Genomic DNA, 72,089 nt, shown 5'->3' on the forward strand with positions numbered 1-72,089 from the left:
ATGTTTTCAGAGGTCTCAGGCACCTCAAAAAACAACGTAAGATGTGAAACTGTTGGCCTTTTTTTCTTAAATTTTATTGTTCACCATTACACCATACAGAGTCAAGCAGAGAACTGAATGCCTCTGCACCACACCAGAGTGTAAACTTGTTCCCTCTTTGAAGATTTCCAAAAACTGGAACGCCCCATGAGGACGACATCCGGGCCTAATACATCATGAAGATGGCGATACGGCAGCCCTGTATACATGGCTGATTTGCGAATGGCTACTCGCCAGCGCAGACTTTCGTTGTGTCTACACAAGACTACGTGGACTCGGCGACAAGCTACTTGACGTGCGTTGCAAAAGGCCCCTTTGTTGAGAACGGCGCCAAGGTTGCAATGTAATACGGTGCATACCACTCCCTTGCGAAAGTATGACGGCGGACCAGGCATGACTCAGTTGCGAGAATAATGGAGCAGTATCTTGCACGAAACTCAACGCTTCTCAGGGAGTACTGGACAAAAAATCCAATTAATGTCTTCAAGGAGACCTTTCGTAAATAGGCAGTGGAACACACACAGGAATAGAACGACATCACACAATATTTGACCGTAACAAATATTTAGTCTGACTCACGGGTGTAGATAATTTTTTCTTCTTGTAGGGGGCGATGGGGGGAGGGATAGAGAGGGACGGAGGTGTCCAGTTCTGTTCAGTACAAGATGTTCATTCAGGTTAGTACATCGAAATATCAGCAGTTGTACTGCCAGAAACTGTTTCAACATTTACAGTTGTAACACGGGTATGCATCTACTGACATTCTAATACAAATGACTGGAAATGAGAGCACTGTACTTATAATGGAAAAGTTCCGAAGCATACTGATGTTGTAAATTGATAGTATTTAGCGTCCATAAATTACATTTATGCGACAGTCCACTCCAAATGCTTTCTTTCTCGGGATTGTTACCCACATATTTCTTAATATTCAAAATCGGGCAGCATTGTTTAAGTTACTTCTATCAGCAAACGAACAAACGTAATGTTTGAAAGAAATGAAGAAACGCTAATAAAATCTGAACTGACTTCAACACACTCAGAACAAAACGAGTAATTACAACTATCTGCCTGTTTTTCTGACATATACTAGTCTCCAAAATCAAAGCAACAAAATTTAAATTTTGCAAAGTTGCGTTTAACCACAAACGGGACAAACAAGTGATAGTAAAATGGAAACAATGTAAAGAATACAGAACGTGAACTACTATAATGTGCATACAGGTAGACCAAAGTGTTCTTCGTTTTTCCAACTTAACAGATTTGCACACATATACCGACAACTGGTTAATGTGTTCAGTATGGGGTGTGTCCACCTCTGGCGGCGATACAGGCCTGAAAACGACGAGGCATGCTGAGAATGATGCCACCAGTCTCATGTTGAGGCAGCAACACCCATTCTTGCTGCAGGGCTGCTCGGAAACCTTGGAGAGTCGCTGGTGGATGCTTATGTGGTGCAACCCGTCTCTCTAGGGCACCCCGACATGCTCTATGGGATTCAGATCGGAAGAGCGAGCAACTCATCCCATCCTGCAATATCTTTCGTTTCCAAGAAAACATCAATCGCCCGTGATATATGAAGTCGAGCATTGTCGTCCATCACTACGAAGTCTGGACCCACAACACCTCGCAAAAATCCCATAAAAGTCCTAATATCTCGTCACGATACCTGACAGCAGTTAAACCTTGCCGAGTCATCTGTAAAATTTCATGAAGAGGTGTTCGAGTGGTTAACATTATCCCTGCCCACACCATTAGGAATTTTCCTCGATAGCGGTCTCTTCCCACAGTGTTTGGGACCCTCCAGATGAAAATACATTAAGAACCACTCCCCACACCATATCGGGGCTCATCTGTGAAAAAAACTTTGACCCACTGTTCGACCATCCAGGTGGCATATTGACGATTCCACTCTGCACGCTCCTTTCTGTGAAGACGCGTCAGAGGGACACATATAGCAGGTCTCCGACAGTAAAAGCCACTCGGCCGAAGCCTTGTGTACACCGTTTGCCTCGATACAACACGGCCAGTGGATGCTGCGAGGCCAGATGCCAGATGCCGTGCAGTAGTGGGGCGGTACCGTCGCGCCCTTACAGCCGAATAACGGTCCTCCCTTTCTGGTGTCACACGTGGTGGGTCCTGTCCTGGATTTTGGGATACCGTTTCTTCCTCTGCTAACTCTCGCCACATCCGAGAAGCAACAGAGCAATTCACATTAAGCCACAGGCCACGGCCATCAGTTTGCGACTGTCCTGCTTCCATTCTTCCTATGTCCCTCCACCGCAGAGAGTCTGGCAGGAGTCTTCTCTGTACCGTATTGCACCGTCTGTGACTGCGTCTACAGCGATTGTGGATATGGGACTACCCGGTAAACATTATCAAAATGGTTCAAATGGCTCTGAGCACTATGGGACTTAACATCTATGGTCATCAGTCCCCTAGAACTTAGAACTACTTAAACCTAACTAACCTAAGGACATCACTCAACACCCAGTCATCACGAGGCAGAGAAAATCCCTGACCCCGCCGGGAATCGAATCCGGGAACCCTGGCGCGGGAAGCGAGAACGCTACCGCACGACCACGAGCTGCGGACCAAACATTATCCTGTTTGAAACTTTCTGGCAGATTAAAACTGTGTACCGGATCGACACACTAATTCGGGACCTTTGCCTTTCGCCGGCAATCTGGCAGAAAGTTTCATATTGGCGCAAACTCCGCTGCAGAGTGAAAATCTCATTCTGGAAACATCCCCCGGGCCGTGGCTAATCCATGTCCCCGCAATATCCTTCCTTCCAGGGGTACTAGTTCTGCAAGGTTCACAGAAGAGCTTCTGTGAAGTCTGGAAGGTACCAGACGAGGTTCTGGCAGAATTGAAGCTGGGAGGACGGGTCGTGAGTCGTGCTAGGGGAAGCTCAGTGGTAGACCACTTGCCCGCGAAAGGCAAAAGTCCCGAGTTCGAGTCTCGGTCCGACACACTGTTTTAATCTCCCAGAAAGTTTCATATCAGCTCACACTCCGCTGCAGAGTGAGAATCTCATTCTGGACCATCCTGTTTGATAGGTGCACTGATATAATCGTCGGCGTTGTTATCCAATAATTCGAATACCATCTTCCGTGCACAAAACCATGTATGGACATCTGTTGACTGTTTGTATGATTATATCGTGGATTGCACACAGCACGGAGAAATCGCAGTTTGTTGCTTTAATTTCGGACACCAGTGTATTTTCGGCGCTTCTTGAAGATCTTCATTGAATGATTCCAGTTTTGCTACTTTACTTTGAGAAAGTGATTTAATTGATGTTGGCTCCATGATGGTTCCTAAAAAGAGGGAATGAACATGTGAAACGTACGATGTTGAAATGTTGTGACATTGTAGGACTAAAACAATCGTAACTACAGTGTGTTACTATGAAAGAATGAAAGCAGCCTATGAAATGTGATTTTCTGGAACTTGTATTTCGCAAAACGTATTATGAAAAATGAGAAATTACATAAAATGAAATTATTAAAAATTCCACGGACTGACTTCGGTAACACTCCAGAAGATAGACCCATTTTTAAAAAAAGCACACTGCCTCAATTTTTACTCTTTGCAATAGATAACTACTAACCTGAAGATATTACTATGGCACTCATTAGATCTTTTTTCGTTGTCGATTGACTCCGTCCAGTAAAGTGAACAAAGCGACCGCTGTATGGCGATACATTTTTTAAAATAGAAAAGTTGGAAGAAAAGGAAAGCGGTAGGTAGGAAATCATGACTCCCAGCCGCTCAAGGCATCGCGGTGTTGCAATGGCGAAAGCTAAAAATCAGGGACTCGAACCCGGATGCTCCACTTCTCTAGAACGGTTGCCTTAACTATCTCCATCAGCCGGACATGCCTCCCGCCCGACCCGAAGTCCCAACTTATCGCACTCTGCATTGCAGCGTCCCTCGTCCGTTACACCTCCTACTCGCAAATTCTTGATTTCCGTAGGGGTTCGAACGATATTTGTGCATCCGCACTCGATTACATTAATGTAACTGAGTGTTGCCTGTTCTCTCGGATGTGGAAATACGTACCGAAGCGCCAAAGAAACTGGTATGCGCATGCGTATTCAAATACTGAGATATGTAAACAGGCAGAATACGGCGCTGCGCGGGGTAGCCGTGCGGTCTAGGGCGTGTTGTCACGGTTCGCACGGCTCCCCCCGTCGGAGGTTCGAGTCCTCCCTCGGGCATGGGTATGCGTGTTGTCCTTAGCGTAAGTTAGTTTAAGTTAGATTAAATAGTGCGTAAGCCAAGGGACCGATGACCTCAGAAGTTTGGTCCTCAAACTTCCAAATTTCCAATACGGCGCTGCGGTCGGCAACGCCTAATAAGACAACAACTATCTGACGTAGTTGTTAGATCGATAACTGCTGCTACACTGGCAAGTTAACAAGATTTAAGTGAGTTTCAACGTGGTGTTATCGTCGGAGCAGGAGCGACGGGACGCAGCGTCTCCGAGGTAGCGATGAAGTAGGGATTTTCCTGTATCACCATTGCAAGACTGTACCGTGAATATCAGGAATCCGGTAAAAAATCAAATCTGCGACATCGCTGAAGCCGAAAAACTATCCTGCAAGAACGGGATCAACGACGACTGAAGAAAATCGTTCAATGGGACAGAATTGCAACCCTTCCGCAAACAGCTGCAGATTTCAATGCTGGGCCATCAACAAGTGTCAGCGGGCCAACCTTTCAACGAAACATCATCGATGTGGCCTTTCGGAGCCAAAGGCCCACTCCTGTATCTTTGATGGCTGCAGGACACAAAGTTTTACGCCTCGCCCGGGCCCGTCAACACCGACATTGGACTGTTCATGACTACAAACATGTCGCCTTGTCGGACGAGTCTCGTTTCAAATTGTATCTAGCGGATGGACGTGTACGGGTATGGAGACTTCTCATGAACTCATGGACCCTGCATGTCAGCAAGGGACTGTTCAAGCTGGTGGAGGCTCTGTAATGGTGTGGGGCGTGTGCAGTTGGAGATACGTCTAGATACAACTCCGACAGGTGACACGTACGTAACTATCCTGTCTGATCACCTGCATCCGTTCATGTCCGTTGTGCAATCCGACGGACTTGGGCAATTCCAAGACGATAATGCGACACCCCACACGTCCTAAATTGCTACAGAGTGGCTCCAGGAACACTCTTCTAAGTTTAAACACATCTTCTGGCCATCAGGCTCCTCAGACATACACATTATTGAGCAATTTGAGATTCCTTGCAAAAGTGCTATTCAGAAGAGGTCTCCGCCCATCGTACTGTTACGGAATTATGGACATCCCTGCAGAACTAATGGTGTCAATTCCCTCCAGCACTACTTCAGACATTAGTCGAGTCCATGCCACGTCGTGTTGCGAAACTTCTGCGTGCTCGCAGGGGCCCTACACGATATTAGGCAGGTGTACCAGTTTCTTTGGCTCTTCAGTGTATGTAATCCATGTATAAAGGGTGAACCACAACATCACTTACAAACTTTCAGAGGATGTTCAGAGGTACCTTCAGAGTATTTTGGGATAAGGAATTCACGGCTTTCGGTGGTTCGTTACAGAGTAATAACGTAATTCTGTTTGATTCCGCAGTCATCCTTGTTTCTGTCAAACTACCTTCTTACCAGTGAAGGACCAAACAGTACACCACTCAACACAGATCGACACAATAACCCTCAGACGATACACGTATGCTTCTACGACCGTATGTTCAGTTCGGCCGGCCACTGTGGTCGAGCGGTTCTAGGCGCTTGAGTCCGGAAGCGCGCGGCTGCTACGGTCGCAGTTCCGAATCTTGCCTCGCGCATGGATGTGTGTGATGTCCTTAGGTTAGATCGGTTTAAGTAATTCTAAGACTAGGAGACTGATGACCTCGCATGTTAAGTCCCATAGTGCTTAGAGCCATTTGAACCATTTGTTCAGTTTGTTCTGCCAGTGTACAGTACAGCGCGTAACTAACACAGGACTGTTCCCTTAGTGGTATAGTCCCAAATTTCGACCACCATGTTTACGGCAGAGGCTACAGCGAGGCATTGTCGACTATGTTACACTTTCATGAGTTCTACGTGTTTGGCGTCGTGCTTCCGCGGCTGCAATAATTCTGGCAGCCAGGCGCGTGGATAATTATGGCAGCCGGGCACGTGGGAGTATGTACCAGAATCTCGTAAACTAGGCTCTTCACGTGCACCCAGAGGAAGAAGTCCATTGGCGTCACGTCTGATGACCAAGCTGGCCACAGAACAGGACCACCGCGACCAAACCGTTGTCATCCGAACTGCCCTTCAGTGTGATTCCTAACGTGGAATGCCAAGTTTGCCAGTGACCTGTCATGTTGAAACCACATAAGCTGACGACCCCTAAGCGGCACTTCTTCAACGAACTGTGGGACGACATGTTGAAGGACCGTTTTGTACACGATTCCATTGAGTGTATCAGTATGAAGGTAACGTCCAATCACAAAATCGTTGGCACTACCAGTCCATACATTCACAGTGAACGCATACCGTCGACATTTGCACTCTTGTGCACTGTTTTCAGTGTAATACAGATACGAAGGTAATTGTGGCAACAAACCAAATGAAATGCAATAAATCTGTTACCAACCCCCGGAGACAGTGGGTTCCTTACACCAAAATACTCAGAAGCTACCCCTGAACAACCTGCGAAAGTTTGTCAGTGTTCTGGTTCACCCTGTATATCAAAAAGCAAAAAAGCACTGCGTCTGCAGGCCGCAAGTGGCCCATCGGGACCGTCCAACCGCCAGGTCATCGTCAGCTGAGGCTGCGGATAGGAGGGGCGTGTGGTCAGCACACCGCTCTCCCGGTCGTTATGATGGTTTTCTGTGACCGGAGTCGCTACTATTCGGTCGAGTACCTCCTCATTTGGCATCACTAGGCTGAGCGCACCCAGAAAAATGGCAACCGCATGGCAGCTCGGATGGTCACCCATCCAAGTGCCGGCCACGACTGACAGCACTTAACTTCGGTGATCTCACGGGAACCGGTGTATCCAATGCGGCAAGGCCGTTGCCTCCTTATATATCAGATAAGGCCGAAACACTGTCAGACCGTTCACTAACTATGCTGTTGTCTACAGAACAGTATCTTCGCTGATTGAGAGAAATCCTGAAGGACCAAAACAATATTTCCACTAAGTGAAATGGATATTAGTTATTTTATTTTTTGTGGATAAATGCTTGATAACAACCATAACAAAGATAAGTGGTTCTGTAGTATTCGATTACAATATTAGTGGTACAGGTCTGGAGCCGTCACATTGTTTAAATACCGTGTGCTTATTACTAAAATGCAGTTACTCACGGTAGTCCATTGAGGGCTCTAAGTATCGTATGACAGCGAAACTTGGTAGATCTGATAAGGTGTTAATGTGGAACCAATTTACGCTGCAAAAAAATTAGTTCCAATTTCCGTCACCAGGGGCAAATCTGGCGCTGTACGTCGAAGTTTCCAGTGCTGATAAGGAACAAACTGCGTTACGGGCGCTTAATAATGTAATTAATATTACGGTTTTCTCACTTGTTTGACCTTTTCTGACCAAGTCCCGTTCCTAATTCACTACATACAGAAACAAAATGGCTCTGAGCACTATGCGACTTAACTTCTGACGTCATCAGTCGCCTAGAACTTAGAACTAAGTAAACCTACCTAACCTAAGGACATCACACACATCCATGCCCGAGGCAGGATTCGAACCTGCGACCGTAGCGGTCGCTCGGCTCCAGACTGTAGCGCCCAGAACCGCACTGCCACTCCGGCCGGCTACATACAGAAACATTTCTATACGTCTTGGTGGTATTCACGGCGCCAGATTTGCACCTGGTGCCCAAAATTGGAACTATTTTTTTCCAGCATAAATCGGTTTCAAATTAGTTCATTAGCATATCTACCAAGTTTCGCTACCATACGACAATTACAGCCCACACTTGATCTATGTGAATAGCTGCACTTTATTTATAACCTCCCGGTATCTTGACGTAACACTACGAAGAAGGATATGAAACAGCATCAACATTTGATAGAATCGTCAACAGCTTTGGGGTTTAGCAGAGGTCTTTCTGCTGTTCGCCGCAACAAATCCGTCCAGCCACGCCATCTAACACGAAAACGTCGTCTAGTAAACAGAGTGGATTGTGAAAAGGAAACCAGAGGTGACTCACTGAAAAATACGACGTATCAGTAAAGAACACCGTATATAGAAGCTAGTGCGTTCAAGACACTACGACAGAGAGTGAAGGCATTTACAGACCTGCTGCTATGACCCAGACAGGTCAGCAATCTAGTATGAAAGTAGTGAAGAGCTGATCAGCGAACTTAAAAAAAGATTACTCTTTTCTCATGCTTTGCTTTCGGGTACAAAAAAAGAATGAGTTCTGATGTTTTCATCATATATCTCGCATAGGTAGCACGAGAATAAAATGAGAGATTAGGCCACTTGCCATGGAACATACACTACTTCCCCCTTTCCATACGCGAATCGAATAAGTCACAGAGCCACCAGTGTGGGTACAATGTAACCTGTACCATGTACTGCACAACGGTTTGCAGAGAATAAAAATAGATTAAGGAAGTACCTGTAGCTATGACAAGACGCGTGTTAAAATTTTTGAGAATTTTACTCTCAGGGAGGGTGTGGTAGTACCTCCCGCCAGTCTCTAACTGAGATTTATTATTACCCACAGCTCATTGATTACTTTGACCGACTATGCCCCTGTGGCTAATTGAAACGAATGACAAACTGACTCTCGCCAGATTAATGTTACCTTACGATTGCTGTGAAAGAGTAACCCCTCATATTGACCTACAGAGTGCGTTCCGTAAGTGATGCGACCAATTTTTTTCTGACGCAACAGTACACCACAGCATGTTGTAACCGGCTGGGCTGAGTGGAGCGGGGTGTAGCTTCAAAACGCTGTTTGTCTCATTCGGCTGCGAGCTACCGGAGATTCAGGACGTTCGTTCCCGTCAACCCTGTTTTGAGTTTATGTATCACGGCACAATGGATCATTTTGTAGAGCAACGGTACACTATCAAATTTTGCGTTAAACTTGGGAAGTCCGCCACCGAGACGTTTCCATTACTTCAGGATGCCTTTGGGAATGATTGCTTGTCCAACTCACAAGTTTTCCGATGGCACAAGTAGTTCAATGGAGGGCCGAGAGGAGATCACCGACGAACCTCGCAGTGGACGGCCATCAACCGCACTAGTCGACGAAAATGTGACACGTGTGCGCGATTGTTTGAACTCTGACAGCCGGCTGAGCCTTCAATTGATAGCACAAATTCTAAACATGTCAAAAACAACCGTTTTCCGCATTGAGACCGAAGATTTGAACATGAGAAAGGTATGTGCCAAACTCGTCCCAAAAGTGTTGACCGACGAACCCAAGCACATGTGAGTGCTTCGGTGCCGAGAAATGCTGGAAATGTGTGAAAATGATCCTCATTTTTTAAACTCAGTTATCACTGGTGATGAGTCGTGGATTTTTGAGTACGACCCTGAGACAAAAAGGTAGAGTTCAGAGTGGCACACCCCATCGTTGCCCCGTCCCAAGAAGATAAGCATGAGCAAGTCCAGGATCAAAATCACGCTCATTGTCTTCTTTGACGTCAGAGGCATTGTCCACCACGAATTCGTACCTACCGGGACTACAGCTTTCTACTTGGAAGTGCTCAAAAGACTGAAAAGGAAGGTCTCGCGCTGCCGAAGCGACATCAAGGACACGTGGAAAGTTCACCACGACAAGTGCCGAGTCACAGCGCCTTCATTGTCAACGACTTCCTGGCCAGGACCAAGACCCCATTTGTTTCCCAGGCTCCCTACAGTCCTGACCTGGCTCCTGCTGACTTTTTTTTTGTTTCCTCGCTTAAAAGGAGTCATGAAAGTAAAACACTGGGACACGACTGAAAGCCGGCCGGAGTGGCCGTGGGGTTCTAGGCGCTACAGTCTGGAGCCGAGCGACCGCTACGGTCGCAGGTTCGAATCCTGCCTCGGGCATGGATGTGTGTGATGTCCTTAGGTTAGTTAGGTTTAATTAGTTCTAAGTTCTAGGCGACTGATGACCTCAGAAGTTAAGTCGCATAGTGCTCAGAGCCATTTGAACCATTTGAACCACGATTGAAAGCATCCAGGCGCATGTTACATCAGCTCTAAAGGAAATTCCGGAAAAGGCATTCCAGGATGCCTTCCAGGCATGGAAACACCGCCTCCAAAAGTGTATCGATGCAAGAGGATGCTATTTTGAAAATTTTAGATTATTTGTACTAATATATTCAATAAACGATTTTTTATGAATTTGGTCGCATTACTTATGGAATGCACCTTGTAAATAGTGTTAACAGAAATGGTCTGGATCGTAGATCATCAGTTCGGTTCTACTTGCAAAGTACAACAGCAATACTGCGACGGTGGAGAGTTGCACGATCTATTATTTCAGCTAGTTACGTAAAACAATTTGGGAACACAGTAAGCCTGGTAAAACCTGAATATATTCTTAATGACTTTCAGTGCGCGAGCTAATATGAGAAAAAACGCACAGAATTCAGATGAGCGTGGGAGAAAGCAAGGGAACGATTACTGCATGGTTCTGCTACGTACAGAGAGTTTACCTGCATACTAGAAAGTGGATTGGTGCGGTGACAGTAGCCTCAGCGACGTTTGTAAGGGGTTCATTAAGTAAGAGGTTTACCGCTCACTGCCCTACTGGAGCAAATGTAATTTCGATGTATCGCTCACGCACTGCTTGCGATATAAAACATCTCTGCTGCAATAGAATCGCAGGTCAGAGCAGTGTCGGCAGCAGTAATAATCGCTCGCTCCTACAGGGCAGTCGCAATAGTTCGTTCTTATGGAGCAGTCGCAATAGCTCGCTGTTACGGAGAAGTCGTATTAGCTCACCGCTACAGTACAGTTTCCAGCCATGAAAGAGCAATACCAGTCGCCGCTGGTGCAGCGCAGTTCGTTGCCATGTAGTGTAAGGTAAACTTTATTATTCTTCATCGCCATGTGCGTACTTAAATTTGTTGTCTGAGATCTCTATATGAATTTGTTTCAATTTTTTTGTGATTTGTCAGCACTAATTAAGTCAGACTTGTAATGCTCAATTTGTTTATGTAATGGTTTGCAGAGGTTTTTCAGAGCATAAATTTTTATCAGTCATTTGCTTGAATTCAAATATTTTACAAATTTTCCCAGATGATAGTCATGTGTTGTTTAATATTCAGAGGACCAGCCATGCAGCTGTGTCAAGAAGCAAACGCAGTTTTTTTCTAATAATGCAAATCTCAGACAAATGTTGTTCAGTAGTAGTAGATAGGCCAGCATTGCACAAAGCTGTGCCATTTAGGGGCAGATGTGTAGACAGTGTTATCCGGCGACAGCATTTGAGGTAAGAATTTTTCAGTTTATTCAGGTTGATTTCACAGGGCCGTGGCGTAGCGCTGCTTACGTCCAAAATTTATCAGTTTCAATTCTCAGTCTATTTTCTACCGGAAATTTTTATATACGGGAAGGTTACACCGTGTTGACTGCAATGTCGGAAGAAGAGACTTCTCTTTTTCTGATACAGTCCCTCTAGAAGTGGCGTCTTAGTGATCCACGAAAGCCGTTGGTCTTGCTTCGGCTTTAGAGTAATTTCTTCAGTGGTTCCCCTCACTCTGCTAACTCATTTGAGCTCGTAGGCGCCCTCCTTCTCCAGCTACAATTGAAGAAGTTGCTTCTCTCGAGTTTCCTCGTAACGTCGATTCCGACACGAGGTATGTGATTATTGTCACCTCTGTCATCTTCGTCGAGTTTGAACGAAACAGCCTCACTTTCATGTGAAGTCTCAAGAAGCGGCCTTTGTGCAGAATCGGTCCGACATGCAACTTAGACGAAGATTTGCTTAATGTGCGCCAAATTGTCCCCTGTTATCTCCTTTGTTCAAGTCATTGTTTTAAAACTGTATCTGTAAATATACAATAATGCCTCAGTAGCACGCATCACGCTAATGATAATGAATAAAAATGTTCATATCACTGTAAATGTCCCAGCTGCAGTTTTCAGTACTTCTGCATCATTTTTCTACTGTATACAGGTTCTTGTAAAACGATAGCGATGAACTTAGAGAGGTTGTAGAGGGTGTCATGAGGAACAAATCGTGAATAGGGGCCCTTGTTCTAAAACGTCATCCAACGATGCTACAGAGCGTCGAAGTTATAGTCGCTGGCGTCTGCCCTGAGGCCACCCCTTCGTCAGCAAACGTGACCTCACACGCTGATGCACCACAGGCGGAACGTCTAGCAATGTTGTTTGTTATTCAGTGATCGCTACTGATTGCCACGATCGCCAGTGGAGGAGATGGCTGCATAGACAGGCCTTGTCTCCTATGAAGGCGATACTCTGTTGCCTTAGCGGATGCCAGTTTCAGACATGAATTTCCATCTGCAGTTTATTTTTCTCCTGTATACCGATAACCACTGGACATTTTAGAGGGTTCCAGGAGAAATACACTCCTGGAAATTGAAATAAGAACACCGTGAATTCATTGTCCCAGGAAGGGGAAACTTTATTGACACATTCCTGGGGTCAGATACATCACATGATCACACTGACAGAACCACAGGCACATAGACACAGGCAACAGAGCATGCACAATGTCGGCACTAGTACAGTGTATATCCACCTTTCGCAGCAATGCAGGCTGCTATTCTCCCATGGAGACGATCGTAGAGATGCTGGATGTAGTCCTGTGGAACGGCTTGCCATGCCATTTCCACCTGGCGCCTCAGTTGGACCAGCGTTCGTGCTGGACGTGCAGACCGCGTGAGACGACGCTTCATCCAGTCCCAAACATGCTCAATGGGGGACAGATCCGGAGATCTTGCTGGCCAGGGTAGTTGACTTACACCTTCTAGAGCACGTTGGGTGGCACGGGATACATGCGGACGTGCATTGTCCTGTTGGAACAGCAAGTTCCCTTGCCGGTCTAGGAATGGTAGAACGATGGGTTCGATGACGGTTTGGATGTACCGTGCACTATTCAGTGTCCCCTCGACGATCACCAGTGGTGTACGGCCAGTGTAGGAGATCCCCACACCATGATGTCGGGTGTTGGCCCTGTGTGCCTCGGTCGTATGCAGTCCTGATTGTGGCGCTCACCTGCACGGCGCCAAACACGCATACGACCATCATTGGCACCAAGGCAGAAGCGACTCTCATCGCTGAAGACGACACGTCTCCATTCGTCCCTCCATTCACGCCTGTCGCGACACCACTGGAGGCGGGCTGCACGATGTTGGGGCGTGAGCGGAAGACGGCCTAACGGTGTGCGGGACCGTAGCCCAGCTTCATGGAGACGGTTGCGAATGGTCCTCGCCGATACCCCAGGAGCAACAGTGTCCCTAATTTGCTGGGAAATGGCGGTGCGGTCCCCTACGGCACTGCGTAGGATCCTACGGTCTTGGCGTGCATCCGTGCGTCGCTGCGGTCCGGTCCCAGGTCGACGGGCACGTGCACCTTCCGCCGACCACTGGCGACAACATCGATGTACTGTGGAGACCTCACGCCCCACGTGTTGAGCAATTCGGCGGTACGTCCACCCGGCCTCCCGCATGCCCACTATACGCCCTCGCTCAAAGTCCGTCAACTGCACATACGGTTCACGTCCACGCTGTCGCGGCATGCTACCAGTGTTAAAGACTGCGATGGAGCTCCGTATGCCACGGCAAACTGGCTGACACTGACGGCGGCGGTGCACATATGCTGCGCAGCTAGCGCCATTCGACGGCCAACACCGCGGTTCCTGGTGTGTCCGCTGTGCCGTGCGTGTGATCACTGCTTGTACAGCCCTCTCGCAGTGTCCGGAGCAAGTATGGTGGGTCTGACACACCGGTGTCAATGTGTTCTTTTTTCCATTTCCAGGAGTGTATAAACTGTGGATGGAAACCTGTGTCTGAAACAGTTGTCCACTGAGGTAAGAGATTGTCGCACCCCTAGGAGACAAGGCCTGTCTATAAAGTAGATAGCTCAATCTTCTCCACTACCGATCGTGGCAATCAGTCACGATCACTGAATAACAAACAACATTACGAGACGTTCCGCCTGTGGTCCGTCAGCGTATAAGGTCACATAAACTGCCGAAGGGTGGGCTAACGGCAGGCCCCAGCAACTATAACTTCGATGCTCTGTAGCATCAAATGTTCAAATGGCTCTGAGCACTATGGGACTTATCATCTGAGGTCATCAGTCCCCTAGAACTAAGAACTACTTACACCCAACTAATCTAAGGACATCACACATATCCATGCCCGAGGCAGGATTCTAATCTGCGACCGTATCAGTCGTGCGGTTCTGGACTGAAGCGCCTAGAACGGCTCGGCCACCGCGGCCGACTCTCTGTAGCATCGTTGATGATGTTTTCGAACAAGGGTTCCTATCCTCAATTTGTTCCTCACGACATCTACAACCTCCTGAAGTGTGTCTGTACCGTTTTGTAACTCCCTTTTTGTGACATCGAAATAAGGAATTGTATTTGTCATGGGCCTTTCCTTTTAACACGTCACATTACGGTGTGAGGAAGAAAGTAAATAGTTTACAACTATAATTCGTGCCCACTTTCCTACACTAATCAGTCAAGATATTAGGAACACTGCCCACAATGAGACTGAATACACAGTGACATAGCTCACACGTGACGCGGTAAGGAAAGCATATAACGAGAGCAGAGACGACTGGAGACTCATACTAGAGACAGTTCGTTCCGCAAATGGGAAATCCACTGACTCAATCCACTGTGAGAAATGGTAGAATGTTATGGTCCCGTGTATGGGACGGAGAATCTCGAAAAAGGCATAGTTGTTGCTGTGTTTGCATGCTACTGTAGTGAGCATCTATGGACAGGCGTCGAAATATGGCGAAACCACGAGTAGACGACAAGATGCTGGTCGCCAGTGCCTTATCACAGGCATTGGAGCCTGGCGACTTGCCCACTCTGTAAAAATAGATGTTAGGTGATTTGTGACAGATATGATGACAGATTGCAATGCTGGTGCAGGCTCAAGGGTTTCGTAGCACACCATTTGGTGAACATTGTTGAACGTGTGACTCCACAGCTGGCGACCCCTACTTTTCGCCTCGTTGAGCCACGACTTGGCTAACCATGACTGCAGTGGACACTGGACCATGGGGACTGAACCGCTTGGTCGGATGAATCACGTTTGGCGCTTCACCAAGTCAGTGGTTGTGCACGCATATGCCATCATCCAGCAGAACGGCTGTTCGAAGCATAGACCGTGGCTCGGGAGCATGTTGACAGGGTGGGGGGAGAGGGGGGCTGTGTTACGCCATGAAGGACATTCACTTCTGCTTTCTTGGGACCTGAGGACAACTGTCGATTATGTGAATACTGTTGCTGACCACCTGCATAGCTTTACGCTTCATGATTTGACCGACAGTGATGGCGTCTTCCAGCAAGATAACTATCCACGTCAGAAAGCCAGAGATGCTCAGGGATTTGACGACCGTGATACACTCCTGGAAATTGAAATAAGAACACCGTGAATTCATTGTCCCAGGAAGGGGAAACTTTATTGACACATTCCTGGGGTCAGATACATCACATGATCACACTGACAGAACCACAGGCACATAGACACAGGCAACAGAGCATGCACAATGTCGGCACTAGTACAGTGTATATCCACCTTTCGCAGCAATGCAGGCTGCTATTCTCCCATGGAGACGATCGTAGAGATGCTGGATGTAGTCCTGTGGAATGGCTTGCCACGCCATTTCCACCTGGCGCCTCAGTTGGACCAGCGTTCGTGCTGGACGTGCAGACCGCGTGAGACGACGCTTCATCCAGTCCCAAACATGCTCAATGGGGGACAGATCCGGAGATCTTGCTGGCCAGGGTAGTTGACTTACACCTTCTAGAGCACGTTGGGTGGCACGGGATACATGCGGACGTGCATTGTCCTGTTGGAACAGCAAGTAGAACGATGGGTTCGATGACGGTTTGGATGTACCGTGCACTATTCAGTGTCCCCTCGACGATCACCAGTGGTGTACGGCCGGTGTAGGAGATCGCTCCCCACACCATGATGCCGGGTGTTGGCCCTGTGTGCCTCGGTCGTATGCAGTCCTGATTGTGGCGCTCACCTGCACGGCGCCAAACACGCATACGACCATCATTGGCACCAAGGCAGAAGCGACTATCATCGCTGAAGACGACACGTCTCCATTCGTCCCTCCATTCACGCCTGTCGCGACACCACTGGAGGCGGGCTGCACGATGTTGGGGCGTGAGCGGAAGACGGCCTAACGGTGTGCGGGACCGTAGCCCAGCTTCATGGAGACGGTTGCGAATGGTCCTCGCCGATACCCCAGGAGCAATAGTGTCCCTAATTTGCTGGGAAGTGGCGGTGCGGTCCCCTACGGCACTGCGTAGGATCCTACGGTCTTGGCGTGCATCCGTGCGTCGCTGCGGTCCGGTCCCAGGTCGACGGGCACGTGCACCTTTCGCTGACCACTGGCGACAACATCGATGTACTGTGGAGACCTCACGCCCCACGTGTTGAGCAATTCGGCGGTACGTCCACCCGGCCTCCCGCATGCCCACTATACGCCCTCGCTCAAAGTCCGTCAACTGCACATACGGTTCACGTCCACGCTATCGCGGCATGCTACCACTGTTAAAGACTGCGATGGAACTCCGTATGCCACGGCAAACTGGCTCACACTGACGGCGATGGAAAACATCTGAGGTGAGTCTGAGCGCCAGCTCCGCGCGCACAAACCACAGGTCCGTAACTTGCGGGAACTGTGTGACCGGTGCGTCACACACCTCCGGGAAACTGATCAAGGACTTGTATAATCCATTTCACATAGAACCGCGGCTGTATTGCGTTCTGTAGCTGGAGCAACATGCTACTAAGAACAAGTGGTCATAATGACCTGGATCACTGGTATATGTCACTCCACAATGATGATACATGTTTGAAGAAATGATACGTTGCTTGCCTTTTCGTAGACCTTTTTCACGCTGCTGTATTTCTTGTGGCCAGTTGCCTAATTTCTTACTGCCGGACGTAGCTGTCTCTTAGCCGCTGTGCATGGTAGTATGCCAGGGATTACCGAAAGACCATCCCAGTGCAAAACCACCACACGCACTGTTGTTCGTCCTTATAGCGAGGAGGTGGACTTTTTTATTTTTTTTCAGTTTTTCTTATTTTTCGTTTGTGTAATGCAGCTTTTATACTTATGGGGCAGTCGTGCAGTACCGGCCGGCTTACAATATCGACCACTGCTGTGATTTCTATTTCCGCCTCCAAATGGTCTCAGAAGAGCACAGCAAGCTCGTGTATCCGTGTGCACTGGTGTCGGGGATCCTCTTCCTCTCTCCAGTGCTTTGTCTGCTCTGAGTGCTTGATAGTGTCCCTATAGCTCTTTAGCGCACGGAAGATATTTTGAGGCCTGTAGTACACGTTTTTCAAGTAAGTAATTAACTTCGTTGCTATATTTTGCTCATCTCTCTTATGCAAGGAATGACATCTAACAAACGTTTCATACTAATTCCTATAAAGTAACGTACAATAGTACTAGATTGTACTGCGTAACTGTTGTGCAGTACCGGCCACCCGACTGTCTTTCAGTATCGGCCAGAAGACATATCAGTTTTTAAATTTTATTTTCTTATTCTTCTTTTCAGGACGAAATGGCGGATATTGAGAAACAAGTACAGTAAGACAAAATGGAATGAAGAGTGCATGGAAGTGGCTGGAAGCAAATTTATATGCAACAAAATGATCTCGAGATAGGTAGCTGGACTGTTTTCAATAATTAAAGAAGAAAAAGATTGTCATTGAAGAGATCAGGTGAAAAGCAGAAAAAATAAAGCCTGAAACAGAATTGAAGAAACCTGAAGTTCAGTCAGGTGCTGTTCCAAAATACAACAAATACGCAGAGGGTGGCCATGGAAAGCCAATTAGAAAGCGGGACCGAAAAGTGGACTTTACTGGAAACAATATGTCAACAGACGAGACTGAGAAGTGCATTATGTGTTTGGAGTCATTGCAAGAAGACTGGGTGCTGCGTACCAAGTGTAGAGGCCGAGCATAGGTTGGGCCAGTGCATCAGGTAAATACTTTGTTTTATATCTGTGATCTCTGTAAAACAGCGAATTAAACATTGGTAAACTGAACTGAAATAGTAACAATAAGTTCCCATACTAACTAAGTCTTCTATTAATTATTATTCAATAAGTACCAGCACAATGTTTCAATAACAATAGATATTATCACAGAAAAGACAATGGCCTATACTGCATGACACTTTCTACAAACCCTATAATTGTAGCACTTTTCTTTTGATGTAATTAAGAAATATAAATAAAAAATAAAAATCATCACACTGTTCAATTAATAGAACATGTCTTGAGGTAAGAGAACAGTACATTAAAATTCCGATTAACCACCACAGTTACAGAGTAAAGACAAAAAACTAAACCAGACCGATACTGCGCGACTATTCCCTATATCTACTGAACGAAAAATGTAAATAAATGTGAAAGAGGAAGTAGTAAAATTCGAATTTTAAGAAGAAAATTAAAAGATGACAGGATAGAGTAGAGAGGAGAGGTTTGTCCCACCACCTTAGCCACCCAGGGTGAAAGTCTCAATAGGTTCATCGTGTCTTTGACTTGCGGACGCCTTTAATATTCTTAATTATTATAATCCCAACGTTAAGTAAGGGTGACATTGTAATTACTACAAATCTTTTTATCTTAGAACAGGTTCCAGAGGTTGCCCCTCAGTCTGCAAGATCCGGGCAGTCGCAGAGGGTGGGCTTACTGGTAGTTGGGAGCTCCAACGTCAGGCGCGTAATGGGGCCCCTTAGGGAAATGGCAGCAAGAGAGGGGAAGAAAACCAATGTGCACTCCGTGTGCATACCGGGGGGAGTCATTCCAGATGTGGAAAGGGTCCTTCCGGATGCCATGAAGGGTACAGGGTGCACCCATCTGCAGGTGGTCGCTCATGTCGGCACCAATGATGTGTGTCGCTATGGATCGGAGGAAATCCTCTCTGGCTTCCGGCGGCTATCTGATTTGGTGAAGACTGCCAGTCTCGCTAGCGGGATGAAAGCAGAGCTCACCATCTGCAGCATCGTCGACAGGACTGACTGCGGACCTTTGGTACAGAGCCGAGTGGAGGGTCTGAATCAGAGGCTGAGACGGTTCTGCGACCGTGTGGGCTGCAGATTCCTTGACTTGCGCCATAGGGTGGTGGGGTTTCGGGTTCCGCTGGATAGGTCAGGAGTCCACTACACGCAACAAGCGGCTACACGGGTAGCAGGGGTTGTGTGGCGTGGGCTGGGCGGTTTTTTAGGTTAGATGGCCTTGGGCAAGTACAGAAAGGGCAACAGCCTCAACGGGTGCGGGGCAAAGTCAGGACATGCGGGGACCAAGCAGCAATCGGTATTGTAATTGTCAACTGTCGAAGCTGCGTTGGTAAAGTACCGGAACTTCAAGCGCTGATAGAAAGCACCGAAGCTGTAATCGTTATAGGTACAGAAAGCTGGCTTAAGCCAGAGATAAATTCTGCCGAAATTTTTACAAAGGTACACACGGTGTTTAGAAAGGATAGATTGCATGCAACCGGTGGTGGAGTGTTCATGGCTGTTAGTAGTAGTTTATCCTGTAGTGAAGTAGAAGTGGATAGTTCCTGTGAATTATTATGGGTGGAGGTTACACTAAACAACCGAACTAGGTTAATAATTGGCTCCTTTTACCGACCTCCCGACTCAGCAGCATTAGTGGCAGAACAACTGAGAGAAAATTTGGAATACATTTCACATAAATTTTCTCAGCATGTTATAGTCTTAGGTGGAGATTTCAATTTACCAGATATAGACTGGGACACTCTGATGTTTAGAACGGGTGGTAGGGACAGAGCATCGAGTGACATTATACTGAGTGCACTATCCGAAAATTACCTCGAGCAATTAAACAGAGAACCGACTCGTGGAGATAACATCTTGGACCTACTGATAACAAACAGACCCGAACTTTTCGAATCTGTATGTACAGAACAGGGAATCAGTGATCATAAGGCCGTTGCAGCATCCCTGAATATGGAAGTTAATAGGAATATAAAAAAAGGGAGGAAGGTTTATCTGTTTAGCAAGAGTAATAGAAGGCAGATTTCAGACTACCTAACAGATCAAAACGAAAATTTCTGTTCCGACACTGACAATGTTGAGTGTTTATGGAAAAAGTTCAAGGCAATCGTAAAATGCGTTTTAGACAGGTACGTGCCGAGTAAAACTGTGAGGGACGGGAAAAACCCACCGTGGTACAACAACAAAGTTAGGAAACTACTGCGAAAGCAAAGAGAGCTCCACTCCAAGTTTAAACGCAGCCAAAACCTCTCAGACAAACTGAAGCTAAACGATGTCAAAGTTAGCGTAAGGAGGGCTATGCGTGAAGCGTTCATTGAATTCGAAAGTAAAATTCTATGTACCGACTTGACAGAAAATCCTAGGAAGTTCTGGTCTTACGTTAAATCAGTAAGTGGCTCGAAACAGCATATCCAGACACTACGGGATGATGATGGCATTGAAACAGAGGATGACACGCGTAAAGCTGAAATACTAAACACCTTTTTCCAAAGCTGTTTCACAGAGGAAGACCGCACTGCAGTTCCTTCTCTAAATCCTCGCACAAACGAAAAAATGGCTCACATCGAAATAAGTGTCCAAGGAATAGAAAAGCAACTGGAATCACTCAATAGAGGAAAGTCCACTGGACCTGACGGGATACCAATTCGATTCTACACAGAGTACGCGAAAGAACTTGCCCCCCTTGTAACAGCCGTGTACCGTAAGTCTCTAGAGGAACGGAGGGTTCCAAATGATTGGAAAAGAGCACAGATAGTCCCAGTCTTCAAGAAGGGTCGTCGAGCAGATGCGCAAAACTATAGACCTATATCTCTTACGTCGATCTCTTGTAGAATTTTAGAACATGTTTTTTGCTCGCGTATCATGTCATTTCTGGAAACCCAGAATCTACTATGTAGGAATCAACATGGATTCCGGAAACAGCGATCGTGTGAGACCCAACTCGCCTTATTTGTTCATGAGACCCAGAAAATATTAGATACAGGCTCCCAGGTAGATGCTATTTTTCTTGACTTCCGGAAGGCGTTCGATACAGTTCCGCACTGTCGCCTGATAAACAAAGTAAGAGCCTACGGAATATCAGACCAGCTGTGTGGCTGGATTGAAGAGTTTTTAGCAAACAGAACACAGCATGTTGTTATCAATGGAGAGACGTCTACAGACGTTAAAGTAACCTCTGGCGTCCCACAGGGGAGTGTTATGGGACCATTGCTTTTCACAATATATATAAATGACTTAGTAGATAGTGTCGGAAGTTCCATGCGGCTTTTCGCGGATGATGCTGTAGTATACAGAGAAGTTGCTGCATTAGAAAATTGTAGCGAAATACAGGAAGATCTGCAGCGGATAGGCACTTGGTGCAGGGAGTGGCAACTGACCCTTAACATAGACAAATGTAATGTATTGCGAATACATAGAAAGAAGGATCCTTTATTGTATGATTATATGATAGCGGAACAAACACTGGTAGCAGTTACTTCTGTAAAATATCTGGGAGTATGCGTACGGAACGATTTGAAGTGGAATGATCATATAAAACTAATTGTTGGTAAGGCGGGTACCAGGTTGAGATTCATTGGGAGAGTGCTTAGAAAATGTAGTCCATCAACAAAGGAGGTGGCTTACAAAACACTCGTTCGACCTATACTTGAGTATTGCTCATCAGTTTGGGATCTGTACCAGGTCGGGTTGACGGAGGAGATAGAGAAGATCCAAAGAAGAGCGGCGCGTTTCGTCACTGGGTTATTTGGTAACCGTGATAGCGTTACGGAGATGTTTAATAAACTCAAGTGGCAGACTCTGCAAGAGAGGCGCTCTGCATCGCGGTGTAGCTTGCTCGCCAGGTTTCGAGAGGGTGCGTTTCTGGATGAGGTATCGGATATATTGCTTCCCCCTACTTATACTTCCCGAGGAGATCACGAATGTAAAATTAGAGAGATTAGAGCGCGCACGGAGGCTTTCAGACAGTCGTTCTTCCCGCGAACCATACGCGACTGGAACAGGAAAGGGAGGTAATGACAGTGGCACGTAAAGTGCCCTCCGCCACACACCGTTGGGTGGCTTGCGGAGTATCAATGTAGATGTAGATGTAGATGTAGATGTTTAACAACGCTCCTTGCTGTATAATCACCGGACACCGTCTAAATATACTATTTACGTCCGTTAATGTGTTTTATTACGCTTATTTTCTAGTCGCTTACTATATCTGAGCTTTGTATGTATGTAATCTATATTTACTTCGGTGGATTACGTTCCATGTGCGCACTGGCTTTTGTGCATCCGTCTTTCGTCATCGTTTGTCTATCCTCAGGAATTGTTGCATGTCTTGTAGTCGGTGGCGTTCTCGGTCATTCAGATACTCGATGTGCAGTGCTGAAGAGATTGTGTCGGCTAAAGTGTGAAGCGTGTACTACGTGTCTTCGTCACGTACTGTGTTGTATATGGTGTCCAGTGTTAATGCGTTTCTGTGTTGTCCTCTTTGCCATAGGTTACTGAGCAGCCTACAGGTCAGAACAGTGCGTTCCAGCTTGCCTGCAACTACAGTCTGAGTCGCTTCTCAGTGTCACGAAATGTAAGTGCTTGGGGGACGGGCCGTGTCGGGTCAGAAAGGGAGCCATGCCAAGGCTTGGATTCGAGTAGCTCGTTTTCAGCCGCTCCTGTGTATCAAGTAAAATGTGTAAGTGGGCTGCTTCTGTGTTGGCAGCGCGCTGTAGCGCTTTGCATTGGATCTCTGACTGCGCTTTCTTTCTAAGGGACTCTTGTTGGAAGTTAATAGCCAGTAGTGTTGGGCAGTTGGAAGTTAATCCCCAGCAGTGGTGGAAGTACTGTTGGGTAGTTGGAGGTGAACGGCCAGCAGTGATGGATGTTAGATGTGAGAAGTTAGCATTGATGGAGGGTAGAGGTCTGAAGTGTTAGCGTAGGCTAACGGTGTGTACATGTTCGACTTTGTATACTATTCATGATTATGTACCTTTGTACTAGATGTCAATGACGATTTATGTTTCTGCCTGAACTGGATGTCACATTATTAAGGTAAAAATACATTATTTGGTTTGCAACAAATTCTTTCCTTTGCTAACCACATGCCTATTAGTAGTTAGTGGCTTTAGTAGTTACAAACTTTTATGTAGCTGGCAGTATTGACGCTCGCCGTATTGCAGTAGTTCACGTAGTGAAGATTTTTGTGAGGTAAGTGCTTAATGATACGTATAGGTTATTGTTAGGATTTCTTTTTAGTCAGGGCCATTGCTTTGAATTAATTATTTGAAGTCAGGTTATCTTTTTTTGAGCAGCCAGATTGCGTAGCGCTAGGATATTGTGGGTCTCTGTCATTCAGCAATTTAAGCACAAAAAATGGTTCAAATGGCTCTGAGCACTATGGGACTTAACATCTGTGGTCATCAGTCCCCTAGAACGTAGAACTACTTAAACCTAACTAACCTAAGGACATCACACACATCCATGCCCGAGGCAGGATTCGAACCTGCGACCGAATTTAAGTACAGCCACACTCATTTAAATAAAGAAGTTTCAAATGTTATATACACGGCACACCTTATCACTAACGTCACACTCTCGTTGCCAGGTCTCCGTCCGTCGGAGTTTTAAGTTGGCGCTTGTCGTGAATTGGTACGCCAGTGATCCTACGAGATCTGTCCATTTTCTACCAGTATGAGGCTGCGCGCTTTATGATCGTAATTTCGACTAAGTACATTCCTAGTACCACAAACGAAGTTTCCGTTGATGTGACACCACGCGCCCCAGATATTCAGGCACTCCTCTGCCCTTTTGTTCATGGCGAGTTTTAGACGACGTACCCATGCACTCGCAGCAAAGCTCAAGGCTGATTCCGTAGACTGTGTGCTTTCCGAATTTGTGCCAGCTACTTGAACAACCACTAATTTTTCGCTCTGTGTACAGTGTTAGAGAGCTAGTTGGCCAATTAAAACTATATGTCGAACCGGGACTCCAACGTGGACCAGTGACTGTGGCGGCCGACACGGAAAAGGTTTGTATTGATTCCTGGTCTGATGCACAATTCCAATGACGATATTACATATATTATAGCAAAAATCTGCACAAGTTGTCGCGTTCATTTAAAATGACAACCGCCGGGAATGAGGTAGGACTGAGCGTTGCTTAACAGTGCTTTGCCATCTGAAACTTTCTCTCAGTTTGCTAAACGAGCGGGCGGGGGACAATAGCCCTGGAGTGGTGGCTAAGTTGTTCCCATTGTTACAGCAGCCGCGAAAAGCGGCGCGGGTTTGTGTTTGCATAAGCCTACGGTTCAGCTGCCGACGGTCGGCGTGCTGCCGAATTACACCACCTGTTCAGATTCCCAGAGAAAGGCCCGTCTGGGACTTCCGCGTTTCCGCTCTTCTAGAGGATAGCATGTGCATGTTTACACCACCTTATCGACATTTACATCTATACACAGCGAGCTACTGTGCACTATAAGTTGTCTCCTTGCATTTTCCACTGTGCGCGGTAACAAAGATCGCCGGTGAAACTCGAGTGATTTTTCCGTCGTGGCCATTTCGGGAGAGAGTAATAAAATGCCGGACTCGTCTTTGGAACTTACACTCTTGAAATTCTAACATCAAACTTTTCTGTGTGCTAAGCGCTCTCTAGTAAACTGACGCTGCGTATACGCAGCAAAATCACGATGAACATAGCCGAGTACACTACTGGCCATTAAAATTGCTACACCAAGAAGAACTGCAGATGATAAACGGGTATTCATTGCACAAATATATTATACTAGAACTGACATGTGATTACATTTTCACGCAATTTGGGTGCATAGATCCTGAAAAATTAGTACCCTGAACAACCACCTCTGGCCGTCATAATGGCCTCGATACGCCTGGGCGTTGAGTCACAGCTTGGATGCCGTGTACAGGTACAGCTGCCCATGCAGCTTCAACACGATACCACAGTTCATCAACAGTAGTGACTGGCGTGTTGTGACGAGCCAGTTGCTCGGTCACCACTGACCAGATGTTTTCAATTGGTGAGAGATCTGGAGACTGTGTTGGCCAGGGCAGCAGTCGAACATTTTCGGTATCCAGAAAGGCCCGTACAGGACCTGCAACATGCGATTACGTATTATTCTGCTGAAAAGTAGGGTTTCGCAGGGATCGAATGAAGGGTAGAGCCACGGGTCGTAATACATCTGAAATGTATCGTACACTGTTCAAAGTGCCGTCAATGCAAACAAGAGGTGACCGAGACGTGTAACCAATGGCACCCCATACCATCACGCCGGGTGATACGCCAGTATGGCGATAACGAATACACGCTTCCAATGTGCGTTCACCACGATGTCGCCAAACGCGGATGCGACCATCATGGTGCTGTAAACAGAACCTGGAGTCATCCGAAAAAATAACGTTTTGCCATTCGTGCACCCAGGTTCGTCGTTGAGTACAACATCGCAGGCGGTCCTGTCTGTGATGCAGCGTCAAGGGTAACCGCAGCCACGGTCTCCGAGCTGATAGTCCACGCTGCTGCAAACGTCTTCGAACTGTTCGTACAGATGGTTGTTGTCTTGCAAACGTCCCCATCTGTTGACTCAGGGATCGAGACGTGGCTGCACGATCCGTTACAGCCATGCCGATAAGATGCTTGTCATCTCGACTGCTAGTGATATGAGACCGTTGGGATCCAGCAAGGCGTTCCGTATTACTCTCTTGAACCCACCGATTCCATATTCTGCTAACAGTCATTGGATCTCGACCAACGCGAGCAGCAATGTCGCGATACGATAAACCGCAATCGCGATGGGCTACAATCCGACCTTTATCAAAGTCGGAAACGTGATGGTACGCATTTCTCCTCCTTACACGAGGCATCACAACAACGTTTCCCCAGGCAACGCCGGTCAACTGCTGTTTGTGTATGAGAAATCGGTTGGAAACTTTCCTCATGTCAGCACGTTGTAGGTGTCGCCACCGGCGCCAACCTTTTGTGAATGCTCTGAAAAGCTAATCATTTGTATATCACAGTATCTTCTTCCTGTCGGTTAAATTTCGCGTCTCTAGTACGTCATCTTTGTGGTGTAGCAATTTTAACGGCCAGTAGTGTATTTTGCACAGTCTGTCTACGCTATTGCCTAATTAGAGTGTCGCAGAAGGTTTCCTCGAGAGTAGCGTCGGCCAGAGATGGGCACGTAAGTTGCCTGAACACCTCCTTGGTGTTCTGCTACTGAGCGGAGTCGGCTGTTACATTTCCAGTAGCTCTGGTGCGGTTTGGTGCTTCACCTCATCACTGCCCCAGACTCAGCAACATTTTACAGCGCAATATGGCATCATTAGAGTATGGCAGATCATTTCTCTTCCAGTGTGCTACATTTCCTCAGAATTCTGTCAATAACTCGAAGTCTTAAAATCAATTTATTTTAAGGGACTCCTTTCATCTACATCTTCATGTTTCACATCATGCGATTCCGCAATGCCGACATGAGATTTTCTGCCGTTATCTCAGACTCAGCAATGTATCAATAAACTCTGACGTGTACTAGTCAAGTATGGTAGTGTGTAAGATATTTTCGATGATATTATTGGATGTTTTAATATTTGTAAAAGAAAATGATATATTTGAAGAATTGCGGTCAGAGAAACAGTTGTTAGGCAAAAGTATGTGTGTCTGCGATGGCGGCACTGTGGAGTTGTTCAAATATGTGTGAATTCCTAAGGGACCAAACTGCTTAGGTCATCAGTCCCTAGACTTACACACTGCTTAAACTAACTTATGCCAACAACAACACACACACCCATTCCCAAGGGAGAACTCGTACCTCCGGCGGGAGGGGCCGCGCAGGCCGTGACATGACGCCCTAAATTGCGCGGCCACTCCGAGAGGCGGAGTTGTAGAAACCTGGACAGCCAGTACGGGATAGCTGCGGGATGAGGCATGTGGGGTTCGTTAAGTGTACAGGCTAATGCGTGGACGCACATTTGGAACTATGTGAGTTGCAGATTTGTTACCAGGAGGAATGAGGGCTCAGAACAATGGCTGGATAGCACACAGACACAAAAAAGGTTTTTGAATTAAGAACAAGGTATTATTTGATGACGTAAAAAGTTTATTTTTATTTTTGTAGACTTGTATTGTTGGTCCACTTCACACTCGTCACAGTCGAGTTTTTGATCGTTATTCTATCGAATACTGGAATACTGTCTTTCAAATTCGAAAGGTGGCAGGGGTAAAATACAGGGTGCGAAAGGCTATTTGCAATTTGTACAGAAACCAGATGGCAGTTATAAGAGTCGAGGGGCATGAAAGGGATGCAGTGATTGGGAAGGGATTGAGACATGGTTGCAGCCTATTCCCGATGTTATTCAATCTGTGTATTGAGCAAGCAGTAAAGGAAACAAAAGAAAAATTCGGAGTAAGAATCACAACCCATGGAAAAGAAATAAAAACTTTGAGGTTCGCCGATGACATTGCAATTCTGTCAGAGACAGCAAAGGACTTGAAAGAGCAGTTGAACGGAATGGACAGTGTCTTGAAAGGAGGATATAAGACGAACAGCAACAAAAACAAAACGAGGATAATGGAATGTAGTCGTATTAAATCGGGTGATGCTGAACAAATTAGATTAGGAAATGAGACGCTTAAAGTAGTAAAAGAGGTTTGCTAGTTGGGGAGCAAAATAACTGATGATGGTCGAAGTAGAGAAGATATAAAATGTAGACTGGCAATGGCAAGGAAAGCGTTTCTGAAGAAGAGAAATTTGTTAAACATCGAGTATAGATTTAAGTGTCAGGAAGTCGTTTCTGAAAGTATTTGTATGGAGTGTAGCCATGTATGGAAGTGAAACATGGACGATAAATAGTTTGGACATGAAGAGAATAGAAGCTTTCGAAATGTGGTGCTACAGAAGAATGCTGAAGATTAAATGAGTAGATCACATAACTAATGAGGAGGTATTGAATAGAATTGGGGAGAAGAGGAGTTTGTGGCACAACTTGACCAGAAAAAGGGACCGGTTGGTAGGACATGTCCTGAGGCATCAAGGGATCATCAGTTTATAGTACAATAGATGGAAATAGGAGGATATGCATTTCCGGCGTTACAAAGGGATCACCAATTTAGTATTGGAGGGCAGCGTGGAGGGTAAAAATCGTAGAGGGAGACGAAGAGATGAATACACTAAGCAGATTCAGAAGGATGTAGGTTGCAGTAGGTACTGGAAGATGAAGAAGCTTGCACAGGATAGGTTAGCATGGAGAGCTGCATCAAACCAGTCTCAGGACTGAAGACCACAACAACGACAACAACGTTCTATCGATTGATCGTCTGAGTTAATTCACTATACGATGGTCGTTATTAGAGTAAATACATTTTTATATTAGAGTGTATAATTGTTTTTTTGACGAGCTCATTCCTAACAGAAATTTCAGAATTTAAAGGTTGATTCAAGTGTTTCATTGGCATTCTGTGCCAAGATTATGAACCCAATTTCCCTGGACAAACTGTAGTTAGTTTTTAGCAGTACCTTTTTAGTTGTTTCTGAGTCTTGCTGTGTTGCTGTTTCTGTCAGTACTTCATTTTGCAGATGCGATTCATAATACATGATTGTTTCGCTTCCTTTTCACAATGCAGATTCTGTCAGTTTCTTTATTTCACCAGTGCCATATGCAGTGCAGAAGTTTTCGGGCGTTTCAGGTCACATTCTTACAAAGGTCGACATTACACTTTTTTTTTACCACAGTTACGTTGTGTTTTTGTTCGCAGCGACCAAGTCTACTGAGTGTGAAACTGTTGGTTTACTTATTTATTTGCTTATGAATAAGATCGGTTTACACACACATATGATTCTTCACTAACACTCATTTGTTTGCTGCATGGGGATATCAGTACAAATGGATTGATGATAATAAATATGGTACTGAGTCGTCAAAAGTTATGTGTAGACGTTTAGTGACTTCAGCTGCTCAGTGGTGCCTAGATGCAATTCCTTTTTTTATGTCTAGAGGACAATTTGAAGCGTTTCCTAGATACTGTTATGTTGTAGATACTGAAATATGTGTAGTACCAGTAGGATTGGAAGATTCATTTGCAACAGGATCTACTTTGGCAGTAATGGTTCGTTAGCTCATGTACCTTTTGTAATTCATAATCAAGGTGCATCACAAACACATGCTCATGAAACTATTAAAGTTAAAGGGTCAGATACTGATATGAGCATTTCATTTATTACACAATGTGACGCTGTGAGTGTAGATTTTGAAGAACTCTTATGGAGATATTCACCTTTGACCAAATAGTATATTAGCACTACTTTCTTAAGAAATTGGCCTCATTATGATTCTCAATATCTGGTACATTGGATGAAACGGGTAATTATATGTGTCCAGCTCGTGACTTAGGTGGACCCCAGTTGAATAAAATATATGCTCAAGGTGTAGCACAGCCTATTGTTGATGCTAGGAGACCTTTTGTATATAAATATAAACCTCAAAATGGAGTATTGCGTACAATGGTTGAATATCCTCATCCTCCCATGACTGAGAGAGATGAGTGGTTGAGAGTAAATAATACTTTTTTAAGTGCTTATGAAGTACAAACTAGAGCAGGACCTGTAAGTTTCACAGACCACATTATTACTCCTTTTAATCCTACATATCAAATTAATCATAATGATTATTTACAGTGTATTGAAAAAGCTGGTGTTTGTAGTAATACAAGTGTTGTTGGTAATGTTTCTCAACCAGTAAATCTCAGCCTTGGTATTAATCGTGTACCAAATAATACTCCTAAAGGCGAAAATAGTTTTGTAAATGCTAAAATGATTTGCTTGCATGTGACTTGTATAAAAGTTGGTTTTAATCTTGAAACTTGGAATACTAAGATTCAAACTTTGTCTCATGATAAAAACAATTCTTCATTAATGGTACTTTAGCTAGTGGTGATTTCACCTTTCAATAAACAGGAGGTGTTCATGGTGCTAGTGTTCCTGTTGGAGGTTATGCTTATAATAATACTCCAACAACTACAACTTTCAGAGGTGTTTCCGTGGAAAAAAAAGTGGCTCTTTAGTTAATGAAGTAGAAGAAAAATCTGTAGAAGATTTAGCAATTGAAGCTGGAAAAAAATGGAGAGAAACAGATAATCGTAGATGAAAAGTTAATACAAAACCATGTACTACCACAACTGTTAGCACAAGCTCCACAACAATAACTACTAGTACACCAGAAGCACGTCCTTACCAAAAAGATTTAAAACCTTTAAGAAGTATGATGAGAGAGAGACATGTTGAGGGACTTGTACAGGAGATGGACGATGATGAGGAATTGTTGGATATGTTAACTTGAAATGAAACAATGTTGAAATTGTAAAAAATATTTTTTATTTTATAGAAAATTTTCAAAAAATTGTATTATTTTTCAATTAAATCAAGATCAATAAACATATCATACAGTATCATTGGATGTAATTCTTTTACAAGTCTCCTTTCCCACTTTTTCCAATAATATTTTACAATTCTTTCTTCCCAAACAGGACCTTGAAACATTTCATGATTAGCACATAAAAGTACAGGAGTTTTTGCTAACACAAAATCAGATTTATATTTGACTTGAATATTAGTATTGTTCCCTGAAAATACACATTTCAATGTCTCACAACTTCTGACATCAAAATTAGGATAATCCATTACAATTAGTCTACACAAAGCACACTCTTGAAGTCCGAAGTTAACAAATTTATTATTTTTATTAAACCATCCAGCATTAATTGAAGCACTTGAACACACTCTTACAATTGTTGGCTTAAAACTATTTGGTGGTCCTATTAAAGAAATGCAATTCTTTTTACCATTTGTATGATTTAATACATTAAATATATTATTTACAAATTCAGCAATTATATCATAATCATCACTGAATTGGAATTCTAAGAGTTTATACATCAAATCGTAAGACTCTTCTCTTGTAAAATAAAAATCATCAAATTCACAACTGTGAGCTTCATAATAAACACATTTAGCTTTTAAAATAAAATTAGACAATTCTTGAATAGACATTTTCATAGTTAAAATTTGTACATGTTCAATTACATTAGACAATACCTGGTCAGATAGAGTACATAAACTAGGCTCTGACAACCATTGGTTAGTTAGTTGAATCTTATTAAGAGGACAACATATATTTTCAGTAAATACACTCCTGGAAATTGAAATAAGAACACCGTGAATTCATTGTCCCAGGAAGGGGAAACTTTATTGACACATTCCTGGGGTCAGATACATCACATGATCACACTGACAGAACCACAGGCACATAGACACAGGCAACAGAGCATGCACAATGTCGGCACTAGTATAGTGTATATCCACCTTTCGCAGCAATGCAGGCTGCTATTCTCCCATGGAGACGATCGTAGAGATGCTGGATGTAGTCCTGTGGAACGGCTTGCCATGCCATTTCCACCTGGCGCCTCAGTTGGACCAGCGTTCGTGCTGGACGTGCAGACCGCGTGAGACGACGCTTCATCCAGTCCCAAACATGCTCAATGGGGGACAGATCCGGAGATCTTGCTGGCCAGGGTAGTTGACTTACACCTTCTAGAGCACGTTGGGTGGCACGGGATACATGCGGACGTGCATTGTCCTGTTGGAACAGCAAGTTCCCTTGCCGGTCTAGGAATGGTAGAACGATGGGTTCGATGACGGTTTGGATGTACCGTGCACTATTCAGTGTCCCCTCGACGATCACCAGTGGTGTATGGCCAGTGTAGGAGATCGCTCCCCACACCATGATGCCGGGTGTTGGCCCTGTGTGCCTCGGTCGTATGCAGTCCTGATTGTGGCGCTCACCTGCACGGCGCCAAACACGCATACGACCATCATTGGCACCAAGGCAGAAGCGACTCTCATCGCTGAAGACGACACGTCTCCATTCGTCCCTCCATTCACGCCTGTCGCGACACCACTGGAGGCGGGCTGCACGATGTTGGGGCGTGAGCGGAAGACGGCCTAACAGTGTGCGGGACCGTAGCCCAGGTTCATGGAGACGGTTGCGAATGGTCCTCGCCGATACCCCAGGAGCAACAGTGTCCCTAATTTGCTGGGAAGTGGCGGTGCGGTCCCCTACGGCACTGCGTAGGATCCTACGGTCTCGGCGTGCATCCGTGCGTCGCTGCGGTCCGGTCCCAGGTCGACGGGCACGTGCACCTTCCGCCGACCACTGGCGACAACATCGATGTACTGTGAAGACCTCACGCCCCACGTGTTGAGCAATTCGGCGGTACGTCCACCCGGCCTCCCGCATGCCCACTATACGCCCTCGCTCAAAGTCCGTCAACTGCACATACGGTTCACGTCCACGCTGTCGCGGCATGCTACCAGTGTTAAAGACTGCGATGGAGCTCCGTATGCTACGGCAAACTGGCTGACACTGACGGCGGCGGTGCACAAATGCTGCGCAGCTAGCGCCATTCGACGGCCAACACCGCGGTTCCTGGTGTGTCCGCTGTGCCGTGCGTGTGATCATTGCTTGTACAGCCCTCTCGCAGTGTCCAGAGCAAGTATGGTGGGTCTGACACACCGGTGTCAATGTGTTCTTTTTTCCATTTCCAGGAGTGTAGTTGGACCAGTTCTTGAAAGGTTTTTCTCGATTTCGACGTTCTCCTTCTGTGTAAATAGTAATTGAACTAAAGTTCTCTGGGACTGTGTTACAATTGTTTTTACTGCTTGACCCTGAAGGTCCGCCTGGTCGGTCGGATTGCAAAACAGTCTTATATCTCGTATGTGAGATTTCCATTGTGTCGGTTTGCTCAGTTTCTTCATTTTCTCCACATCGTGCAATTGCAATGTGAAATGATACGGGTTCATGGACTCCTCTTTCCAAGTATATTGAATGCTGCGCTTGGAATTTACTGCTGAGATACTTGAAGAGATTGAATTTTTTTTTTTTTTTTGCATGTCTCCTCCTTTGGTGACAGTGACAAATTTTGGTTTTCCCAATTGAGCCACGAATTCTCTGCCGTAGAGACATCGGCAGGTTACGTATGAACATTTGCAATGTGCAAGATGTGGATGTGTGCCCTTGTTCCTTCTTCGAAACAGACGTACCACAATCTATTTCGTCTAGGTTTGTTTTGGTAAAGTAATTTTGTAAATCGTACAAAATCTGCTCTATGTCGTCTGAAGGTATGTGCATCGAATACATAGTACGTAATATCGTATTCTTATTTTTCATAACAGCAGTAGTCAATAACTTTTCTGAACTGGTCGTCAGCACTCGATAAATAATCCAAAAGGGAGATTTCAAGTTTTTTGGGAAAGTAGTAATGAAGTGAGCAAACTTATTAGACCACGAGTCTCTGTCTGTGCCAATACAAATTTCCATTAGCATAGGAATTACAAAATTCTTAATATCTTCAGTCCATTTTTCCTCTAAGCATACCTTTTTTCTGGCGAGGTTGAGCTGACGAAATTTTGTCCATTTAAATTTCATCGGTTACTTCTTGAATAGTTTTACGTTTCTTGGGGGCGTTGGTTATGTTGGGTGAAGGTTGTTGCTTTGTATCGTCTTCATCTGAGACGAAGAGTAGAGGAACTTGATCTTGCACACATGAATCAGTCATCTGTAAAAGATCAGACGTAGACTTTAGAATCTTGTGGTGTACTTCTTGTTATATTGTTAGTAAAAATGGTCTCAAAACGCCATTTGAACATGGATATGAGACATACAGGGTGTTACAAAAAGGTACGGCCAAACTTTCAGGAAACATTCCTCACACACAAATAAAGAAAAGATGTTATGTGGACATGTGTCCGGAAACGCTTAATTTCCACGTAAGAGCTCGTTTTAGTTTCGTCGGTATGTACTGTACTTCCTCGATTCACCGCCAGTTGGCCCAATTGAAGGAAGGTAATGTTGACTTCGGTGCTTGTGCTGACATGCGACCCATTGCTCAAGCACATCAGTACGTAGCATCAACAGGTTAGTGTTCATCACGAACGTGGTTTTGCAGTCAGTGCAATGTTTACAAATGCGAAGTTGGCAGATGCCCATTTGATGTATGGATTAGCACGGGGCAATAGCCGTGGCGCGCTACGTTTGTATCTAGACAGATTTCCAGAACGAAGGTGTCCCGACAGGAAGACGTTCGAAGCAATTGATCGGCGTCTTAGGGAGCAGGGAAAATTCCAGCCTATGACTCGCGACTGGGGAAGACCTAGAACGACGTGGACACTTGCAATGGACGAGGCAATTCTTCGTGCAGTTGACGATAACCCTAATGTCAGCGTCAGAGAAGTTGCTGCTGTACAAGGTAACGTTGACCACGTCACTGTATGGAGAGTGCTACGGGAGAACGAGTTGTTTCCGTACCATGTACAGCGTGTGCAGGCACTATCAGCAGCAGATTGGCCTCCACGGGTACACTTCTGCGAATGGTTCATCCAACAATGTGTCAATCCTCATTTCAGTGCAAATGTTCTCTTTACGGATGAGGCTTCATTCCAACGTGATCAAATTGTAAATTTTCACAATCAACATGAGTGGGCTGACGAGAATCCGCACGAAATTGTGCAATCACGTCATCAACACAGATTTTCTGTGAATGTTTGGGCAGGCATTGTTGGTGATGTCTTGATTGGGCCCCATGTTCTTCCATCTACGCTCAATGGAGCACTTTATCATGATTTCATACGGGATACTCTACCTGTGCTGCTGCAACATGTGCCTTTACAAGTACGACACAACATGTGGTTCATGCACGATGGAGCTCCTGCACATTTCAGTCGAAGTGTTGGTACCCATCTCAACAACAGATTCGGTGACCGATGGACTGGTAGAGGCGGACCAATTCCGTGGCCTCCACACTCTCCTGACCTCTACCCTCTTGACTTTCATTTATGGGGGCATTTGAAAGCTCTTGTCTACGCAACCCCGGTACCAAATGTAGAGACTCTTCGTGCTCGTATTGTGGACGGCTGTGATACAATACGCCATTCTCCAGGGCTGCATCAGCGCATCTGGGATTCCATGCGACGGAGGGTGGATGCATGTATCCTCGCTAACGGAGGACATTTTGAACATTTACTGTAACAAAGTGTTTGAAGTCACGCTGGTACGTTCTGTTGCTGTGTGTTTCCATTCCATGATTAATGTGATTTGAAGAGAAGTAATAAAATGAGCTCTAACATGGAAAGTAAGCATTTCCGAGCACATGTCCATATAATATTTTTTCTTTCTTTGTGTGTGAGGAATGTTTCCTGAAAGTTTGGCCGAACATTTTTGTAACACCCTGTATATTATACCACACAGTGTCCTTTTTGATTATACAAACTATGGAAGAATTGGATTTTAGACATTGTTTTACATTCAATGAATAAGTGATCATATTTCTGCTGTGTTGGTGGTGGTAGAAAAGCATTAGCATTACCAGTATACTGATTAATATGTGTATGAGATGGTATCATGATAGAAACAGCATCTTTATGACAAATTTCATTCAAATAACAATTTTCACAAACTGCCTGTATTTGTCTATGCTTTAGCCACTTTCCACTATGACCAATAAAAGAATTAATTATTGAATTAAAATGTACAATTTCATAACCAGTGTTAATAATAATTATAGTATTTTTCCACAGGTTTTGTCTGTCACCCCAACCCCATGGAATGTCTTTTAAGTCATTGTTCACTTCATGCAAGTATTTAAAAAATACATCAAACTGGTGAAAATGTGAATCGTCCCAGTTAAATTCTTTCTCTAGTTCTTGAATTGTGCAATTACCACCTGTGGTATATGGATAATTTAAGATTGTGTGTGATCGAATCATTTCGTCTTCATACACGTGAACTTTATGAACACAAGTATTTAACTGTTCCTCTACCCATTGCTTATAACCAGGTTTAGTAGCACAAAGTACTCTTGGTTTGTTTATAAATGATAATTATCTTATTCCTTGAGTGTCTTTTTCATGTAATGGAACTGGTAAGTCACTGAATAAACAACACACGTCTAGTCTTTGTTAATTAGGATCACGACACCGTATCCAATTTGAATTAGCTTGTAAATATTCAGGATATAGAGATGTGCCTAAAGCAGTTAGGAAAAATTCATTGTCCCAAGAGTCAGTTAATATTTCAATATCACTGTCCGAAGATGATGAAGAATTATCATCACTCATACCTTCAGTGCCGATCGAGATGAGACGCAGAGAAAACAGCTCGGCGGCGTGTAGCGTGACTTGCAGAATGCCCTACGCTGACCATGATGACCGTTCAGCGACTGTAAAACTGCCCATTGTGTCCCTCGTTAAATATTCAACTCAGCGGGAAAATCTCTGATAACTACAGCAGCAGGAACCACCTCGCGTCCGGCGAAAGCGCGCGTTTCGCGCGCATATGCTCGCCTATTCCTTTCCGATTACGCTGATGCAATAGCTCCCTACTTAGCAATCATATACAACCGCTCGCTCACAGATAGATCTGTACCTACAGATTGGAAAATTGTGCAGGTCGCACCGGTGTTTAAGAATGGTAGTAGGAGTAATCCATCGAACTACAGACCTACACTCCTGGAAATGGAAAAAAGAACACATTGACACCGGTGTGTCAGACCCACCATACTTGCTCCGGACACTGCGAGAGGGCTGTACAAGCAATGATCACACGCACGGCACAGCGGATACACCAGGAACCGCGGTGTTGGCCGTCGAATGGCGCTAGCTGCGCAGCATTTGTGCACCGCCGCCGTCAGTGTCAGCCAGTTTGCCGTGGCATACGGAGCTCCATCGCAGTCTTTAACACTGGTAGCATGCCGCGACAGCGTGGACGTGAACCGTATGTGCAGTTGACGGACTTTGAGCGAGGGCTTATAGTGGGCATGCGGGAGGCCGGGTGGACGTACCGCCGAATTGCTCAACACGTGGGGCGTGAGGTCTCCACAGTACATCGATGTTGTCGCCAGTGGTCGGCGGAAGGTGCACGTGCCCGTCGACCTGGGACCGGACCGCAGCGACGCACGGATGCACGCCAAGACCGTAGGATCCTACGCAGTGCCGTAGGGGACCGCACCGCCACTTCCCAGCAAATTAGGGACACTGTTGCTACTGGGGTATCGGCGAGGACCATTCGCAACCGTCTCCATGAAGCTGGGCTACGGTCCCGCACACCGTTAGGCCGTCTTCCGCTCACGCCCCAACATCGTGCAGCCCGCCTCCAGTGGTGTCGCGACAGGCGTGAATGGAGGGACGAATGGAGACGTGTCGTCTTCAGCGATGAGAGTCGCTTCTGCCTTGGTGCCAATGATGGTCGTATGCGTGTTTGGCGCCGTGCAGCTGAGCGCCACAATCAGGACTGCATACGACCTAGGCACACAGGGCCAACACCCGGCATCATGGTGTGGGGAGCGATCTCCTACACTGGCCGTACACCACTGGTGATCGTCGAGGGGACACTGAATAGTGCACGGTACATCCAAACCGTCATCGAACCCATCGTTCTACCATTCCTAGACCGGCTAGGGAACTTGCTGTTCCAACAGGACAATGCACGTCCGCATGTATCCCGTGCCACCCAACGTGCTCTAGAAGGTGTAAGTCAACTACCCTGGCCAGCAAGATCTCCGGATCTGTCCCCCATTGAGCATGTTTGGGACTGGATGAAGCGTCGTCTCACGCGGTCTGCACGTCCAGCACGAACGCTGGTCCAACTGAGGCGCCAGGTGGAAATGGCATGGCAAGCCGTTCCACACGACTACATCCAGCATCTCTACGATCGTCTCCATGGGAGAATAGCAGCCTGCATTGCTGCGAAAGGTGGATATACACTGTACTAGTGCCGACATTGTGCATGCTCTGTTGCCTGTGTCCATGTGCCTGTGGTTCTGTCAGTGTGATCATGTGATGTATCTGACCCCAGGAATGTGTCAATAAAGTTTCCCCTTCCTGGGACAATAAATTCACGGTGTTCTTATTTCAATTTCCAGGAGTGTATATCATTGACGTCGGTTTGCAGTAGGGTTTTGGAGCACATACTGTATTCAAACATTATGAATCACCTCGAAGGGAACGATCTATTGATACGTAATCAGCATGGTTTCAGAAAACATCGTTCTTGTGCAACGCAGCTAGCTCTTTATTCGCACGAAGTAATGGCCGCTATCGACAGGGGATCTCAAGTTGATTCCGTATTTCTAGATTTCCGGAAATCTTTTGACACCGTTCCTCACAAGCGACTTCTAATCAAGCTGCGGGCCTATGGGGTATCGTCTCAGTTGTGCGACTGGATTCGTGTTTTTCTGTCAGGAAGGTCACAGTTCGTAGTAATAGACGGCAAATCATCGAGTAAAACTGAAGTGATATCAGGTGTTCCCCAGGGAAGCGTCCTGGGACGTCTGCTGTTCCTGATCTATATAAATGACCTGGGTGACAATCTGAGCAGTTCTCTTAGGTTGTTCGCAGATGATGCTGTAATTTACCGTCTAGTAAGGTCATCCGAAAACCAGTATCAGTTGTAAAGCGATTTAGAAAAGATTGCTGTATGGTGTGGCAGGTGGCAGTTGACTCTAAATAACGAAAAGTGTGAGGTGATCCACATGAGTTCCAAAAGAAATCCGTTGGAATTCGATTACTCGATAAATGGTACAATTCTCAAGGCTGTCAATTCAACTAAGTACCTGGGTGTTAAAAATACGAACAACTTCAGTTGGAAAGACCACATAGGTAATATTGTCGGGAAGGCGAGCCAAAGGTTGCGTTTCATTGGCAGGACGCTTAGAAGATGCAACAAGTCCACTAAAGAGACACCTTACACTACACTCGTTCGTCCTCTGTTAGAATATTGCTGCGCGGTGTCGGATCCTTACCAGGTGGGACTGACGGAGGACATCGAAATGGGTGCAAAAAAGGGCAGCTCGTTTTGTATTATCACGTAATAGGGGAGAGAGTGTGGCAGATATGATACGCGAGTTGGTATGGAAGTCATTAAAGTAAAGACGTTTTTCGTCGTGGCGAGATCTATTTACGAAATTTCAGTCACCAACTTTCTCTTCCGAATGCGAAAATATTTTGTTGAGCCCGGCCTACATAGGTAGGAATGATCATCAAAATAAAATAAGAGAAATCAGAGCTCGAACAGAAAGGTTTAGGTGTTCGTTTGTCCCGCGCGCTGTTCGGGAGTGGAATGGTAGAGAGATAGTATGATTGTGGTTCGATGAACCTTCTGCCAAGCACTTAAATGTGAATTGCAGAGTAATCATGTAGATGTAGATGCCGATTTCGGGCGTTTCAGGTCACATTCTTACAAAGGTCGACATTACAGTTTTTTTAATACAGTTACGTTCTGGTTTTTTTTTTTTCGCAGTGACCAAGTCTACTGAGCGGGAAACTGTTGGTTTACTTATTTATTTGCTTATGAAAAAAAATGGCTCTGAGCACTATGGGACTTAACAGCTGAGGTCATCAGTCCAATAGAACTTATTAAAACTACGTAAACCTAACTAACCTAAGTACATCACACATACCCATGCCCTAGGCAGGATTTGAACCTGCGAGCGTAGCGGTCTCGCGGTTCCAGACTGAAGCGCCTAGAACCACTCGGCTACTCCGGCCGGCTTTTGCTTATGAATAAGGTCGGTTTTCACACACATACGATTCTTCTGAATTTCATGTAAGTAATGTGTCTTTGAGCTCAGTACCACCTTCAGGATGTCAGTTCACATTCCCAGGCTTGTATTTACGATAACACGCACCAAGTAACGGCTACTCACATACAAGTGTTACATTTTTTTGTATATCTTACGATGTGCAGTATGTTTCTAGTCTCCACATTTTAGGCAAACTGTTTTTCAACTAATAAGGCAGAATTTTGTCTAAATATGTCTGTTTGACAACATTGTTTGTGTGGCCATACTCCGCAGCAAGCATATAAATACTTGTTTTGTAAATAAAACTGCCTTTTACTGCTGCTAGTTACTCTATTCATCCCTTACGCGTTTCGCCTTCTCCTGTTCTAAGGCATCATCAGTGGGATCTATAACGATACAGTTTTGTTAGTTTTAGACTATTAAACAGTTTTTTTGTAAAAAAAAGTAATTGCGATTTGCTGATCTGTGTTTCCTCACATCTGGTCTGGAGGTCGCACTACCACTTTTATCACTGCCATATAATCACATCTTTGTGTTCTCGCCTTCCACACACTGTTCACCATGTTTCCCACTCTTTTTTGTGGTGGAATATTGTTTTTTTGTCACTCGATACAAACAGTGTACGACGAAATAGTTGTATCGAGTGAGTTAACCGGCTGTGAACGTAGCATGCAAGACTCATCGGTCGCCGGCCGCTGTGGCCGAGCGGATCTAGGCGCTTCAGTCTGGAACCGCGCGACCGCTACGGTCGCAGGTTCGAATCCTGCCTCGGGCATGGATGTTTGTGATGTACTTAGGTTAGTTAGGTTTCAGTAGTTCTAAGTTCTAGGGGACTTATGACCTCAGATGCTGAATCCCATAGTGCACAGAGCTATTTGAACCGTTTTGAACTCATCGGTCGTAGCGCGTCGTAGGTTATACAAGAGATACAATATTTCCATACGCGTAAACTGCCACACAGGATGACCATAAGTGTTTGACGAAACAACGAGAAACTACCTCCGCAGAGCCATACCAGTAGTTCGACTGTGTATTGTGTCTCATATCGGCGCCGCTTTGAAAGTGACGCTTCAGAAACCATTTCTATCATGTGAGCACAGGGACAAATGTACCTCTTACGCTTCGGCGGCGACGAGTTTTTTGACACTTCGACATAGAGCTCATCGACTGGTATCGGCCTGCGAACATCGCAAGTGGACTAGAGAAGGTTGCCAACGTGTAGCATGACCCAAGCTGATGGCACATGGGCATGTGGGTATGCCTCATGAAGATGCTTCATCCTCTGTGTCAAAAAAGTTCTGCCCAGGCAGATGATGGTTCAGCTAAAGGTCTCTGCTATTTTCACATGATCCAAATACGGCACCTTGGTCCGGGCTTGGTGCGCATTGTGTGAACATTTCTGCTGGCCATCTGCTGCCCTTTCTGGCGTTATACACTGACCACTTAGTTTAATGTGACCACCTGTCAAAAGCCTGAGTAACCACCTTATGCAATGCGGACCACTTCAAGAGGTGCAGGAAGAGAGTCAGTGAGGTTCTAGAAGGTACCGAATGCGATGTGCAGCCATGCCGATTTCAGTGCCGTGGACAGGTGCGCTAGGTTTCTAGGTTGAGGATACGTGGCGCGAACACCCTATCGAGGTAATACCACAGATTCTCGATCGGGTTTAAATCCGGTAAGTTTGGTGACCAGGGGAGTACGCTAAACTCATCGTGGTGCTCTTCGAACCACGGGCGTATACTGTAAGCTGTGTGACACGTCGCACTGTCTTGCTGGTAGACACCATCATGCTGAGGAAAAAGAAACTGCCTATAAGGTGAAAATGGTCCCCAAGGGTAGATGCATACTTGAGCCATTGTGCTTTCCAGAAAGACGAGATCACCCAGGGAATCCCAGTCAGCCTGGACCCTTCTGATGAGTGTTGCACGGTGTTTGCTTTCAGACGTTTCACCCCGTGCACGTCAACGGCCATTTCCTCGATGGAGCACAGAGTGTGATCCACCTGCAAAGGCCACCTATCGCCATTCAGAGGACGTCCAGCTGCGATATTGTCGTGCAAATTCCAGCCTTTGTAGCCGTTGAACAGAAGTCATCATGGATGAATGAACCAGGCACCAACTGTGCAGAAATGTTCACTGAACTGGAATTGAGTTGACATTGTTTTTAGCCCCTTGGCCCATCTACGCGGTCAGGTACTCAACGACTGCACGTCTATTCGTCTGTACCCATCTCCACAGCTGTCGCTCATCATCTATGAGCCATGGTATAGTACAGTAGCCTCGGCGCCTGTTTTGGATAGCGCTACTTTACCATGCACTGTATACTTTAACCATAGCAGCAAGGGAGCAGTTTATAATCTTTGTCGTTTCTGGAATGCTTCCACCCTAGGACGGAAAGCCGTTAGTCAAGCACTTTTGGGCGTCAGATATATCGCTCCGTTTCAGCATTACGGTGTCTATAGCACTGTCTTCGGCCCGCACCCCCCCAGCCCCCCCTCACCCATTCCGACACGCTTCAAGCGTGTATTCTCTCCACTGCTAGTGCTGCCAACCCGTCTATGAGTGTTTATTGCCCGTTGACGGAGAACATCACCTTAATGTGACTGGACATGTAGGAGCCTGATAGAGATGCCGTGTTCCAACAGCACAACATAACATTTTATCGTTCTTTCGCTGCACGCAGATGAGTATTTCAGTGAGTTCACGACCATCGTTTGGTGACCCAGATATCCGATCTTACCACAGTCCAGAATTTAGGGGATACGTTGACAGTCATGTACGTTCGATGAGCCAGCACCGACTGTAGAAGAATGATAAGTGGACAGCATGTGTGCATCGTTATCTCTACAAGACGATTCCAAAACATCACAGATGCCGTGCCTCGCCGGATTGAGCGCATGCAAGGGAGCGACTTGCTATCAACATAGCTGTGTCGTCCGAACAACGAATAGCCAGGACGAAAGCAGCACATGCGAGCTGGTACCAATGCCACAGAGACTCACCACTTGCGCTAGTTCCACCAGCGCCACGGGCGGCGGTGAGGATGAAGATATCGACTACGCCTCGACCAATTTCCGGCCGAGTACAATCCGCCAATGACCGGACGACAACGGACAGAAGCCTACTCGGAAGAAAGGAAAAGCAGCTCTCGCCCACTTGGTTACAGATCATCGCCCAAGGCTGAGCTAGACAGGGAATGTCGTTTAGTGAACTCTTAGAAGTGAACAGACAGTTGTTGTAAATTGCATTTGCCATGTACTGTGATGTTTACCTATGATTATTTGCAATTTTTTGTGTCATATTAAAGGTAGTGTTGCAGATTTCATTACTCAACAAGCCACAAATACAGGGTGTTACAAAAAGGTACGGCCAAACTTTCAGGAAACATTCCTCACACACAAAGAAAGAAAATATATTATGTGGACATGTGTCCGGAAACGCTTACTTTCCATGTTAGAGCTCATTTTGTTATTTCTCTTCAAATCACATTAATCATGGAATGGAAACACACAGCAACAGAACGCACCAGCGTGACTTCAAACACTTTGTTACAGGAAATGTTCAAGATGTCCTCCGTTAGCGAGGATACATGCATCCACCCTCCGTCGCATGGAATCCCTGATGCGCTGATGCAGCCCTGGAGAATGGCGTATTGTATCACAGCCGTCCACAATACGAGCACGAAGAGTCTCTACATTTGGTACCGGGGTTGCGTAGACAAGAGCTTTCAAATGCCCCCATAAATGAAAGTCAAGAGGGTTGAGGTCAGGAGAGCGTGGAGGCCATGGAACTGGTCCGCCTCTACCAAACCATCTGTCACCGAATCTGTTGTTGAGAAGCGTACGAGCATTTTGACTGAAATGTGCAGGAGCTCCATCGTGCATGAACCACATGTTGTGTCATACTTGTAAAGGCACATGTTCTAGCAGCACAGGTAGAGTATCCCGTATGAAATCATGATAACGTGCTCCATTGAGCGTAGGTGGAAGAACATGGGGCCCAATCGAGACATCACCAACAATGCCTGCCCAAACATTCACAGAAAATCTGTGTTGATGACGTGATTGCATAATTGCGTGCGGATTCTCGTCAGCCCACACATGTTGATTGTGAAAATTTACAATTTGATCACGTTGGAATGAAGCCTCATCCGTAAAGAGAACATTTGCACTGAAATGAGGATTGACACATCGTTGGATGAACCATTCGCAGAAGTGTACCCGTGGAGGCCAATCAGCTGCTGATAGTGCCTGCACACGCTGTACATGGTACGGAAACAACTGGTTCTCCCGTAGCACTCTCCATACAGAGACGTGGTCAACGATACCTTGTACAGCAGCAACTTCTCTGACGCTGACATTAGGGTTATCGTCAACTGAACGAAGAATTGTCTTGTCCATTGCAGGTGTCCTCGTCGTTTTAGGTCTTCCCCAGTCGCGAGTCATAGGCTGGAATGTTCCGTGCTCCCTAAGACGCCGATCAATTGCTTCGAACGTCTTCCTGTCGGGACACCTTCGTTCTGGAAATCTGTCTCGATTTTGTGTGTGAGGAATGTTTCCTGAACGTTTGGCCGTACCTTTTTGTAACACCCTGTATAAGTAAAAACTCATTTGTGAGACTCCGTTACTAATTTTTTGGAGTGTTGTAGAACCTTCATTCTCCTAACCTGTTACCTGACCCTGGGGCATAGCTATCTAACAGTGGCAGGAAGAAATTGTCTTAGCGGTGTACTGCATCATAAGCCGTTTCACGAACTCAAACACTCGGCCTACAGTAACAACAGTGGCAACTCGGCCTCCCCAGCAGTAGCGACGAGACCTTCACAAAACTGGCGACGAGGGATTACAATATATCACATCCAGAGGCTTCCCATGACTTTTGGCCACTCAGTTTTTAACAGCCTTGGACTTCTCTAGGCAAAAAACATGTCGTAATTTATAAAAACCTATTTATGTTAAAGAAAAGTTTAATAATTCGTAAGTAATCAATACGTTGCTATACTGTGCGTGTCAATACGTTTCTTCGGGTGTATCGAGATGTCGATATAACTATAGGTATTGGTATCGATACAAAATATCGTATCGAATCAGGTATTGGAACATCCCTAGGCACATACTGTTCAACGGTGTCCCATTGTTTCGCTTTTGTAAACTGCAAAAATCGAAGAATTGTAATAAACCGCAAGATTAGTTTCAAACTGCTGAACTACGATTACGTAGTTACGCGTAATCGTCCGTCACTATCCAATCTTTAAACGATGTTTTTGCTACCTGCCAACCCTGATGTGAATTCTGGCTCCTTCACTGCACCAGCCATGGCCGTACTTTCCCTCTTAGTTCTCCAGCTGAGGTCGTGTTCTGTCTGCGTTCGGACCTGAACATTGCTTCACAATGGCTACAGCTCGTTTCTCGGCAGAAGTGCTGCTACAGTCTCACGTGAGCAGCAGCGGTTATCTAACAGGAGCAAAGTTCCCTTTTGCATACATTTGACTTTGTTGGAATAATTATCGGCAGAAAACAAGACCGTGGGAGGGCGGCTGCGTAATTGAGACAATTAGCTTTCAACGTGCATTAGTGTCGGCCTAATGTGTCTAGGAACTGCGCATTCAAGCACAAGACGGCGCCTTCCTAATGGCCGGTGTGGAAATTCTGGTCGTGGGATGCGAGCGGAATGAGCTGTCTGCGTTGAGTAAGCCCCTACAGGTAGGAAGGAGAACGAGTTCATCAGAAGCGGAAGCGCATCTGAACAGTTCACTTTATTAATATATGATATCGCTCAAACACAATGAGCGACGTGTTCGTTTACTTATTGTCGACACTATGGAGTCAGAAGGATATAACTGTTGAAGGCAGAATACCTCCGTCCGTAGCGTTAATGCTGACTGTTGATATAACATGAACGTGCGCATTGCCTTTATGGCTGACGACGTAATTTACATTATAATTAGCATTGCCCGCGTATTCATCTTGCCAGTTTTTTTATTAGAAACGGAAACAAAAAATGAACTACGTTTTTAAACAAGTATCGAAAAAATTTCATTTTCATGTGTTCGTGAAAACACCTTTGAAATTATGAATCAGTCATACAAAGACACATATTAGTAATGTAAAATGCATAAATACAGTATTCAAATTAATAAACACGATCCTGGACAGTTTCTGTACGCTGGGGGCAGCTGCTTCGCGAGTCTACAGCGCGATTTTGTAAAGATCTCTATCTTAACGCATCTTCATAGCTCTGGTTTTCGCCTACAGCCCTTTGCGCTTCGCATCTGAAAGTTGACAAAAGCGCTGCCAGATGTCAGGGATTTCTTTTAAGGTGACTCGACTTTAAAGCGTCTTAGTAGTAAGGAAAAAATGTGTTAAAACTTTATGTATGATGCGGCTTTTTTTTTTCACGAATCTCAGTTTTATGACGTCATACACTACAGGCCATCAAAATTGCTACACCAAGAAGAAATGCAGATGATAGATGGGTATTCATTGGACAAATATATTATGCTAGAACTGACATGTGATCACATTTTCACACAATTTGGGTGCACAGAGCCTCAGAAATCAGTATCCAGAACAACCACCTTTGGCTGTGATAACGGCCCTGACACGCCTGGGCATTGAGCCAAACAGAGCTTGGATGGCGTGTACAGGTACAGCTGCCCATGCAGCTTCAACACGATACCACAGTTCATCAAGAGTAGTGACTGGCGTGTTGTGACGAGCCAGCTGCTCGGCCACCTTTGACCAGACGTTTTCAGTTGGTGAGGGATGTGGAGGATGTGCTGGCCAGGGCAGCAGTCGAGCATTTTCTGTATCCAGAAAGGCCTGCAACATGCGGTCGTGCATTATCCTGCTGAAATGTAGGGTTTTGCAGGGATCGAATTAAGGGTAGAGCCACGGGTCGTAACACATCTGAAATGTAACGTCCACTGTTCAAAGGACCATCAATGCGAACAAGAGGTGACCGAGACGTGTAACCAATGGCACCCCATACCATCACGCTGGGTGATACGCCAGTATGGTGATGACGAATACACGCTTCCAATGTGCGTTCACCGCGATGTCGCCAAACACGGATGCGACCATCATGACGCTGTAAGCAGAACCTTGATTCATCCGCAAAAATGACGTTTTGTCATTCGTGCACCCAGGTTCGTCGTTGAGTACACCATCGCAGGCGCTCCTGTCTGTGATGCAGCGTCAAGGTTAACCGCAGCCATGATCTCCGAGCTGATAGTTCATGCTGCTGCAAACGTCGTCGAACTGTTCGTGCAGGTGGTTGTTGTCTTGCAAACGTCCCCATCTGTTGACTCAGGGATCGAGACGTGGCTGCAAGTTCCGTTACAGCCATGCGGGTATGATGCCTGTCATCTCGACTGCTAGTGATACGAGGCCGTTGAGATCCAGCACGGCGTTCCGCATTACCCTCCTGAACCCACTGATTCCATAGTCTGCTAACAGTCATTGGATCTAGACCAACGCGAGCAGCAATGTCGCGATACGATAAACCGCAGTCGCGATAGGCGACAATCCGACCTTTATCAAAGTCGGAAACGTGATGGTACTGGTTTCTCCTCCTTACACGAGGCATCACAACAACGTTTCACCAGGCAACGCCGGACAATTGTTGTTTGTGTATGAGAAATCGGTTGGAAACTTTCCTCATGTCAGCACATTGTAGGTGTCGCCACCGGCGCCACCCTTGTGTGAATGCTGTGAAAAGCTAATCATTTGCATATCCCAGCATCTTCTTCCTGTAGGTTAAATTTCGCGTTTGTAGAACGTCATCTTCGTGGTGTAGCAATTTCAACGGCCAGTTGTGTATGTCCTGAACCGTGTTATGTAGGTGGTTCTTACCCCAACAGCAATTGATGTGTGTAACAAATTTGGTTCAAATCGCCGCATTGGTTTAGGAGGAGACATGGAACGTAGATACAGACACACATACATGCAGACACCCATTTCTGTAGCATGCATGGATGCGACTACAGGGAAGAATTCATGGATTTTATCATCTCATTCAATTGACTTTATATCGGATATTACACTGAAGAGTCAAAGAAACTGTTACACCTACCTAATTCATTTAGGGTCACTGGGAGCACGCAAAAGTGCCTCAACACGCCATGCCATGGACTCGACTAATGTCTGAAGTAGTGTTGGAGGGAACTGACACCATGAACCCTGTAGGGCTGTTCAGAAATATGTAAGAGCACGAAGGGGTGAAGATCTCTTCTGAAGAGCACGTTGCAAGGCAGAAGTGCTCAATAATGATCACGTCTGGGCAGTTTGGTGAGCAGCGGAAGTGTTTAAACTCTGAAGAGTGATCCTAGAGCCTAGCAATTCTGGACGTGTGGATTGTCCTGCTGGAATTGCTCAAGTCCGTCGGAATGCACAATGTACATGAATTAGGTGATCAGATAGGATGATTACGTACTTGTCGTCGTCAAAGTCGTTTCTAGACGTATCAGCGGTCCATGTCACTCGAACTGCAGACGCCCCATGCCATTACAGAGCCTCCACCAGCTTGAACCGTCCCCTGCTAACATGCAGGGTCTCCATACCCGTACACGTCCATCCGCACGATACAATTTGAAACGAGACTCGTTTGACCAGGCAACATGTTTCCAGTCGTCAACACTCCAATGTCGGTGTTGACGGGCACAGGCGAGGCATAAAGCTTTGTGTCGTGGTGTCATCAAGGGTACACGAGTAGGCCTTCGGCTCCGAAAGCTCATGTCGATGACGTTTCAGTGAATGGTTCGCACGCTGATATTCAACGTACACTTGTGAAATGGTCGTACGGGAAAATCCCCACTTCATCGCTGTCTCGGAGATACTGTGTCCCCTCACTCGTGCGCCGACTGTAGCACCATGTTCAAACTCACTTAAATCTTGCGATTACGTAGGCTTTCCCGGTGTAATAAGTCTTGAAAGTGTCTTCGGGTTTGCTGCCGGATCCTAAAATCAATTTGACTCGATATTTCGGCGAACCAACTGGTCGCCATCTTCAGGAAAATGCTGCTTCTGCTGATGAGTCCCGCTGAGAACTCAGTTTTTCTTGCTTCTCATGACATTCGCAAGAACGGCAGCACCCAATGTCGTTCTGATCGAGGAGATGTTTCTCTACACAACCCCGGAAAAGGAATAATTTCGTTGAAGAACACGGATCAGTCTGCAACACTTGTACGTTCGTGAAAGGATTTTAATAAGGGTCACCAGTCTCACACTGTACTATGAGACAAGTCTTTTTAATCAAATGTGTTACGCCACTGAATTTTCGCCCCGTCGGAGGTTCGAATCCTCCCTCGGGCATGGGTGTGTGTGTTGTCCTTAGCATAAGTTAGTTTAAGTTCGATTAAGAAGTGTGTAGGCTCAGGGACCGATGACCTCAGTGGTTTGGTCCCATAGAACTTACCACAAATTTCCAAATGTTACCACTGAATTTCAGTCCCTTTTTATCTAATAACTTTCTGAAGAACTAATTAGTCCAGTGAACCGACAGTTACAGACCGCTTGACGTCTCCACTTAATCGCCTACGAGTTCCAGTGAAGTCTAAAGAGAAAAGTACCGAGATAACAGTTCCAAATACGTGAGTCTACAGTCACTCAAAAGTACGTAACTTCATTCGTTTACATAAAAAATGGTCAAGTCCATACCTTTGACCAAAACCATCCCTAGCTAGCTGTTAGTTCTACGACTGAAGACTGTAATGTTACCAGAAAATCAAACCCACGTGAGCTAAATTACAAGACTCGACTCTGGAAATCACGAATGCGGAAGAAAGGTTGGCGGGCTACATGTGTCAACATGTTGTTCCCACTCCCACAGGCTCTGAGACTGACTCTCTGATTTTGTAAATTTCCAGCAATTCCGAAAACTTGTTTAATATTCCGCCCTTTTATGCAATCACTGCTGTGGTCGCCGATTCATTGTCTCTTGCTTCAGTCTTGGGTATTCCCATTGGTTCTGTACCGAACTCTGTTGACAGCACCCTCAGCTTGAAGAGGCTTTCCCATATGACCTCTCATTTTTGTTATTTTACGTCCACTTACCAAGAAAATTCCCTCCTGACACAAAGGACAACTCTCTGACACATTAGATGAGCCCAGAAACTGAGAACGCTTGGAACGCTGACAGTCTTTCCTGAGAATCAAACTACGCCTAGCCTAGAAGAGTCCAGCATTCGTTGATGGTGTGGGACGGTCCACAGGAACACCTGCTGGGATATGAATGGCGATCATAATGTAGGAGTTCCTGGCATCGCACGTAGTACGCGTCAAACCACGTCCTAAAATGAAATGTGCGGTGGATATACAATCCCTAAAGGCTCACAAACCCTATGCTACATACTTGTTTTGTAAATAAAACTGCCTTTTCCTGCTGCTAGTTACTTTATTTATTCCTTACGCGTTTCGCCTTCTTCAGTTCTAAGGCATCAACAGTGGGATCTATAACGATACAGTTTTGTTAGTTTTAGATTATCAAACAGTTCACTTTGCGGTTTTTTTTTTTTGTAAAAAAAGTAATTACTTACGATTTGCTGATCTGCGTTTCCTCACATATGGTTTGGCGGTCGCACTACCACTTTTATCACTGCCTTATAACTCACTCAGGCTAGGAAAAAATGGCTAAAAGAGGAATGTGATGCAATTGAAGAACTGGACAGGAAGGCAAGATACGACTTACTACACAACAGATTAAAGATTATGACATGGGACCAAAACAGAGCAGGAAGTGCTACTATGGAAATTTTGAGTAAAGACGAAGGGGTGGTGTACAAAGATTGTGACGATGTCCTCTGGAGATGGGAAGAATATCTAAAAGAGCTATATGACACAGATCGCAAACTAGAAACTCTGGAACTTGAATCACTCAACAGTGAAAGTGATCACCAACAATCATAATGGAAGAAGTAAAGTCTGCTATAGCTGCAATGAAAAATGGCAAAGCGGTAGGTACTGATACAATACCGGGAGAAATATTAAAGTGCTTGAACCAAGATTGAATAAGAGAAATATTGAGGTTATGTAATAAAATATATGACAGTGGTGAATGGCCTGAGGACTTTCTGACAACTGTAAAGATTCCTTTACCGAAAAAAAACAAGGAACCAAGAAATGCTGTGAGCACAGGACAATCAGCCTCATGTCTCATGCAGCCAAAGTTATGTTAAGAATAATTAATAACAGGCTTGAAAAAGTAATGGAGGAGAATCTTGGCGAGGAGCAGTTTGGCTTTAGACGGAGTACGGGCACCAGAGATGCAACAGGGCTCCTACGAATCTTGGGAGAAAGGCTTATTGAAAAAGGAAGAGACCTATACATGTGCTTCATCGATCTAGAAAAGGCGTTTGACAATGTGGTTTGGGACAAGCTTGCGACTATAATGAGGAAAAAGAGAGTGAACTGGAAAACCATAAGACTTGTAAACTCATTATATCTTAATCAAAAAGCCTCAGTTAAAGTGAGAGGAGAAAGTACAAACTGGATCGGACTAGGAAAAGTAGTAAGGCAAGGATGTTGTCTATCCCCTACACTTTTCAACCTCTACTTGGAAAATATGATCGACCAATGCTCATTAGATGACAAAGGAGAAGAAATTGGAGGAAGAAGAGTAGGGTGTTGGAGGTTTGCCGATGACATGGTCCTCCTAGCCACGGGGGAAAAAGAATTACAGGATTTGGTGGACACCATTGAAGCTAACGGAAAAAATTTTGGAATGAAAATTAACACAAAGAAAACAAAACTATGGGCACTAGGAGGAAATAAAGAAATAAAAATTATGCTGAGTGGAGAAATATTAGAACAGGTGCAAAATTTTAAGTGTCTTGGAAGCAGGCTAGACACCGACTGGAAGTGCACCACAGAAATTAAAACAAGGATAACAATGACAAAAGAGGCGTTTTATAAGAAAAGGAGAATTTTCTGCAGCGGTCTGGACAGAGAACTCAGAAAGAGACTCATAAAATGTCTTGTATGGAGTGTTCTTCTGTATGGGGCTGAAACATGGACTTTGAGAAAGAAAGAAAAAGGCTGACGGCTTTTGAAATGTGGACGTGGCGGAGGATGGAAATAATAAGTTGGATGGACAGAGTAAAAAATGAAGAGATACTGAGAAGAGTAGGAATGAAAAGACAGTTACTAGATGTAATAAAAAGAAGAAAAAGAAATTGGGTTGGGCATATATTAAGAAAGAATGACGGACTGATAAATACAGTCTTAGAAGGTTACGTAGAAGGGAAAAGGAAGCGAGGAAGGAAGAGATTTCAGATACTGGATGACGTGATGGACGGTACTACATACAGCAGAGGAAGGATTGGATCGCAGAAAATGGAGAGGCAAAGGACCTGCTAATATAGCAGAAAATTGATGATGATGATGATGGCAAACCGTCAGCATACAGACAGACACAGACAATGTCACAGATTTTCGCTCACAGGTTGCCACGTAATCGTAATTTATTTAGTTTCACAACTGAAAAAAAATGTTTCATATATATATATATATATATATATATATATATATATATATATATATATATATATATATATATGTTGTTGTGGTCTTCAGTCCTGAGACTGGTTTGATGCAGCTCTCCATGCTACTCCATCCTGTGCAAGCTTCTTCATCTCCCAGTACCTACTGCAACCTACATCCTTCTGAAGCTGTTTAGTGTATTCATCTCTTGGTCTCCCTCTACGATTGTTACCCTCCACGTTGCCCTCCAATGCTTAATTGATGATCCCTTGATGCCTCACAACATGTCCTACCAACCGATCCCTTCTTCTAGTCAAGTTGTGCCACAAATTTCTCTTCTCTCCAGTTCTATTCAATACCTCCTCATTAGTTATGTGATCTAGCCAACTAATCTTCAGCATTCTTCTGTAGGACCACATTTCGAAAACTCCTAATCTCTTCTTGTCTAAACTATTATCCGCCCACGTTTCACTTCCATACATAGCTACACGCCATACAAATACTTTCAGAAACGACTTCCTGACACGTAAGTCCATACTCGATGTTAACAAATTTCTCTTCTTCGGAAACGCTTTCCTTCCCATTGCCAATCTACATTTTATATCCTCTTTACTTCGACCATCATCAGTTATTTTTCTCCCCAAATAGCAAAACTCATTTACTACTATAAGCGTCTCATTTCCTAATCTAATTCCCTCAGCATCACCCGATTTAAATCGACTACAATCCATTATCCTCGGTTTGCTTTTGTTCATGTTCATCTTATATCCTCCTTTCAAGACACTGTCCATTCCGTTCAACTGCTCTTCCAAGTCCTTTGCTGTCTCTGACAGAATTACAATGTCATCGGCGAACCTCAACGTTTTTATTTCCTCTCCATGGATTTTAATTCCTGGTCCGAACTTTTCTTTTGTTTCCTTTACTGCTTACTCAATATACAGATTGAATAACATCGGGGATAGGCTACAACCCTGTCTCACTCCCTTCCCAACCACTGCTTCCCGTTCATGTATCTCGACTCTTATAACTGCCATTTGGTTTCTGTAAAAATTGTAAATAGCCTTTCACTCCCTGTATTTTACCCCTGCCACTTTCAGAATTTGAAAGAGAGTACTCCAGCCAACATTGTCAAAAGCTTTCTCTAAGTCTACAAATGCCAGAAACGTAGGTTTGCCTTTTCTTAATCTATTTTCTAAGGTAAGTCATAGGGTCAGTATTGCCTCAAGTGTTCCAACATTTCTACGGAATCCAAACTGATCTTCCCCGAGGTCGGTTTGTACCAGTTTTTCCATTCGTGTGTAAAGAAAAAATGGTTCAAATGGCTCTGAGCACTATGGGACTTAACATCTGTGGTCATCAGTCCCCCAGAACTTAGAACTACTTAAACCTAACTAACCTAAGGACATCACACACATCCATGCCCGAGGCAGAATTCGAACCTGCGACCGTAGCAGTCGCGCGGTTCCGGACTGAGCGCCTAGAACCGCGAGACCACCGCGGCCGGCGTGTGTAAAGAATTCGCGTTAGTATTTTGCAACTGTGGCTTATTAAACTGATAGTTCTGTAATCTTCACATCTGTCAACACTTGCTTTCTTTGGGACTGCAATTATTATATTCTTCTTGAAGTCTGAGGGTATTTCGCCTGTCTCATACATCTTGCTCACTAAATGGTAGAGTTTTGTTAGCCCCGGCTCTCCCAAGGCTGTCAGTAGTTCTAATGGAATGTTGTCTGCTCCCGGGGCCTTGTTTCGACTGAAATTTGTAGCACTTTTGTAACCTCATTATGGAGACGTAGAAACTCTACCTGAAGAAAGCAACGTAGACGCCCTGGACAGTTTTAGCGTAAAAGGATTTGTCTCTGAAACAGGAATTACCAGATCAAACTATTACATCTGTACTTGCACAGGGCTCTTTCAACAGAAATGTCAGACGGTCTCGAAAACAGCACGAAAACAGATGTGTAAGATTGGTAGTGTCCTCAAAGCTTTTAGGACACTCTTCTTGCAATGCTTTCAAGGCCACAATGAATTCAGCAACCTCGCGTTTTATTTAACGTCAGTTTGCTTAGGGAACTGGACTGTATTTTTCAGAATGTGTCCATTCTACGATGCGATTTTCTTTTTAAATGCATCCTCATCAAATATGAAGGAAGTTGATTCCCACCTTTCAGTGTGTTACTGTGGGCAGTGTGCAACCAAGTCCACGTCTTAAAGTGTGAGATCTGCAATCCATTCCGGATGTTCCAATTTTCGTCCCTGCACTCCTTTTTTCTTCATAAATTGAACAATAGGGAGTATTAAATCGACAATCGTTCCAAGCATGCCCCTTGACTTAACCAAAGTACTCGTACTTCGCAGTAATATACATAGTCTCAATACTCTTCATCAGTTCCATCGATAACTGTTGCAACTGAAAATATGTGCGCCTTCAGAAATTTTACTCTTCGTACCACCAATTTCTTCACGTCTGCATGCTGTAGTGTCTCTTAGGAGATTTTTACGCACATTGCGTGTGCAATGCGTATAAAAAACCTGACTAAAATAAAACAAATAAGACTTAACAGACATTTGTGATGAAATGTACGATTAATACTTACAAAAAAACTGTAACGTAAATACTCTGATGAGAAAAAGAGCTTATCGCTGATAATTAAATCGTAGTAAAAAAATATATATTGAAATAAAATATTGATATCTTTGTGTAACTATATATAAGACGAACAGAACAAATCGATCTTCTGCTTCCTTTGTTATACAGAGATTATGTGTAGCGCTTAACGCTTGCAGATGTTATTATTGTTTTCTCTTCTAGACGATGTTAAGGTGTGTATGTAAATTATTGCTTAAAATACATGTATAAATATAGCTCATGTTATTATTTCGAGATAATGCAAGCACCTCATCTTAATGTTTCACTTGACGAGAGAGATTAATTAGTTTTTTTTAGTTGCTACGACGCCCAAAAGCCGTTATCGCTGACTAGCAACAATTGGCCGCCATTAAGCAGCAGATTTAAATATTATCTTATTTTGCAATTTTCATTCACAGCAGAGGCTACGAAATCATTTCAAATCCTTATTTAATTTGAGTTTGAGTATTTCAGTAATTCAAGTTTTCAACGATACCATTTGGGGCAGATGTGTGAATTCTGGCCTGGACTTTATTTCGTGAAATTATAAACTTGTAGGGAGCCTGGCGCTCACCTAAAATAAAATCAAACAATTGAAACTTCCTGGCAGATTAAAACTGTGTGCCGGACCGAGACTCGAACTCGGGACCTTTGCCTTTCCGGGCAAGTCATTGCGGACGTCGCAAGACATCCTGTTCAAGTTCGGTGGTTGATCTTTCCACTCAGTTTTTTATTACAGAGGCCAACCGGCTCTCTGACCGAACGCGCTGAGCTACCGTGCCGGCTTTTTTTGTTCGCCTTCATTCGTTGCATCTGCTCGGGGCGGATATCGTAAGTCATCCGTTTTAAGTTCGTTGTTGATCGATTAACTCAGTTTTTTTATTACAGAGGACTGCTAACCCTCTGACCGCACACGCTGAGCTACCGTGCCGGCGGCCAAGAATGACGAAAGTGGCGGCTGAGCAAACGATCATCACCAAACGACGCGCGCAAGAGATCTTTCACGCGTCTAGCAATATGGGGTGGAGCGCCATCCTGCATAAAGATCGTACGTTCCAGCAGGTGTTTATCAGCCAGGCTGGGGATGATGCGATTCTGTAACATATCGGCGTACCTCTCACGCGTCACAGTAGCAGTGACAAAACCAGAATCACGCATTTCCTCGAAGAAAAAAGGCCCGATAACGGTAGATGTGGTAAATCCAACCCATACCGTGACTTTCTCGTCGTGTAATGGAGTTTCCACGACAGTTCTAGGATTTTCGATAGCCCAAATTCTGCAGTTGTGGGCGTTGACACACCCTCGGAGCGTGAAATGAGTTCGTCGGTCCATAACACGTTACTCAACTAATCGTCATCTTCCGCCATCTTTTGAAACGCCCACACCGCAAATGCCCTCCTCTTCACTAAATCACCAGGTAACAGTTCATGATGTCAATGGATTTTGTACGGATAGCATCGGAGGGTACGCCTCAGTGCCAACCAAACAGTAGCTGACGTCCCCGTGCATAGACGAACCCGCTACAGTCTCCATTTCTTCCTGAACTGTCTCAGCAGCATTACGCCTTGTGGTCGGTCGGCCACTACGGGGTCTATCGTCTAAACAACCCGTGGCTTCGAACTTCGAAATCATTCTCGCCACAGCTGCATTTGTCAACGGACCTTTACTCGTTCGAATCCCCTTCCTATGGAGATAGGATCGTAACGCTGAACTAGCACATTCCCCATTCTGATAATACAGCTTCACTAAAAGCGCCTTTTCAGGTAACGTCAACATGCTGCGACTGCTGGCGCATCTGATTCTCTCTCTCTTTTTCTTTTTTTTTTTTTTCTTTATTGTATTTCAATTCCCCATGGGGGCGGGCTGGCAGCAGCATATGCGCTGCTCTTCAGCCGAAAGACATAGATACAAACAATAGAAGACATTTAAAAATAACAAAGGAGAGAAGGGGGTGAACATAGATATAAAAAAAGGGGGAACATCATGGAAGGCAATATACAAAAAACGGGGTGACTGTAAAATGGAGATAAAAAACTGTTTAAAAGTAGCACACACAAAAAGCCACACACTGTGACAATTAAAAGAACACAAGGCACAGTATGACTGGAGCATAAAAGGTATCGACGGATGGCGTAGCACATAACAAACACTGACGGCGAACCTCAAGGCAGTACACAATTAAAATCACACCTCTTGACGCACAGGAGAAACGGCACTAAACACAACACTGATGTGGCACACTGACGATGATCAAAACAGAGGATCTGCCAGGCGCTAGGAGATGAAGGAGACCTGAAGAAGGGAGGGAGGGGAAGAGATGGGGGAGACAAGTGGGGGGCGCACTGAGGAGGGCCAGGTAGGGAGGAATGTGGGAAGGAAAGAGGCAAGTATGGGGTGCCGGGTCTCAGGGGGGGGGGGGGGGGGGAAGGAGGAAAATCCGCTCTGGGAGAAGGAGGGAAGAGGAAAAAGGGGGCCCTGGGGATGGGGGCGGAACAAGGCCAGGTTATAGTTGGAAGGAAGGGTAGATGTCACGGCGAAGTTCGTCATCCGGGAGGGGGAGGTGTTGGAAATTACCCTGATGAAGGAGATGGAGGGTGTGGAGGTGGAGAGAGGGAGGTACACAGCGATAGAGGCGAGGCATGGGCGGGGGGTGGAGAGGAAGGAGAAAACAAGAGGGTGGGGGGGATCAAGCCTGCGGACAATGTAAAGGATGCAGAGATGTTGGAGGAACAGGAGGAGGTGGGGGAAGGGGATCAGTTCATACAGGAGCCGTGAGGGGGAAGGAAGGCAGATACGGAAGGTAAGGCGGAGCGCATGGCGTTAAAGGATTTGGAGGGCCTTGTAAAAGCGGGTGGGGGCGGAGATCCAGGCAACGCTGGCATAACAGAGGATAGGACGGATGAGGGATTTGTAGGTGTGGAGGATGGTAGAAGGATGCAATCCCCATGTCCGGCCAGACAGGAGTTTCAGAAGGCAGAGGTGGGAATGGGCTTTCTGCTGGACGGTCAGGAGATGAGGGGTCCAGGTGAGGTGTCGGTCGAGGGTGAGGCCAAGGTGATTCTCTCTCTCATTACAGCTCCTTGTATACACGATTGTCATACGCAGTCACTGACGTTTTGCTGCCAGCGCCATCTGTCGGACATTTTGTGAACTTTGTTTTTTTGTGTTCTAATAAAACCCCATGTTATTCCAAGCATGCGTGTCAATTTTTACCTCTCTATCTACATTATTCCGTGGTTTATTAAGTTTTCAAATTTATACTGACTTTTTGATCACCCGGTACTTCCGGAAAGGAGGTAATAAAGCCGAGACAGGCCGAATCTAGACCGGCACGCGGCTCACACACCCTGCCACGTGAAGTCTGGCACGCCGTCGCCGGCCCTGGTCTAGGAGATGCTCGTTGCTCTCCATGCCTTTGCCAACGTCTCTTCTGTCGCCATCTCTACAGCATCATGGCGTAAGAGTCTCCACACCAGGCACTGACATACTGAACAGTTAACCTTTAACGTAACCCTACAAAAAAAGTCAGGCAACGTTACGTCTGGTGAACGTGGTGGAAATAATGTTGGCCGCCTCTGCCGATCCACCTGACCGTAAAATTTCATCAAAGAACCGGCGAACAAGTAACCTTTGTGCGGTAGTGGACCATCTTGTTGAAAGGCAGTGCATCGTTAAAATTCCTGTGACAGGTGAGACATACAGCTCCAATATATCCACAGGGACTGTTGCTGTAATGGCAGGCTCAGTGCAACAGCAACGGTCCAATAATTCTGTTGTGCATTAAGTCACACCACACATTTACTTTCAGGCTGTTCCTTAGCTGCCATACCACGGTATCTGGTTTCTCCGACCCCAACACCTGGACGTTATGCTAGCTTACTTTCTTGGAGATATGAAATTATGCTTCATCGGGAAAAGGAACTTTTTATAGTAATCATTGTGTGCATCGATCTGTTCCAGTGGATATCGACCGTAGGCACTTCGGAACTGTCGCCGAACTGTAACAGGCGAACTTGTTTCTCCCACGTAGACTTCATCAGGACAACAGCACTGCTGAATTATTCTACCTGTAACCATGAGAGAGAGAAAAGGAATCAGATGCTGTCGCAGCTAATGTAATACTGCATCCATAAAAATTCAATCGTATCTATAAAAAGTTTTATGAGCGAAGGTACCACATGTAACAAACTGCACAACTGTATCCAGCATAAAACTAAACGAAACTCCTCCCGAACAGGCCATAAAGGCCCAACGGTACCGACCGGCTGCTGTGTCATCCTCAGCCCATAGGCATCACTGGATGCGGATGTGGAGGGGCATGTGGTCAGCACACCGCTCTCCCGACCGTATGTCAGTTTTCGATACCGGAGCCTCTACTGCTCAGTCAAGTAGCTCCTCAGTTTGCCTCACAAGAGCTGAGTGTACCCCGCTTGTCAACAGCGCTCGGCAGACCGAATGGTCACCCATCCAAGTGCTAGCCCAGCCCGACAGCGCTTAACTTCGGTGATCTGACGGGAATCGGTGTTACCACTGCGGCAAGGGCGTTGGCAATGTATCCAGCATAGTTCCTTAGAAATAAGTTTTTGTAATCACGGAAGGTCTTCATGTTAACGCAGTAAAACAGCAAGTTCTGGAACAACTTCACCTACATCTACATCTATGTGATTACTCTGCTATTCACAATAAAGTGCCTGGCAGAGGGTTTAATGAACCACCTCAAGCTGTCTCTCTACCATTCCACTCTCGAACGGCGAGGGGGAAAAAAGATCGCTTAAATTTGCCTGTGCGAGCCCTGATTTCTCTTATTTTATCGTGATGATCATTTCTCTCTATGTACGTGGGTGCCAACAGAATGTTTTCGCAATCGGAGGAGAAAACTGGTGATTAAAATTTCATGAGAAATTCTCGTCGCAACGAAAAACGCCTTTGTTTTAATGATTGCCACTCCAATTCACGTGTCATGTCTGTGGCACTATCTCCCCCATTTTGCGATAATACAAAACGAGCTGCCCTTCTTTGTACTTTTTCCACGTCATCCATCTGTCCCACCTGATGCGGATCCCGCACCACACAGTAATACTCCAGGACAGGGCGGACAAGCGTGGTGTAAGCAGTCTCTTTAGTACACCTGTTGCACCTTCTAAGTGTTCTGCCAGTGAACCGCAGTCTTTGGTTTGCTCTACAAACAACATTATCTATGTGATCGTTGTAATTTAGGTTATTTGTAATTCTAATCCCCAAACATTTAATTGAATTTACAGCCTTCAGATTTGTGTGACTTATCGTGTAATGGAAATTTAGCGGATTTCTTTTAGTACTCAAGTGAATAACTTTATACTTTTCTTTACCAAGGGTCAGTTGCCACTTTTCGCGCCATACAAGTATGTATCTAAATCATTTTCCAATTCGTTTTGGTCATCTGATGACTTTTCAAGACGGTAAATGACAGAATCATCTGCAAACAATCTAAGACGGCTACTCAGATTGTCTCCTATGTCGTTAATATACACTCCTGGAAATGGAAAAAAGAACACATTGACACCGGTGTGTCAGACCCACCATACTTGCTCCGGACACTGCGAGAGGGCTGTACAAGCAATGATCACACGCACAGCACAGCGGACACACCAGGAACCGCGGTGTTGGCCGTCGAATGGCGCTAGCTGCGCAGCATATGTGCACCGCCGCCGTCAGTGTCAGCCAGTTTGCCGTGGCATACGGAGCTCCATCGCAGTCTTTAACACTGGTAGCATGCCGCGACAGCGTGGACGTGAACCGTATGTGCAGTTGACAGACTTTGAGCGAGGGCGTATAGTGGGCATGCGGGAGGCGGGGTGGACGTACCGCCGAATTGCTCAACACGTGGGGCGTGAGGTCTCCACAGTACATCGATGTTGTCGCCAGTGGTCGGCGGAAGGTGCACGTGCCCGTCGACCTGGGACCGGACCGCAGCGACGCACGGATGCACGCCAAGACCGTAGGATCCTACGCAGTGCCGTAGGGGACCGCACCGCCACTTCCTAGCAAATTAGGGACACTGTTGCTCCTGGGGTATCGGCGAGGACCATTTGCAACCGTCTCCATGAAGCTGGGCTACGGTCCCGCACACCGTTAGGCCGTCTTCCGCTCACGCCCCAACATCGTGCAGCCCGCCTCCAGTGGTGTCGCGACAGGCGTGAATGGAGGGACGAATGGAGACGTGTCGTCTTCAGCGATGAGAGTCGCTTCTGCCTTGGTGCCAATGATGGTCGTATGCGTGTTTGGCGCCGTGCAGGTGAGCGCCACAATCAGGACTGCATATTACCGAGGCACACAGGGCCAACACCCGGCATCATGGTGTGGGGAGCGATGTCCTACACTGGCCGTACACCACTGGTGATCGTCGAGGGGACACTGAATAGTGCACGGTACATCCAAACCGTCATCGAACCCATCGTTCTACCATTCCTAGACCGGCAAGGGAACTTGCTGTTCCAACAGGACAATGCACGTCCGCATGTATCCCGTGCCACCCAACGTGCTCTAGAAGGTGTAAGTCAACTACCCTGGCCAGCAAGATCTCCGGATCTGTCCCCCATTGAGCATGTTTGGGACTGGATGAAGCGTCGTCTCACGCGGTCTGCACGTCCTGCACGAACGCTGGTCCAACTGAGGCGCCAGGTGGAAATGGCATGGCAAGCCGTTCCACAGGACTACATCCAGCATCTCTACGATCGTCTCCATCGGAGAATAGCAGCCTGCATTGCTGCGAAAGGTGGATATACACTGTACTAGTGCCGACATTGTGCATGCTCTGTTGCCTGTGTCTATGTGCCTGTGGTTCTGTCAGTGTGATCATGTGATGTATCTGACCCCAGGAATGTGTCAATAAAGTTTCCCCTTCCTGGGACAATGAATTCACGGTGTTCTTATTTCAATTTCCAGGAGTGTAGATCAGGAACAACAGAGGGCCTATAACACTTCCTTGCGGAACGCCGGATGTTACTTCTGTTTTACTGGATGATTTTCCCTCTATTACTACGAACTGTGACCTTTCTGACAGGAAATCACGAATCCAGTCGCACAACTGAGGCGATATAACATAGGCACGCAGTTTGGTTAGAATATGCTTATGAGGAACGTTGTCGAAAGCCTTCTGGAAATCTAAAAATATGGAATCAATTTGATAGCCCCTGTCGATAGCACTCATTACTTCATGAGCATAAAGAGCTAGTTCTGTTTCGCAAGAACGATATTTTCTGAATCCGTCCTGACTATGTGTCAATAAATCGTCTTCTTCGAGCTACTTCGTATCGTTCGAATACAGTATGTGTTCCAAAACCCTACTGCAAATCGACGTTAGTGATATGTGCCTCTAATTCAGCGGATTACTCCTACTTCCTCTTTTGGGTATTGGTGTGACTTGAGAATTTTCCAGTCTTCATGTACGGACCTTTCTGAGAGCGAGCGGTTGTATACAATTGCTACATATGGAGCTATTGTATCAGCATACTCTGAGATGAACCTGACAGGTATACAATCTGGACTAAATATATATAATTTAGTAGTGTCTATTCTGCAGCACGCTGTATTGCAGCGTGCGTTAAGTTGAACATGTGGGTCGGAGGGAAAGCGTGTTCAGATAGGAGAGTCGGTTAAGTCAACCTCTCTAAAGCAGCAGAGCATCCAAGTTCGATTACCAGTCAGGCAGAAATCTTCAAGTTTCTCCATTGCATTACCAGAGAGCCCTGTGCGCCTGGATGGCACGAATTCCTATCCTTTCCCTCTCATTCCCCATCCTCTGTTTAATATAAACAACTTTCCCTATCAGAAAATTCATATTGATTCAGGATCCACAAGCAAGAAACCTGATTCCTTTGACTCATAGCAGCACGTGTTCAATTCGCATTCGAACAAACCATCTGATCATCAATAGTCTGCTTTAACCTGAGCTCCAAACACAGCTCATTCTGGACCTTTTGCTGCTCTCAAGACTCATATTTTTTGATGTTAGTACGTGTTTCTTTTTATTCTCTTCAGTCTGTGGGTACACACACGTGAACTTCGAAAATTAACGGCGTAAAATTAATAAGCCATTTTTACCAACTGAAGACCTGTACCACACGTTTCTGCAGATTGCGTTATTTCAGTTTATGCTGCTAGATCGCACCACACTGCGCTTACAGTGCCACTTACGATGTCTTGAAGTATGACTCCGCAGATTGGAGAAGCATGGAAATTTGGGGTAAGTTCTATGGGACCAAACTGCTGAGGTCATCGGCCCCTAAGCTTACACACCATTTAATCTAACTTAACCTAAATTACCCTAAGGACAAACACACACACCCATGCCCGAGGGAGGGCTCGAGCCTCCGACGGGGAGAGCCGCGCGAACCGTGACAAGGCACGTAGATCGCGCGGCTACCCCGCGCGGGCAGAGAAAAATGCCTCTAATTGTATCTATGAAGACCGCACTTTATCCACAAGACTCATGTACAAAATGTGAAGTATACAGATTGACCCTGTAATGTTGATGCATTAATTTGTTGTGAAAGCGGTGCTGATATTCAAGACAATAAAAGCGGGTTAAAAGCTGTGAGCTATCAGGGGAAGTTAACTTGCATTACTGAGCATCTGTTTCACCAGGTATCCAGCCTAGCTTACCAAATTCCCAACCAGAGTAACATTAATTATAATCTTTTAGTACTCATCTTACGATAACCGGTCATATATATATAAATTGTCTTACATATATATATAAAAAAATAAATATAAAGACAATTTATATATATATATATATTGTCTTTATATATATATATATATAAAAATCAGTTTATATTTAGACATTTATTTTAACATTGATCATTGTACTGTTAAAATTTCGGCATATTAAACTTGATTCATAACTGGTGCCTTATTTAGGATTGTGAAAATGTGAGTTTGTAATCTTACGAACACATCAAATATGGAGCAAAGATTGGGAGACTGCATACAACACTGCATTCATAAAATAACACACGAAGAACGTTGAAACATATGCAAGAGAAAATTAACCACAACCAACCGATTCAATTTCCACCCAAAGAAGTTACATTTGTAGCGCAACCCCGTCCGTCATGAAATTACCACGCACTGGTCTACTAAATTCATACTAACTCTCTGTGAAATCTTCCCGAAAAGACTAACTGAGGGCTACTTTGATTATTACACCACATGCTTCACGTGGTCAACTTGGTTTACACAAAGAGTGTAACTCCACAATAATTTTGATAGTTAAAATAAATTACATCGAAACGCAATTTACAAAAGAAAAACTTCGAACTAGTTACTATCATCTTACTATTAACCTGATGGGTCAAACAATTGTATAAGCACGTGGTACTGGTCTCACAAAGTACACCCCACGTGGGTTGAACATAAAGAAAAGTTGCTATATTGAAAAATATTGTCAAGATGAGACGTTATAATCTCACACACATTCGCATTTAAGATTGATGATCTTAGTTAGAGTTACTGATCAACACGTGGTTCCACTTTACTCACACGCCGGCCGCGGTGGTCTAGCGGTTCTAGGCGCACAGTCCGGAACCGCGCGACTGCTACGGTCGCAGGTTCGAATCCTGCCTCGGGCATGGATGTGTGTGATGTCCTTAGGTTAGTTAGGTTTAAGTAGTTCTAAGTTCTAGGGGACTGATGACCACAGATGTTAAGTCCCATAGTGCTCAGAGCCATTTGAACCATTTGAACCACTTTACTCACAAAGTACTGACAAAGCAACTACTGGAAGATATTCTGAACTTCACACTCGAAATACACTGTGTTGCAATTTAAGATAACATTAGATATTTTAGATCTAAACCTGAAATAAAGGTGATTAAATTTTCAGTTAGGCTGAACTTAAGAAATCCATTGTCCTACGGACTTAGCAGAGACGCGCTTAGCCGGAGATCTTACGACTTCAGACCCTCGCCGTGGTCTGACTGCCGTGGGCCCCTACCGAGGGTGCTTAACAGATACAAACGGAAGTGACCAGAGAGGCAGCTTCCTATACCAACATGACAAGGGATGGACAGGGCCATACTAAGAATAGAAACCTCTTTGCTTTTAGAAAGCATAGCTACCTGTTCCGACGTAGGTCCTACTGTTCTCTAGCAGACAGGCTTGTCTGCTACCATCAAGCATGCAACTAGAAATACATTTGCTCATTCATCCTTTCACGCAGAAGGGAAGGGGGATGACAGTATCTTATCATAGACAGTATCTAAAAGAAAGCGGATGTAGTTTCCGTATGAGACTGTGTGACATGAATTACATATACGCTATGTTTTAAAGTGTAGTAGTGTACAGATCGTTGTTGATTATGTGTAAAAGTAACACATTCCACTGCTCAGCCTCCTCCCAGATAGAAACACCACAGTAAATTTAGAAGAGAAATTTATGCCGTAAATGACAACAGATTTAAGAAATTAACATGAAAGGAATCCAACAGAGACCTTTCAACCCAAAAGTCCGTTAACGTTTGAAAATGCACTATATCACGGAATAAAGCAGGTAGAGAGATAAAACCTGGCGTACACGTCTGACATTGAAACCAAAACCGAGTGCAGAAACTGGCCAACATAAGGTGCCAGACAGCAACAAATCAGTGACGCATGAAGATCGTGCACAAAATGTCAGCATGACGGGGGCGAAGTACGACGATATGTTGCAGAATCGCACGATCTCCATCCTGAGTCATAAAAACGTTCTGGAAGGTACGACTTCTACGCAGGCCGGCGCTCCACCTCATATTGCTATAGGTGTGAAAGCTCTCTGGCGCACATCGTTTGGTGAGGATCGCGTGCCGAGCCGCCGCTTCCGTCATACTTGGCCTACCTGGTTCCCAGATCTCAGTCCGTGTAATGTTGGTTGTCACGATACCTGCAACGGCGCCCATACCCGTGAGCAAGGGGGAGCTAGCTTCCTACCTCTCCTACCTCTCGGGGAAGGGGAAAAGTGCATTATAATCAGGCGTTTTTCTTTCACGAAAATGATTTAAAAGTCGGTATTACGCATATTTTCAAAATAGAACTTTTCTTATACACTATGTGATCAAAAGTATCCGGACACCTGGCTGGAAATGACTTACAAGTTCGTGCCGCCCTCCATCGGTAATGCTGGAATTCAATATGGTATTGGCCCACCCTTAGCCTTGATGACAGCTTCCACTCTGACAGGCATACGTTCAATCACACGCTAGAAGGTTTCTTGGGGAATGGCAGCCCATTATTCACGGAATGCTGCGCTGAGGAGAGGTATCGATGTCGGTCTGTGAAGCCTGGCACCAAGTCGTCGTTCCCAAACATCCCAAAGGTGTTCTATAGGATTGGGTCAGGACTCTGTGCAGGCCAGTCCATTACAGGGATGTTATTGCCGTGTAACCACTCGGCCACAGGCTGTGCATTATGAACAGATGCTCGATCGTGTCGAAAGATGCAGTCGCCACCCCAGAATTGCTCTTCACAGTGGGAGGCAAGAAAGTGCTTAAAACATTAATGTAGGCCTGTGCTATGATAATGCCACGCAAAACAACAGCGGGTGCAAGACCCCTCCATGTAGAGCACGACCCCACCATAAAACCACCGCCTGCGAATTTTACTGTTGGCATCACACGCTGGCAGATGACGTTCACCGGACATTCGCTATACCCACATCCTGCCATCGGGTCGCCACATTGTGCACCGTGATTTGTCACTCCAAACAACGTTTTTCCACTTTTCAGTCGTCCAATTTTTACGCTCCTTACACCAAGCGAGGCGTCGTTTGTGATTTACCGGCGTGATGTGGGGCTTATGAACAGCCGCTCGACCATGAAATCCAAGTTTTCTCACCTCATGCCTAACTGTCATCTACTTGCAGTGGATCCTGATGCAGTTTGGTCCCTTAGGAATTCACACACATTTGAACGTTCAACAGACGAGGTCGGCTTGTACGCTTTCGTGCTTTACGTGTCCCTTCGCGTTTCCACTTCACTATCACATCGGAAACAGTGGACCTAGGGACGTTTAGGAGTGTAGAAATCTCACGTACAGACGTATGACACAAGTGACACCCAATCACCTGACCACGTTCGAAGTCCGTGAGTTCCGCGGAGCAGGAAACTGGAAATGTGTGGTAAGGTCTTATGGGACCAAACTGCTGGGGTCATCGGTCCCTAATCTCACACACTATCTAATCTAACTTACGCTAAGGAGGACACACACACACGCCCGATGGAGGACTCGAACCTCCGACGGAGGAAGCCGCGTGGACCGTGACAAGACGCCCTAGATCGCGCGGCTCCGCGGAGTGCCCCATTCTTCTCTCTCACGATGTCTAATGACTACTGAGGCCGCTGATATGGAGCACCTGGCAGTAGGTGGAAGCACAATGCACCTAACATGAAAAACGCACGTTTATGCGTGACCGGATACTTTTGATCACATAATGTATCTACTTAAAGTCGCATTCGTCTTCCAAAACAAAAGTATTTCATACCACCCGGTTCGACCCCCCCGCCCCCCTCCCCCACGCGACAGTCTACAAACTATCGTACGGGCGCTGTTGGTTACCTGCATAGTTAATCAGAAAGTAAATTTCGCCAATCATTAATCTGTAACCAAGAAGTTATCTTCGTTAAAAGTTAAAGCTTTATTTTAGTGGAGATTTATCGGAAGTTAAAGTTAATAGTTAACCGTCAACTCAAAACAGGTAACTTAATACGCTATGGGTGTAGTGAAATGATCAAGTGAATCAAACGTATTACCGTCGCATCTTCATAATCATCATCTTCTTTTCAAGGATTAGGCTGTTGCCTGTTCTCAACTCACAAACAAAATCATTCCATCCTTTCCGACGTCTTCAGTTATCTCTTTTCCCATTTGGCTTGCAGTTCAGGATGTTCTGAAGAATTCTGTGACCTGGCATTCTCATGAAGTGTTGTCTCCAATTTTCACGATATTTTTGAATTTTTTCGTTCACGATTAAACTATTTCATTCTGCTCCAACATCGTCATTTCTAAAATGTCTCTTCTTGTGCAGCCCTTCGTCTTTCTTAAGAACCTCATCTTTGCTGTTTTTCTTTTGTTTTATAGTAACCTAACCTTCACTTCCACAGGATAACACAGGAATTGCTATCATCTTATAGGATTTCGTAATGGTCTCCTATTGTATGTTACAACTGAAAGGTCGGCAAACGGTACCACAGATAGCTTTGAACTTTTGTATTTTATTTTCAATTCTAAGAGTCAAAATCAGAACTAATAGTAGAGCCTAAATTATTATCTTGCTTGAATGAAAATGCCAGTTACTGAAATGCCAAAAAACTCTACAATGGTTCACTGCCTTATTCTATTGACCGCATTGCTGCTACTGGCTCCACTATCGATGTCTGAATGCCCAAGATTGATTTTTCTTTTGGGCTTTCAACGACCGGACTCTGCATTTACTGTTTCTTCAAGTTGTACATAACGTGATTCATGTGCTCTCCTTATGTGTTGTTTCAAATATTTAAGGCTCGAAGTGTCAGCCCTAATTGTTGATTTTTTAGACGAACACAGTTTACAGTCGAAAAGTATTTGTTCTCGCGATCTGGATACAAATTTACTGTAATCACTTAAATGTGGCCACGGATTTTCATCGGCTGTAGGGCTAGAATCTGATTCCATGATTTCGTTTCCATAGTCAATCCACTAACAAAAAATAGTACTTAACGCTAACTCAGTAAACAAACAGCAATAAACAGCCAACACCTAGTTACTCCCGCTAGCACTGGATTTTTTGCACTAATCGAGCGCACCACACACTTGCATGACCCGAACTTGTCGTAACATGATTTCCGCGGAAGGCGCGGCGTCAGTTCTGTTATAAATAGTAGGTGCCTGACTAACGATTAATAGACTCAAAGAAAGTTAACGGAAGTTAAAGAGCCCGGTAACGTTTGCTACAATTAACTTAAAAGTTAATCCGTTACTCGAGAAATTAACTTCATTAACTGACGCGTAACGCATTAACGGTCATCTGCTCAGCTATGGCTACCTGAAGTGCAAGTATATCGCGATCGTCTGACCTCATTAGGCATGAACCCCACCCCACCAATTCCTCCAAATGCAAAGCCAAACCCCCTTGCACTAACCCTGAGCTCACTGCTGTCCGCGTTTGCCCCGTCGACCAGCCCATCCACACCAATAATTGCCTCCTCCCTTCCCCTATGGCTGAAGACATCATCCGGTTCCTGTCCATCGTCCTGCAGACCATCCACCCCTTCCAACGCCCCCACACTCTCCAGCAGATTTTCCTTACCACCCACTCTATTTTCCATTTAAATACCTATTGCACCTACTCCCACAACCAGGCCCACTTTACCTTCACCCGCCTGGACACCCTCGTTTAAGCCCCTCTCTCCTCTCCCCACTTCCTTCGCTCCCTCTCATCTCCTGGCGCGTCAACAGTATCATCTCCTGTACCTAAACATTCGCTCCCTCCCTGCCAACAAATACCTCTTCATGTGTACCCCATCCCAACACTGGGTCGACCTTCATCCTTAATGAAACCTTCCTCCAACCTCACCATGCTGTCCACACTTCTCCCTATCTCCTTCGCCGCACCAACAACCCTTTCCCCTCGTCTGAGGTGGGGTTGCTACTGGCCACCTCAATCATTTTCGTGTCCAGCCACAACCCCTACTCAATGAGCTGACAGACACCATCTCCTCAGCATCTTTGTCCCCTCGCTCACCATCACCTGTGCCACTATCTATATCCATCCCACAGCTCCTCTCCCCTACAATTTCATTTCCTATGTTGACTGTACCTTATCCACCTATATGAATGCCACCTCAGTATCCACAGCCATCACCCTGCCACCCTTCAGCGGTGGAATCAGTTCCTTGCCACCCTCCATGATGACCTGGTTCCTCTCCCACAACACACCTGTCCTGAAAGTAACTCCACCCCATATGTTATCCTTGTTTCCCCCAACCTCCTTGACCATATCACCATGGACGTCCTCTATCCCATTGGTAGTGACCAACTACCCATCCTTCTAACTGTCTCCTCCACCTGTTGCCACCCTGAAGCCCTCTGCCCAGCTGCCCCTCCAAAGTCTGTCCATGACTACCACCACACCGACCGGGATGTCTACCAGGAATCCTTGGCCTCACAGGTCGAAAGCCACCCCCTCACGTTTCACCATCCCGCTGACATCACCCATGCCTCTTCCTTCCTTCAAAAGGCCATCACTGACGCTATGGAGGCCCACATTCCACCAAACTCATCCACCCTCACCGCCCTACACTTCCTCCACAGGCTGTCCATCTTCTTCGTGAATCCCACAAGCTCTACCGCTCCTTCCTCCACAACTGTAACTGGGATACACTCATCCGCCACTGGCAATTACAGCGACACATTCAGAACCTCCTTACAGCCAAGAATGGTGCCAGACATGCACACGTCTCAACTCCACCCTCCCTGTCAATTCCTCCATGTACTGGCAGCCTTCCACCGCCTTACTGGTAGCCATCTCACCCCATATTACCTATTCTCCATGATAATCGCCACTTCCCTGACAACCTAAGTAAGTCAAACCATTTTGCTTCCCACCTATCAGAAACCTTCTCCATTCCTGAAGATCCCCTTTTGATTATTCCCCCTTCCCCACTGTCCTTGACTTCACTGATACCCCTGTCCCACTGCTCGCCCCTAGTTTCCAGTACTTTGATTAGTTACCCCCCGCAGACATCAACAATCCCATCACTGCAAACGACATCACTCTCGTCCTCTGCTCCAAACAAAACACTGCCCCCTGTTATGACAGTATCACCTACTGCCACCTCAAGGAATCCACCCCCCCCCCCCCCCAGTCCTTCCTGGCTGTCCTTGCTACCCTGTACAATGTCCTCCTCTCCACTGGCTTTTACCCCGACCTTTGAAAGACTTCCTGGGTCCTGTTGTTCCCTAAACCCAACAAACCCCCCTTGACACCTCTTCATATCGTCCCATCTGCTTCACCTCCATGTTCAGTAAGGTGTTCGAAACCATCCTCTCCTGCCGTATTCACCGCCACCTTAACTAGCAACACCTGCTTCCGCTTACCCAGTGTGGCTTCCATCCCTCCTTCTCAGCCGATGACTAGCTCCTTAACATTACCAATCTTCTTTTCCTCCAGCTTAACTCCTGTTCCTCTGCTATTTTTGTTTCCTTTGACCTCCAGAAGGCCTACGACTGTGTCTGGCATCCCGGGCTCCTCTTCAAACTCCAGACCTATGCTCCCCCTATCAATTTTGTCTGTCTCGTTGCTTCCTTCCTCTCCTGTCATCCCTCCTATGTCACTACTGACAATTCCAACTCCTGTACTTTCTTCTCTCCTTCTGCCAGCATGCCCCAAGGTTCCATCCTTTCCCCTCTCCTCTATCTCCTGTATACTGCTGATATGCCCAAACCTCCCCCACCTATTCATCTCCTCTAATTTGCTGATGGCTACCCTCCAACAGTCCCAACATACCCTCCAAACTCACCTTGACCAGTTCACCACGTGGTGCAACCAGTGGTTCCTTCGTATCAACCTCTCCAAGACCTATGCAATCATCATAGGCCACACCAGCCGCTTCTTCCATCTCCATGATTTCTACCTAACCACATAAAGTCGTCCTATTCACCTCATTCCTACCCTAACATACGTTGACCTCACCCTTGACCGCCACCTCACCTGGACTGCCCAACTCCTGAGAATCTGACACAAAACCCACAACATACTCCATCTCCTGAAACTCCTGTCTGGCCAGACATGAGGACTGCATCCTTCCACCATCCTTCACACCTACATATCCTTGATCCACCCCATTCTTTGTTATGCCAGCGTTGCTTGGATTTCCACCCCTCCCAGATTCTATAAAGCCCTCCAGATCCTAGACCACCATGCACTCGGCCTCGCCTTTCATATCCGCCTTCCATCCCCCATGCACATTCTCTATGATCTCATCCCCTTGCCCCTCCTCCTTCTTTTCCTTGAACACATCTGCACCCTGTGTATCTTCCACTGACTCGATCTCCCCCCCACCCCCTGGTGTTCCCCTTCCTCTCCACCCACAGCTCATTGCTGCACCTTTACTGTTGTGTCCCGCCCTCTCTCTATCTCCACA

Source organism: Schistocerca piceifrons, chromosome 7 (assembly GCF_021461385.2).
Source record: "Schistocerca piceifrons isolate TAMUIC-IGC-003096 chromosome 7, iqSchPice1.1, whole genome shotgun sequence".
Classification (NCBI taxonomy): Eukaryota; Metazoa; Arthropoda; class Insecta; order Orthoptera; family Acrididae; genus Schistocerca; species Schistocerca piceifrons.